The 72,089-nt window shown below is 40.8% G+C and overlaps 2 protein-coding genes across 2 annotated transcripts in view; one reads left to right on the top strand and one right to left on the bottom strand.

Moving 5' to 3' along the window:
* The window catches only part of LOC143105809 (B-cell receptor CD22-like), a 17,135-nt gene extending 12,623 nt beyond the window's left edge, over positions 1-4,512 (bottom strand). Inside the window, exons 1-2 of the mRNA XM_076269918.1 lie at positions 4,443-4,512; positions 4,087-4,158 (exon numbers count right to left, since the gene is read on the bottom strand). Of these exons, the coding sequence (XP_076126033.1) occupies positions 4,087-4,158; positions 4,443-4,482 (112 nt within the window). The 5' untranslated portion in view covers positions 4,483-4,512. The remainder of the gene's footprint in view (positions 1-4,086; positions 4,159-4,442) is intronic.
* Positions 4,513-17,115: 12,603 nt separating this feature from the next.
* gc (GC vitamin D binding protein) lies at positions 17,116-53,022 on the top strand. The gene is made up of 11 exons (XM_076271359.1): positions 17,116-17,120; positions 17,665-17,797; positions 18,595-18,809; positions 34,901-35,033; positions 37,637-37,725; positions 38,532-38,658; positions 39,336-39,535; positions 47,549-47,681; positions 50,208-50,302; positions 51,265-51,382; positions 52,561-53,022. Exons 1-11 carry the CDS (start codon positions 17,116-17,118, stop codon positions 52,600-52,602), a joined length of 1,290 nt encoding a protein of 429 aa, XP_076127474.1. The 3' UTR covers positions 52,603-53,022.
* Positions 53,023-72,089: the final 19,067 nt, after the last annotated feature.

Raw genomic sequence — 72,089 nt, 5'->3', positions numbered from 1 at the left:
GGACTTAACAAGGCACAGGTGGACACGAAACAAGGTAAAACGAGAGACAGGTGAACACAGGGCTGGAATTCATAATTAAATGAGCAGACTAATAATGACAAACAGGTGAGGGGCGGAGACACAGGGAACTGGGACATGGCAAGACAAACAAAGGAGCACATGGCTGACAGGAAGTAAACAAAGGAGGGACAGGGAACACAGGATCGTTACACATAGCAAGTTAATTCTAGGAGGAATGCTGCACGGCGACACAGAGATTTTCCTCCACGGTGCTGAGCCGACATCTGTATTTTGAGATGTCGTTTGACAGGTTTTAAGCTCTCATTCGCCAGAACATCGCTGCAAATCACACATTGTGAGTGGTCGAGGTTATCTTTAACTTGGCAAGTGAATGCATATTTCAGAAATTATTTCTGATAAAGCCGACGCACCGTTTGTTCTTTTTTATTCTCACCGGCCTGTAGACTTGTCCCATCTGAGGATCACGGAGTAGTAGACGCACTGGTAGATGACACTTCCGAGCTTTTGTTCAATTTTTTAAGCAGCCACCTGTCCATTTTGGCTAGTAGGCTATATATGTCTTTTGTTTTGTTTTACTTAAAATAGCAGGAACAAGTTAGCAGATAGTTATAGTTTCTATCAGCGGACCAGTAGCCCATAGACCGAACCAGATCTCGTTGAAAGACGAAAACATCTCTCTCTCTTCTCTTAACTGCGTGTAAATAAGAAAAACGCCGAAAAGCCCAATATTATTTTCCTTTGTTTCACCTAATAATAATTTCAGACTGAATACAGAAAATAATTGGCGACCCCACAGAAGTTTTTGGCGACCCCATTTGGGGTCGCGACCCCTAGTTTAAGAATCACTGACTTAAGCTATTGTCTCTTTGATCCGGATCAATAAGTAAAGCACCCACTTCCTTCATTTAGCGAATTCCCGATTGATGCACGTTACTAATGCTGTTTACTAGTTAGCCCACAAACTCGGGTGCTGCGCTTTGGGAGTTCTCTGCCTCCGCCTCGTTCGTTAATTGTGAATAACGGGACACCTCGGCGGACATAGTACAGACAAGTCCTAAATTATGCGATAGCGAACGTCAAAAAGTCTAATTGCTCCTTTTTGTAACGGACTGTCAGAAAAGACTACATGCACCCTGGGCCAACCGTAATTTAATCCGACCTGAACAAAATCGCGTCATGAGCTGGCTATTAACGTGCCTTTTAGGCTCTCAAAAGTGTAGCTTAGCCTACATATGGATACAAATTGCATGCTTAAATAGCCTAAGAACTATTTTAAAACTGTTTTGTTAAACTATTCAACCGTAACACTTGCCATCACGCATGCACCTCTTCCTCTCCCTCTCCCTCTCTCAAAGCATCCTCTTTGTGACAGGTCCCTTAACAAGCACATAGCCCATTGTGCAGGCCTACTCTATGAAAATAATTGCTATCACTCAGCTCTTGGATTAACATGATACACAGGATTTACACTTGCAAAGTGATGCAAGTTGATAGACAATTGTGTATCAAAAGAAGAAAGAAAAGTTTGCATAATTAAATGATTTTTAATTAAATTTTTGCAGCATATAGCCTTTACTATCTACCCCCCTTTTTGACAACTGACATATCGGTTTTACATATCGGTTATCGGCCTCCTGTTTTGGTAATAATTGATATCGGTATCGGCCCTGAAAAAAACATATCGGTCGATCCCTAATCAAGATGCACTCATTCTTCTCAAGAATCCAGAAGATGGAGACTTTCTCCTGGCCCAAAGAGAAAGAGGACGTCCCGGGTGTACAACTGTACAATATGATGATACAATTTCAATCTCTCACTTTGGCCTTTGGCCTTGGACACTGACTGGATCTGCTCCTTGTTATTTTAATTCAATGATCAAGATATACTTTCCCAACTGCCCATTGCGGTCTTCTGATGAGCGTCTGTTATGTCGACCAGTCATAAACACTAGGTCAAATTCAAGACTCTTTTCCTGAGTGGTTCCATGTTGGTGGAATGAGTTGCCCAGTGGTCTCCGTTCCTGTGATAGATTTGGGTCATTTAAGAGGGGTCTAAAGGCATATCTGTTCAACATGCACTTAGTTCATTAAGCGCTTCTTATGCATTATAGTTTGTAAAATATTGTTTTATTTCCATTAGGCTGTTGATTAATTTGACATTGTTGTTTACTATTGATATTGTCTTTAATGTAGTCTTACCATGCTATTGTTTTTATATTATTGATTGAATGGACATTATTGTTTATTATTGCTTTTTTCCCCCTCATTTTCATTGTTTATTTCATTAGGCTATTGATTTAATTGACATTGTTTATTATTGCTATTCTCCTTTATATTATTATAGTCTGACCAAAAAATAATATTGCATTTTATTTTGTTGTGCGTTCTTAACCCTTAGAACCCGATTGACGCAAAGTGCGTCAAAAAACACACCCTTTCTTCTCTGTTACATTGCTCCGGAACGGTTCATCATAGCGAGATGAAACCTTTATTGCAAGACAGAGCAGAAGTGAGGCTATCCAACGAGACTACACACTTGTCTGTACGATCAAGTATGAAATTTTTTAAAAATCATGAAATTAAATCAAATTGCATCATATTTACAGTCTATACTTCTCTGCATTCACCTGCACACACATTACTCTCGTTTGAATTACTCGCGGACCCGTGATCGCATAGATATGCCACGCATGTCAGATGAAAGAGGAGACTCAGAGCTATCATTTGATACCAAGTACATCCTTCTGGGTTATAAAACAGACGAAGTGACAGCAAAATAATAACTTCATATAGCTGGACTTACCCCATGTTTTTGTCTGTTCTTGTGGCAAAGCATGTTTATAATCCAATGCTATCATGTGTTTCTCTATGGCAAAGCATGTTCATATTCCGGTTTTGAGATCCTAGCAAATTCCTGCATTGCATCCCAATTTGTTCAACAAATAAACACCTTTTTTGCCTTTATTTAAATAAGTATACTTTGTTCATGGCAATGCAGTAAAGAGTTGACAATTATTATGACTGCATACACACAGGCACGCAGGCTAACACGCAACCTCGGGTCAAGTCAGGTCAGATCAGTTCGTGTCACAGATATGGAGCGCAGAAAGGTCATTTTTCATCACTAAATAAAAAATGGCATTTATTTCCGTAAATCACATAGCAAATATTTCTGTAAATTGCTCAGCCCCAGAGTATCCCTCCAACATGGCAATTATATTGCCCGATTCAGGACAGTCTGCCCTACACACACATGAAATGCATGTAGAGCTGTGAGCTTGCAGTGGTGAGATACATGTCGAAATATAAGAATTTTTATAATACACTTTTTATATTTTAATTCTTTAAAAATCTAAATAAAATCAATGCTAGTATTAATACATGAAATGATGGCAGATCTGAATAGCCTAAACTCTCCTGAAAAAAACAATATATAATATATGTGTGTGGCACTTACAATGACCAGAATAAATCCTTATGAATAAAGGTAGTGAAAATGCCCTAAAAACAGCTTAGGGTTCTAAGGGTTAAATGTTACAATGTCTGCAAAAATGAGCGATTCCGGAAATATTCAAAGGCCTTGAGCTACCTCTAGATATTGTAGGAACAATTCAAAATTTTGCACAGTGTGTTTATATTGATATCTGGTCTGTGAAAATCTGGGTAATTACTAAAGATGAACACCATCCTATTCTTTGTCGAGACAAAGGGTTAAATAAGATTTAGTTGGATTTTGCACTTTACACAAATCATCATTTGCAAATAATAATCAGGCAGTTGAAAATCCAGTCATGGATTCACTTTCCTGCAGCATTTTAGGCCTGCAGAGCTCTTGCAAACTATCAATTTCACTTGTATTTGATCCTTTCAGATAGAGTACAGTGCAGTACAGAAGTATTTTCATGTCCAAAATACTGCATGTCCTGCATAAGAACTGCAAATATTTCCCCCAAAACTGGCGTTTTGAAACTCAGAAAACTGCAGTTTTGACACTTGAAATAATGCAGTTATTTTTTTATAAGGGATGTGAGTGTATTTTTAGAATGAGTTATCCACTATTTCCTACCTAAGGCAGATAGCTGCGACACCATTAACATGACTGCAGTCAGCTTCGTGAACATGGCTGAAGAGCCTCCTGCTGAGTGTTGGACACAAATGATACATCTTTAACTGAGACCAGAAAATCTTTCTACATTTTTATCTCAGCGGTAATGTATATTTTCATCTCGAGTAAAATTCACAGGATTCACTGGGTCAAGGTTAATGTATTGTAAGGTTGTGTTATTCTCTGTTCTTATTATGTTCTCCAAAGTCAAATAACTATAAACATACAATAATAAATAAATAGATTTGTCAATTGTCAAATGGTTTTTCGACCCTTCAACACTATTACTTATTTAATGCCAAATGTGTCGTGCTTACCAGAGAAAATCGTGACTGCTGTGCTGTGGATTAGAATCATAATCACTTTCTGCTTAAGTGGCCTGCAACGTGGTCATATTCACAACTATGATAAGGGTGAGCACACACTTCCTTTGAATACTTCCTCTGTCACATGTATAGCTTACAGTCATTATGTTTTCGCTGTTTGTTTCCTGATACTGTCAATTGCACATAATATAATATAAAGTAATAAAATATATAATTTGCATGCACTTATAAGAGAAAATGGCTGAAAGATGATACATAAGATGATGTGTGTACTTGGTGTTTTTGTTAAGATATTCAAGCACACACACATTTTATTCTGACAAGCTGCTGATGAGTTAATAGTATGCTTTGACAGGAAACAGATGTTTATCTGTGTATTGACTCCGTTTATTACAAGTTTGCACAACATTTTTAAATTCAAAACACCATGTTTTTACAATAACATACTGTGACTTACATAAAACAAAGTTATCATTAAAGGTGCTCTAAGCCAGTGTTTCCCAAAGACTGGGTCGCGACCCGCGGGTGGGTCGCAGGAGATTTTATTTGGGTCGCCAGCACAATTTATGTTGTCTAATAGGCCTAACTATACCATTTAGCCAGGAAAGCTATCAGTTTTCTATTAGGATATAGTTTGTTTACCAAAGTCACGTCCCTCTGTGCAATTTTGCATTTAGAGTAGCTCTAAAACTGGGGGGCGAACACGTCGCAGAGGGGACAGCGTGGATATCTCACTCGCAAAATGAAACATTTCTGTGGGGCGCCTGCCATGGACCTTGCAGTTGCAAAATGCAAGGGACATGAATCAGCCTATTTGCACAAACATTAACGGACACCAGCTCTTCAACTTGACCGATTAAAATCTAGTCAACTAAAGCAGACATCCGTATACCGGACATTCAATTTGCGTCATAGGCTGTAGATAGTTTCGATTGTAGATATACACTCTTTAAAAGTTAATAGCATTAGCAACCTCCTCACATTCCTTATTATTTCGGAATTAAAACGCTCAACCGTGCATTATATTAGGCTACAATTTAAATGGACATTATTGGTGGTTGCATGCAGGTTGCATGTTAGATCTGAAGTGAAATAGGTTGCGATAATCTGTTATTTTTAAAAAGTGCGTCCCCAGAAAAAAAGTTTGGGAAACACCGCATTAGAGCAGTGATTCTTAAACTAGGGGTCGCCAAAAACTTCTGTGGGGTCGCCAATTATTTTCTGTATTCAGTCTGAAATTATTATTAGGTGAAACAAAGGAAAATAATATTGGGCTTTTCGGCGTTTTTCTTATTTACACGCAGTTAAGAGAAGAGAGAGAGATGTTTTCGTCTTTCAACGAGATCTGGATCGGTCTATGGGCTACTGGTCCGCTGATAGAAACTATAACTATCTGCTAACTTGTTCCTGCTATTTTAAGTAAAACAAAACAAAAGACATATATAGCCTACTAGCCAAAATGGACAGGTGGCTGCTTAAAAAATTGAACAAAAGCTCGGAAGTGTCATCTACCAGTGCGTCTACTACTCCGTGATCCTCAGATGGGAAGTCTACAGGCCGGTGAGAATAAAAAAGAACAAACGGCGCGTCGGCTTTATCAGAAATAATTTCTGAAATATGCATTCACTTGCCAAGTTAAAGATAACCTCGACCACTCACAATGTGTGATTTGCAGCGATGTTCTGGCGAATGAGAGCTTAAAACCTGTCAAACGACATCTCAAAATACAGATGTCGGCTCAGCACCGTGGAGGAAAATCTCTGTGTCGCCGTGCAGCATTCCTCCTAGAATTAACTTGCTATGTTCACGGAAGCATGCCCACCCTTTCCATTGAAATTGTTAAAGATAGTAAACCAGAAAAGGGAAATAAAAAGATAGTTATTGTTATCGGCATAAATATAATTAATGTAGCGTTGTAGGCCTAATGCTGCATGTGCATGTGTGTGTGCGTGCTTGTGTGTGCGCGCGCGCTACGCACATATCGCTCTGATCTGATATGGCGGCAGCCTACACTTGTTTAATCGTGATTGTTTGTTTTTCTCGGTTCTTGTTCATATGGAGTAAATAAAACAAATGACTTTCTAGTTTTTGCTTGATTTAGTTGTTAACGTTTGAGGGGGGTATTTGAGTAAGGACTTGGAATGGGTTTGGGGAAAGTGGGGTCGCCAGACCTCGGCATACTTTTTTGTGGGGTCGCCAGACAAAAAGTTTAAGAACCACTGCATTAGAGCACAGTAGTGGTGTGCGATACTGTAAAATTTGGTTTCGATCCGATACCAATTAAATATAGAGCCAGTATTGCCGATACCAAGGGCGTCAGTTTGTTTTTAGAAGTGGTGGGGACAATAACCATAAGCTTGAGTGTGGTTTGAAAAGTGCGGGGTACCCTTATGTAAGCTATTCATCCATTCAACGCTGCATTACAATATGCTCAACAGTAGTGTTGCGCCGGTTAAGGTTTTTTAACATCCGCACCCACCCGACCCGTCAAGAGAGTCAATCTGCACCCACTCAACCCTCAATATGCACTGATTAACTACCCGAACCTGACCCGACCCGACAAAAGAACAATGAGACGTCTTTTTGCTGCAACGTGTGTCTGAAAACGAGGAAAAAATTTGCAGGCCTGCTTATCTGTTCACATGATGCGGCATTTTGGGGAGCCAGGAGGCAGCATCAGCTATGAATGTGACGTGCAACAGGGGCGTGTAGAGTGATAGGCGTAGGCCTTATGTGTGGGCCTTCAGATGCAGCAGGTGTGTGATTTCCAAAACCATGGCGGGAGAACCGACTGCACTTTGGTTAGCTTGCATTTGCTTTGCTGTTGCTTAGAATGTTAGATTCTTGCGATAGTTGTCTTCAGACAATAAAACGTAATTTGGAAGGGAAATTGAAGAGAAGAGTTGCCCCCTGCGTTGGCCGTGATTCCCCTTTGAAAATCAGAGGTTCACAGGCTACTGTGGCCTTGGTCAGTGGCGCTGCCAGCCGTAATCCTATGTGCTTACAATTCATTCATGAAATCATTCAATACAACAATAAAAATAGCTTGTGTACTGTCTTAATTGAAACATGCTTCACGCACAAATGATAGCCTAGGGCAAAGAGAATGGACATCACAACATAAGGATACATTAGAAGATGATGGTGTAAACTTTGTCACACCATGACGTGATAAGCAGTTCTGGCGCTTAAAAACGCAACGTTCCATTCAGTCATAAATCATTCAAACGTAGGCCTAGTGCTCGTCATGAAAAGAAAACAGCAGCTTAATATTTTTCAGGTGTTTAACAGTAGGCCTAGGCGCACTGTATCAGTTATGCCGTGAGATTATTAGGCATTGCATCCTGTCACTCTGTTTGGAACATCGCAGTTCGGGTTGATAAGATTCAGTTAATGCGAGTATGGGTCGTCTCAAAGTTTGGGACAACCAAACAGCAGAGTAGGCAAAGCAAATCCTACTTGTTAGGTTACCAATAGCTGTCTTTTCTCTAGGCCTAAGCCTATCGGAAATCGTGACATAAGCTCATTGGTTTCTTTTTTCTTTTCTTTCTTGTTCGCGTGTTGGGTAGTGAAGCGATAATGCATTTAAATCAATGTACATCAGAGCCGATATGGCCAGGCCTTATCTGCTGCTCTGTAAAGATTCATCACAGACATCACATGTATCACACGAAAGAGCTTTTTCTCAGCTTTTAAACGATGTTGGTGGTTAGTTGTGGTAAACAGTTCGCGAGAAAAGTAGCCTAACTTTAATTTAATCATATTTTCTGCGCCTGTCTCCCTACCCATTCATCTTGGCTTCGCGAACTTTCCCTCAACACATGACAAACCATATATCAGAATAAACAGCAGACCTTACCGAACACAAAGGTGTAATTAAAATTTAAAGTTTTAAAGCACTCCCCTGTACAGTTAGCCATTCCAGAGTAAAATAAATTTGCAGCAATGTCTATATGCATGTCTCCAACTTTGGGGTTCACAATGTGTTTAAATTGTTCAATAGGCCTACATGATTTTATAACAGGCCAAATACAAAATAAATGTTACAAATATCGCCTAGATAGCCTGTAAACATTAGGCTACAATCAGAGGATATGCATAGCCTATAGGGCAGACCGACGCTCATGAGTTCATGCTTTGTTTTATCGCTGGATTTTAGGATAGCCTACTATGGCAACCGATTGCATTCCGAGCTACAGTCAACTCTAGCAGGCATTAAATGACTGGAGGGTCGGGTGGGTGCGGATGTTAAAAAACCTTAACCGCGCAACACTCGATCCACACATATCCAGGCAGGTGTGCATGCTGTGACGATGTCATTGTGCGCGCCTATCGCATGGTTTAGACTCGATGATTTAAGTATGTGGGGATTTTTTCGGTCAAAATTGGTTTGCACATTTTTAGAAGTGGTGGGGACAAAATTCAAATTATAAATAGTGATGGGGACATATCCCCCTGTCCCCACCGTAATCTACGCGTATGGCCGATACCGATACCAATACTGATATTTGTAACTAAAAGCCATTTATAAACTTTTATGTAGGGGAGAACAGTGTGTCATGATTTATGACGTGATAAAACATCAATATGCTAAATTTGAATACATTTTGATGCACTAATGATTTTATGATTTCCACTGTTAATAATTTACAAATATTTCAGCAACAAAACATTGCAAAGCGGGCATGCAATTATGTGAAAGGAATGGTGTTTGCATGACTGTAGGCTAGCCCTTGGTGAAACAGGAACAATGCATTTTGAACAAATTGAGAGATACTGGAAGTGAACAGAAATTAAAGTATCAATCCCATCACACTGGTATCGATCTGATACCAATACCAATGTTGGTATCGATACTATCGATATTTGGATCGATATGCCCACCCCTAGAGCACAGCGCACGTTCAATGAATGAGTGAAAGGGACCGCCTTGTCTCGCAATAAACAGCTGGAAATTCCAAAACTTTTTCATCTACACGAAACTTTACAGTGATCATCAAATACCCCCTAGATTTAAAGGCCCATTAGTCTCAACATTTAATTCCAAAAGTAAATTAAATCCCATACCAAACGGAAAATCGTCTGCTTTTGATAGCCTGGTATGCCGCTCCAAACGAAACGCATGTCTCACAATAAAACGCACAATGTAAGAAATAAAGGTCTCCCTTGAATAAGCCTGCCCTAAATAAATACCTGTGCTTTGCGCAGTCTAAGTAAATAGCAGACCCTGGACATAATTTAGGATTTACGGAAAGTATGCAATCATACGATGTTGGACGCCTGGCGATGCTCTGGCCGTCTACTGTGCCTCTGACTCCGTTGCCTCATTTGAATGGTAACTCGACAGGTGAGCGCGAAGATTGGATGTTGTGAATGCGTAAGTAAACTGTTTTTTGTCCGCAAACTACATTCTCTTTAACGGTTACTTTACCATCTGCGGTGTACAACCCAAAGTATTTCCAGACACCACATTTTAAATGAGTTGGGGACGTTTGTCTGCTCAGGCTGGTCGTTCTGTGCGTTATCTTCCATTTTCGAAACAGGGTGGCTATTGAGGGCTCTGGCTCCAGTCATTATTGTGGCTACTGGCTATTACTGGCTTGATTTGGTCATGGGCCAACGCTAGAATACGTTTAGAGCACCCGCTATGAGATGGCAAACAATAAAATAAAAAACAAACTAATCATAGACTGTAAAAATGCACTACACATGGCACTAAAAACCGAATAGTTTATTTATAGTACGACTACAGATATTTCACGTCATTTTCGAATGCATATTTGCAGCAGCAGGACGGCAGGCAGACTGCTCTTCATTAGAGCCGCTGTTATCCAATGAAATTAAGTTGCACTTCAGGGCAACTCCACTCGGACTCCATGCGCGTTCCTGATCGACTTTTTCTTCTTCTTGTTACGTGGCAAGCAATGTATGTGCATTATCGCCACCCTCTTACTGGAGGACGACTCTCTTTTCACAGAATATCCAATAAAAATCGACGTTGGTCCATGCGTCATTTCCAGCTTTGGAACTTGGCGCATGGTCAGAGCCGACTGCATGGCGCTGGATCCGAACCCCAGTGTTCAATATGGCGTTGACTATGATTGGCCGGATTTACTAGCCTAGCCTCCACCATACATTTGTATGGAGGGCGGGACTTAGTCACTCTCTCCAGTTAAATATAATACCTCCATGGCTTCCACAGTCAACAAACCCTGAGCTTCCTGTTCCTGCGGCCCCAGTGCCTGATGGCCAGAGCAAGTTTGGCCGAGCACTGCCCACCAGAGGTGACAAGCTCTCGTCGTTATGTCTTCCACATTCATGAAAGGTTTGGTATGAATGTTGAGTCATGTCTCATGAAACAGTCATGAATGCTTTATGTGCAGTTTATGACAGCTACTATGAATGTGAACAGACACTCTGAGGGGGCACTTGTGGCTGGTACACAAAGATATTTGCGGGCCATCTTGCGGGCCATCTTGTCGTGGAAAGTGAATGTTGTGCTCCTTCCACCAGGCCAAGGGATCATCCTCTCTGTCAATGACAGGGATCAACAGGTAACTATTCAACTCTGCCTCCACGATATCCTCAAGTGGCAGAGGCAAAGCTGAAGAGGCCACACTGGTTTTAAAAAGGCTACCAAGAGACTTCTTTGCCTTTCTCCCAGAGGGCTGTGCACTTGGAGGATTTTGAGCAGTTTCAGTGTGAGATCTCTTCTCCTGCCAGATGGAAAAAGAGAGACATTCGTTTTGCAGTTAGCTTATATATAAATATTATGTGTTTGTGGAAGTATAATTTTCAAGGATTAACCTGGTTATGTGTACATCTTGCCAATTCTATCCTTTCTGTCTTCAGTCAGGCCTTAATGGCAGGAAGGTTGTCTGCGCTGATGTATTGCATTTTGAACCTAGGGTCATGAGCGACGCAACATCCAAAAGCTCCTGGGTGTTGAGGTCACTATACTTGTCGTTGAGGTATGCCAGGACCTTGGTTTTAATTTATCTAGTCAGATCAGTGTCCTCAGCATCTTCAGCCAAGACTGATGTTGCCAGAAGGTGGAGAACTGGCTTGAGGTAGGAGATGCTCACATAACCTGACTCTCGCCAGATGAATTTCGTTCCGCTTAGCTCCGCCTAGCTTCACTCACATCCATCTGGGACCTCTTCCATTGAGAGTGATTTCTGCACCCGATTTTATGGTTTAGCCATTCAGGACGCAGGGCGGGAGTTTCATAGATATGACATAGCGTAGAAGCAACTGTGAGACTGTTATCAGCGTCACGGGTTGGCTTCGATGTGAGTGGTTGAAGTAGCACGTCAATAGATGACGGACAAGTGGCTTATTCAATCATATGCAAGCATTTTTTGATTAGGCCCAGCCTTCTGAAGCAACACTCCAATGGATTGGTCCCAGATGGATGAGTGGAGCTAGGCGGAACGAAATTCATCTGGCGAGAGTCAGGTTAATGCTCACATACTCCTCTAAATTCGGAGAGAGGATGCAGTGCCTTATGAACTGACTCCAACACTTCAGTATCCTGCCAGGTTGGGATGAGGGAGCGTGCATGTCGGTCACCTGACAATACCTGCGATATGGCTTTTGCCTGTCATTTTCTCTTTGGACCCCCATCTTGTTGGGCACTCAGTAATGAGGGAGTGCTCAGGAAGCTTAAGCTCCTTCTGTGCCTCAGTGAGCGCTGCCTTTTTCTTCCAACTGTGGTAGAAGTGCCCCACCAACTTCTTGCACAGCCCTATCGCTCTTGATACTCTACCATCTTTGATTGCATTTTCTGGAGGAAAATGAAGTAAAAATAGTGTAACTCATACAATTACAGTTGTGTGATACAAGGTTTCACCATTTCTCTCTCTCACACACACTCACACAAACACAATATTTCTCTCTCTCTCTCTCTCTCTCTCACTCACACACACAGCAATAACTTACCAATGGCAAGATGCAATCGGTGCCCAAAACACTGGAGCCTGGTCCACTCGTTCAGCTGTGCTGCCTTCACCATATTTGACGCGTTGTCCGTCGTTATGCAGACAAGGTTGTCTTCATTGAGATCCCAACATGCAAACCCCTCTCTCAGGCCAGCAGCAATGTTTTCCCCTGTGTGGTCTTCTGAGAAGTAGGCTGTCTGAAGGCTGCGAGCTTCGAGGTGGAGGTCTTCAGTAATATAATGGACCGTAAGACTTTGATAAGGCTCCGCTGTACGGCTTGACCACATGTCTGTTGTAGCCGTGAAAAACTCAATCGTTTTCAGCTCAGCTGCCACTCTCTGCCTACATTGCACGTGTAGCTCCGGTATGGCGATTTGGCTAAAATATGTGCGGGAGGGTATTCTGTACCTCTTATCCAGTGTAGTTACCAAATTATTGAACCCAGGCTTGGTCACCGTATTGACGGGCATCATGTCTTTCGCGATGCATTGAGTTACTGCTTTGGTGATTTCCGCGTGCCGCGTGTTTTGAAGTGGGTTCGTATGGCGTAACACCTTCAAATAGTTCGGTCAATGATCCTTGCTGAGTAACGTTACTTGGATTATTTTGCACACCGCTTAATTTTCTAGCTATACACCTATTATACACTGCTTTGTGCTGTCTTTTTAGATGCTGGAACAGGTTGGTAGTGTTGCCACGAGAAGTAGCCACTCTAACAAGGCAGGTTTTGCACAGTACCTGACTCTGTAGCCTACAACATCTTCTTTTTTAAAGCCAAAATAGTCCCACACGACTGATGTACTGTTCCTCTTTGACACTAACATTCCCGCAGTGTCTGGTTCTGTCGAGCCTGAGGCCATTGTGTACAGCTTGCCAAGTTCACTCTGTGTAGGCTGTTTTAAATCTTTGCCACTGTACGCTCCGGTGTCACATGCAGAGTGCAGCCTTTGTGGTTAGAAAATCTCGTTTGATCACATCACGTGCTTTACTCGCGCATGTCACGCGAAAAGCGTGTAGCCAAATCGCAGCCTTTGCGGTTTGAAAATCGCACTTGATCATATCGCGATAGTATCGCAAATGCAAAAAATCGTTCAGCCCTAGCCTCCAGCCAACTATATTAAACCACCCCCTACCTACAGTAGCAACCAACCTAGCAACCTCCATTGCAACCTTACAACTACATCTATTCTTGCATTATCTGTTTTAACTACATGGTATTTTACATAGCATTTTTTGCATTTTCATGCACTGGTAATTCCTTTGAGTTACATTTCTAGTTTATAGAATATTGCTTGTTCACAACTTGAGCTGTGTATGCAGTTCAGAGTTCACAAATGTTGAATAAAATATACTTTTGTTAATGCTAAAGTCTTTTTATTAGTATTATTTCATTTGAGCTATTTCCATGTTGAACTACATTTCATATTTACTTGGCATGATGGCAATATAAAATAAACACAGCTAACAATGGTATTATATTGCAATAGCCTGTGATTAAATGTAATGGATTAATATTCAACTAAGGTAGACTGCTGTTGTTCACAGCACTAATCTATTTACAGTTACTGACATACTCTGAGTCTCTGGCCCTCTCTTTCACCAGGCATAGTAAGCTGGCCCTCTAAAGAAAAAGTTTTGGGACCACTGGTGTAACCGAATGATGTTCTACATGCCCCACACACACTCACAAGTGAACATACACACACATGCACAGACACATAAAACACACACACACAAATGCAGGCAAGCAGACACATGTGCACACACACACCCCCCCCATTACTCCCACACACACTCACAAGCGTAAACTCACACAGAGAAGCACACATATACACAAAAGCAAACGCACACATGCACACACTCATTTACATACACAAAAGTTGCTAGCGTAGGTGATGGAGACAAATTGAGCGTGATTTATTTTTGCGGAGAGAATGTGCAGGACTGAGCGGCGGTCATATTTTGTACCACTTTGCAGTACATCTAGTTACTTCAATGAAGACCTGGATGTCTATCAGATTTGTTCACATTTTTCCGAAGTCATAGTCTGAAGGTGGTTAAATTGGCAGACAAATGCATTGGACTGCTTGTGATAGGCAAATTCCGATGTGCCCTGCCAAAGAAGTCTAGGTCACCTATATCCAAATGTCGCGCCTTGGCAGATAGTTTAATCTATCACCCAGACATAACCTAACCCGTCCAGCGGAAACGTTTGTTTCCACCAGGATTTATCGCTCTCAAACGTGGGCCCTGGCAAAGGCTGGCAAAGTCCTACAGTTCTGAGTTATTTAGAATTCAGCAGATGAGCCTATTTATTATCACCTGTTTTATTTGACTCGAAATGTAAAATGTATTTTATGCATGGCAGTTCTCCTTGGTGTTAGATGGAAGAAAAGACGCACAATTATATATTTCCCTCATGATCACTTTTTAATACACTATTGCCTTGCAATACCACGCCAAGTCGAGGAGAAAGTGAGGGATTCGGACAGGGTGAATTAGGATCACTTGATCTCACACTGTCAGTGTGTCTGCTTAGTTTGCATTCAGGTGCCTGGCTGTGTGCTGTCAGGGTGCTCCGGGGAGGCTTAGCAAACACATTTACTTTGGCTTTGCACATCCCTAAATCGCCCTGAGCATAGAACACAGAGAGATGCCCATGCACCCGCAATGCCAGGCTACACACCTCCCTGCCTGACAATATAAACTTTCACCTGCAGCGAATAAAAAACGTGCCATCAAAGTCGTTGTTTGAAACACTGATTGCTGTAGGTGCCTTTGTTTGACGTATGGTGCCTGTGTTTGCTCCTCTCTTAATATTCATTGGATATTCGCTGACTTTAACAGTAGCTGAGCAAGGATGGCAATGACAGTTTGACTATTAACATGTGGGTCAATGACATGACATCTCACATTGTCAAGTGATGCAACTATACTACTGGTAAAATACTAATTTAAACCAAGACATAGTAGATTAAAGAGAACAAATGGTTGAAAAATGTGTTGTACTTAATTATTCTAATAAACAATATGCTTTTTAGAAAAGTATTTATTTCCATTTTAATAAAATATTAAAATGTGAATAAATTAAGTACACAATAGAGTATTCAAGTTACTTTTAATACCTGACCTGACATTTTTTGAGTGGTGAAATTGCAAATACAGTCTAAAAATTTATTAAATCTCCAGTAAACATTGTGCAGCCATTAAGACTTCAAAAAAATGCATTCATTACATTTTTTTAAGATTATTTAGTCATGCAAGCCTTATTTTGTCAATGACCCATGTATTGTTCTATTGCATTCCATGCACTCTGGTAAAACAGTCTGAATAGGTCAAATGCCTCTGCAGATTTGGTCACTTGGATGTTTGCTCAGCTCATGTTATGCAAGCTAGTGAAAAGGTCCTCTAAAGATCAAAGATGTATTTGAAGGAGCAATGTCTACATTACTAACTAGTAGTGCTACAAATGTATAACAAATGTCCTACCTACTCATGGCAAACAGTATATGAACATACATTACATTACATTTAGCAGACACTTATTATGTAATGAATTAAATCTAAGAACAATGACAACAATGTCCCAGACTTTTACATGTTCTCAAAATGATTCATCTGTTGAGGTTACACATATGTAAACACTTGCAACATCCTGTGCTTGTTTGGGACTGAGGTTAATCTTTGACATAATGCTGTCCACTGTTATTCTGAAATCCGACCACAGTGACTGGATCAAGTGGGGAATTGCAGCAGTCCAGACTCAAGAGATGAAATTCCTGTGTTTTATCCTAATATCCATCTCCGTAGGTTGGGCAGAGGACAGTGGTATGGCTGTTTCCAAATTAATACTAACATTTCATATTTTGACTTGTAGGGCTCTGCAAAACTCTGACCATACGCATGTTTGCTCTCTGACACTTGATGATCTCTCATGCCAGTCAGCTTTCTCTTTGGCCTGTATGATTTCCAGTGGTATTATGACAAAGAAAGTGTTTAACAGGAATACTCCTGGGTAACAGAATAGAAGTGGCCGGCAGTTGGAAAGAGTCTGCCATATCAAGTGAAATCCAAGTCTTGTGAAAGTTAATTCTGGTCTGCGTTGTGGTTTTACATTTCCAACAAAACCTTTTAGGAACTCTATGCTATGTGTGCTCTATAACTTTTTAGGAACTCTATGCTATGTGTGCTCTATCTACAGGACTGAGATATGAAAAAGAAAAAGTTTGTGAACAGCTTCATGGCATGGGGAAGCAGAAATTCAAAGGACTGTATGTATATTTATTAGAACCATTCATTCCTGTGTCTTTTGGTTCCTCTTGTCCTCTTAGCTCTTGTGTCTCCCATGAGTAGGTTTTGCGTATGTGATTATCTCTGAATACATGCTATATGGAAGTGGATCCACCACATCACATTTACAATTTCCAATATTAGACAGAGTAATTTATAATAAAGTCAATATATGTAACATACAATTGGGATGTAATGGACATGCTGCTCAACTATACTCATACTGCACTTAAGTGATAAGGCATAATGTAGCAATCTACATTCTGGAAATTTAAACTATTAGAAATTGACATATTTTTGCTTTCACTCTCCATCTATGCATTTGTGTGCTAAAGGGAACACTGAAGTATTTGTTAACAACAAAAATACAGAATCGTTAATTTTTGTCCAGTTCATATTTCATGTATTGCTTTAGTCAATCTTGACAAGAATACATGAAGTGTGGCAGAACCCAACCTCAGCTATTTAACTGGTCATTCAGATTCTAAGAATCAGTTTTTGATGAGAGTTTTATGTGTTCCATTATCAAAGACCTGCTCGGAAATCCCTCTCTGTTTGTGAGGAGCCAAGCAAACATGGCTTCAGGTTAAAATTGCCTTTCTTTTATTTCATGACTAGATGGATAGATAGATAGATAGATAGATACTTTATTGATCCTCAAGGGGAAATTCAAGGTATATTCAAAGATGTAATCGCAGAGAGTATTCACCCCGGTGTCCTCAATTTCAAATAGGCCTACCTCAAACACACACATCCAGGCGCTTTATTCTCACACTTTATTTGGAGGAACAACTAATTTGCCAAGATATAGCCTAGTGTTCCAGAACCACGACCGGTTCCCTAATTCTCTACAGAGACTCTTTGAAAAGCTTTGCCTGCAATGTGGTATTTGAAGAGAACTCTCTGTATAATCGTTTATTTATTTATTTCCTCGTTTGTTTGCTTGCTTGCACTCTCACATATTCGTTTTCCCGCCTGTCTAGCTTCATAGCCGTTTACAGCCAGAAGTTCCCCAACAGCACCCTGGAGGAGGTGACATGCCTGGCAGACGAGATGCTGAAGTTGGGCGAAAGGTGTTGTGTGGAGGGGGCCAGTGCAGACTGTTACGACAAAGGGGTAAGAGCCACCACCAGCCACAAGTCTCGCGCCCGCAGTCTGGCATCAGTCTGGCACATGTGTTGTTTTACAGGTGGTTGGTTGCAGAGCTGGGAGCGCCCAGATAATATATGTGAAGAGTTCAGCTCTAAATGAGCTCTAAATGCCACCTCCGTCAAAAATGATATAATGATGGTGATGGTAACAGTCTGATTGTTTGGAGGTTGAAATATGTTACTGTAGCCAAAAGTTCACATTCCTGCCAATGAAGTTGACGATTACACTATGCTAGTTGAGAATAGATCTGGCACAGCCCATGTGTCATTACACAGAAATTAATTTGTGGTTATTGAAAAATAGGTAAATGAACAATACATTAATTCCAAATGGTATTGCTAAATGTCTTCCATGTTGGCTGCGTTGTATCTACAGCTAGCCTATATGTTTTAGCACAACCTGCCTTTAATGCAATCATTAGGTTATTCTAATCGGAAAAAAAACAGCAGCTGTTGAAAAATAATTGCACCAGAACAGTGCCCCTGCCTCATTACTGCCACTATCTCAGTGGACTTTGTTCTCAGCTAAAAGGGCAGCATTTGATTGGTGTACTGAGGGACTTGAAAGAGTTTGAAACAGTTAGTTGTGCTGATGAAAAAGGTACATGCTAAGACTGAGGACATAATTGTGGCTTGATTGATTGACTGACTGACTGATTAATATTGTCAAATCAAATAGGCCTAAGTAATAAATTACTAATGGTAATTACTATATATTCACTTTTTAGTAATGTAATTACTATATTTTTTGCCTATGTCTAGGCAACAGAAATTTCGGACAAATCTTGCCAGGCCGACTCACCGTTTCCCAAACACCCAGGCATTACCAGGTGCTGTGCCAAGCAGGATGTGCATGAGAGGAAGATGTGCCTGGCCTCCCTGCACTACTCCGCTGAGGAGCTGCCCTCCCTCCTAGACCCCACCAATGAGGAGATGTGCGAGCAGTACACGCAGGATCCGATTGGCTACTCCTTCAGGTGAGCGACCCATGATGATAGGGTGGTGATAGTGTAGTGGTTAAGGAGCTGGGCTAGCATGCAGTATCCTGAAAAGTTGTGGGGTCAATTCCCGGTTTCCACCATTGTGCCCTTGAGCAAGACACTTACAGTAACCCCAAGTTGTTCCGAAGACAATGGATCTCCTAATATAATTGACATGTAAGTCGTTTTGGATAAAAAGCGATGAATAAATGTAGGCCTAATGCAAATGTTATGTATCCTATGTAGTTTTGGGTTTTATCGGTTTCCCCTGAAGTCGCAGCACTTATATTGAAGTACTTATATTTTAACTTGCCGTTGTAAATACTTCTCATGGCATAAGCCCTTCCCTTCCTGGACTCTACATGTGCATTTGTTTTGGTGCCGAATGACTAGCAACAGGAGGAGACACCATATCTACTGACCAGTTAATGTTTCACGATTCTTGCGAGATATCAACAGCGTGCTGCCAGCCCGGCAGTGCCAGCTATGCTAGGTATGTGATTCTCCCGTAGACTATACTATGGATTCTCCCTATTACAATTTGTTTACCTACCAAATGACTTCGAAGATGTAATTGAAGTATTCTACATTTGTGGTGGCAGAGGTTTATCTCGGATATAAAGCCACCGTTTTGTCCCCAGAAATCCACAATCACCTAATCAGTGGTTAAGTGGGATTTGGCAGATGGGGGAACCCTGAAATCCAGTGTCGGTGCAATGGGGAAAAATGACTCACCGTCAAAATAGCTCCCATATTGATTTGTACCAGGGTGTCAATAGACCTAGAACTGCACTGGGGCACAAGCACCCTAGGGGGGTCCGGGGGCATGCTTTAACGTCAAAAAATGCTGTATATTTTAACATTTAAATGCATCAATCTGGTGCACTTTGAAAGGAAATTCAGATGTTAGACTTGCTTATTTTTATGGATGGAAATATTTGTGCTGTAGCCAAAACTGTTTTGCACACACAGGTGGAATAGTTATGATGATGAAAGCTTACAGCAATAAGTTCACAACTACAAAACATATACTGAGTTTCACAGTTCAGAAAGGGTCAAAAATAGTGTACATTTCAGCATTTCACACTGAAATTATGCATAAGGGGTCACCTGTGTTGTACAGCTAGTTAATCTAAAATAAGCTAGTTATCTTAGTCATTGTAATGGCCATCCATAGGCTACATGGTATAGCTTCCTTTTTCATAATGGGCTAGGCTACCCATCTAGGAATGTATGATTTGTGTTCCCTTCATATGTTTTGCATTAATGTCACTAGGAAGCGTGCCAGTAGAAATATCCATATCTCTTTAGGTAGGATTGTCTGTAATTTGGCAATATATGAACCATGATGGTGGGATACTCTGGCTAAACAATTTACAAACATGTATGTAGACTACTGACATAAAGAGTTTACATTTCGGCCCACAGTTGGAGACCATGTAGAAATTTGTTGCAATTTCAAAACCGGATTACTCGGGAATCGATTATTGTACAGTATATCCTTTATATCCTCATATTCGGTAAGGCCTGCTGTTTATTGTGATTTATCACCCGGAGAGAAGAAATACTCTTTTCTGATTGGCTGGCGGGGTGGCTTTTAATTCTGAATAACGGGACACCTATGAAGTCGATCTGGTAAAAAAAAGTTGAATCGCCGTTCCATATCAATGCTTATGAATGGTAACTATAACAACCATAGTATGCTTCGCAACAATGGAATCAACTGTAAACAAGCTAACTGTCCATGCTATCGCTGTTATAGGGCCAACAAAAGTTGTAGCCTACAACAAGCTGAACTAGTGGGCTTCTTTTAAAACAGAACCGCGGGTTTCCTTTGTGTGCAATAAAGGCATGGCTTTACAGTGGCAACCGGGTGATAAGCTGGATAACGGCCTCCGCTGCGCGTCGGGGAGTTCTTTGCCCCTCGCCCTCGTCCATTAATTCCGTATAACAGAACACCTCGAAGGCGGTTATCCCTTACATATGATTTGCCATGTGTTGAGTGAAGAGATTGTGAGACATGTCACCAAGAGTAATGGGTGTGCAGAATTCAGATTAAATTTCATGCAAATTCAATGTTAATTTTTTCGCGAAACATTTATCAGAGGAACTTGCCGCTAATGTAGTTTGAAAGCTTAGATTCCGCTCGTTCATGTGATAGGTTTCCTTTGTGGACAAACTGCATTACCAACGTGTTTTCCAATTAGGAAACAAGTATTAATGGACAATAGCCTATTTTTCTCTGCTAGCCTAATATTGACAAGCTGGAGTGCTAGCCAGCTACCTTGCAGTTAACCTAATGTTCGTCATTGACCAGTAGATGAACAGCTAGAGCCATATAGGCTACAACAGGCTTTCCCGCACACTTTGCAGTTAAGGCGGCCGCCTTAGCAACACACGCCGCCTTAACTAGCCTACGTCGTCGTCAAAAATAAATAAATAAATAAATAAATAAATAAATCACGGGTACATCACCACTGAGCTAAAAGCCCAGGCTTCCAACTCAGCGGTTAGAAGCGTTCTTAAAGGACAAGTTCGGTATTTTACACTTAAAGCCCTGTTTTCAGATAGTTTATGATTAAATAGAACGTTTAAGATTGAAATTTGGACACATGCTGCTGTCCTGAGAATTTTCGGTTTCTGTGGTAGCGCCCCCCCTCCTCCACAACGCTGCATAGGTGCACTGGAACAATCCTTCCTAAACTTTCATTTATAAAGACGTGAAACTCACCGAGTGGTCAGGGGTGTTCACTGATATGCTCACACAAAAATCGCTGCAAAAGATTCTTTCCAACAGGTTTTATCGTAGTTTTTGTCCAACTCCATTGACTTGTATTGGATGTGCTGTGGTACGGTATTACTCCGCTGCCGGAAACGGATATGGGGTTGTTTGTATTCTTTCTGTAGTCTTATGAAGTCGCAGGAATCGTACTACGCTATCCAAATTATTGTCACGTCCAACCATGGCTAATGCTAAAATGTCTTGGAACTTGCACGATGTGAATGATGGCCTACGTGAATCATTACGTTTTCATCATGAAAGTTCCACAGCCAAAAAAATAGTAAACGTACAAAATCATGTAGCCAAATTATTCTTATGATTATGATGTGAACATGACAGGTTATGGACATAACAAATAAGTTCATTTTCCGCCTGTTACAAACGTTACGTTACAAAATGTCAACCTTACCCCAAGTTCTTCCAACTCTGTCATCCCAGGAGGTAATGTGGGAACCGCTGTATTTCTCAGGCGAAAGAGCTTTTTGGGCGATTTCTTTCGACCTCCAGCAAAGTTCAGAAAAATGCAGACCGCAGAGACACACGGTGATCAGCTTTCTGCAGATTCTCAACAGGTGTGCTCACATCCAACCCCAGAAATTCCAGCCACAACTTTAGCCTTTCTGGATCGTTGAAAGGAAGTCTGTGACAACTTTTTTTGCTACGAATTTTCCCGCAATTCGGAACTGCACTGTTGCTGTTGCAAAATACTTCAAGACAGCGATCTTCTGCTTCTTCTGTGTATTCAATGAAATGCCAGTGGTTTGCTTGTAATTGGCAAGATGTAAGGTGCATTATCGCCACCAACTGGGCTGGAGTGTCTATTATTCAAGCTCTCAACGGAAGAATGTACGGGTGAGGCGTTTGGAAAAATAGCTCCACAGTTTTACAAGGCATGGTAAAACACCTGATGGAAAGCATCTTTTGCAGCGATTTTGTGTGAGCATATCAGCGAACACCCCTGACCACTCAGTGAGTTTCACGTCTTTGTAGACGAAAGTGTAATGCGTTTTAGGAAGGATTGTTCCAGTGCACCTATGCAGCGTTGTGGAGGAGGGGGGGCGCTACCACAGAAACCGAAAATTCTCAGGACAGCAGCATGTGTCCAAATTTCAATCTTAAACTTTCTATTTAATCATAAACTATCTGAAAACAGGGCTTTAAGTGTAAAATACCGAACTTGTCCTTTAAGGTTAGGGCTGTGAGGATTTACACGGGCAACTAGCACGCTAGCTCAGTTTGCCTCCGTTACACATGAATTGTTTTTAAATGCCGTAAATCCTCAATTTATGACCGGGTTCTATTATACTTATTCTATTCTACTTAGGCTGCACAAAGCACAGCTTTATTTGGGGCAGGCTTAATCGAGGCAGGTCTTTATTTCTACGTTTTATTGTGAGGCATGCGTTTCCTTTGGAGCGGCATACCAGCGGTAGGCTATCAAAAACGATTTTCGGTTTGGTTTGGGATTTAATTTACTTTTTTGGACTGTTTGATTATATTGCTACATGTTGGGACTGATTAGCACTGAAATCTGGGGGGTATTTGATGGTTTACTATTTTAAATTTCATGTAGGTTAGTTGGTCGAGGTAGAGTATCGGGAATTCCACCCGATGTGTTTATTGCGAGACTGACAGTCGCTTTAATTAATTAATTGAACCTGCGCTGTGCTGTAATGGAAACCTTATTGCATATAGCCAAGTAGGCCTACGGTAGCCTAAATTAAGTTTTTTTTTTTAATTATGCATGATTTAGCCTACTTTTTTATTTGATTAAATTCGTAGGCTGGAATGCCTGGCGACAACAATTGTGTTTAAATATAGTGGCTTCTCTGGCAAGCTCAGAAGGCAAGCGACTAGTTTGAGCGCGACGTGTTGAGACCCATTAGGACTTTTTATTGGCAACAGTATTAACCCAACCAACAATATAAAATACTAAGAAGAGCTCTTTAATTTCATTGAGTTAAATCGAAACAATGTTGTTTAGTGCTCGTGGACTGATAGCCATATGCTACTGGCAATTATCCTCCCGGCCATAATTTGAGGATTTACGGGTAGGATATGCCTCCGAATCGTGTGATGCGTCCAAACAGCAGCATCTGCTGGTTGAATGTAATTGCGCTATCTGTCATTGTTCGCCAAACATTCTAATCAAAATTGTAAATCTTACACAAATGTATAAAATAATCTAAACTTCATTCACTCTCCGTGTATAGATCAAGACAGACTTGCGGAACAGGCTGCAGGGCAACAGTCTAACAGCCTGCATGAAAATAAGCATAAATGGTCTTGTAAAAGAGTGCAATTACCAAAGGGCCCTTGTTGTTTTGCACTTTCTTTTGCAATTCAGTGTTGTAGTCTGTATAGCCTAGTGGTACCGGGGCAAACCCCACCCTACCACCTTGACTAACACATTTTCTACGAGAAACCCTGCTACAGCCCTGCATGTTGTCATGTTTAAATTGTGGAATTTTAACATTAGGCCTACTTCACCTTCGACTTTAACTTTCCTCCAACATCTATGTGCTCTGGCTAGAACAGCAACTGTAAACACAGCGACTTCATCTGCATGTGTGAACCGACACATGTGCACTCAAATCAGACAGGAGGGACAACATGGGTCAGGGGGGATAACAGGTGTTTGTGAAGGGGGGGCAGGGATATTAAGCTAAATTTTGATTTGTTTAACACCGTGATCCTGAAGGAAATTGGCAAGCTGCAATTTGACGGTAGGCCTACAGCAAAAATTATCCCACCATTTATTTTAACAATATCATCGCGCTATATCGTTGGTATAAAATAATATTTTTATTTATTAATTTATCTGTGGTCGTGGAACTGCGTTCCGCCCCACTTTAACCCCTGCACCTAATAGGCCTACCTAACAGAGCCCGTTTATGGAGAGCTGGGTCACTATTAACTCCATTGTAGGCCTACCTACAATCTGTTGCAGTTCCGCTAGGGACGATCACGAATAAGTGCAAAAACAAAGGGGGTCTATGGAGCTAGATGGCTAAATTTGTCTCTTTCACCTGGTTGTCGTTGAAAAATCGAAGATTTGATTGTGGTTTCTGCAAGCTCAATATGGATTATAGGTCAAAAGTTGAATGAACGAGTACTTACATCCTTTTGATTTCTTACAGGTTGGGTCGTTGTTGCCCACAACACACTAGCTTTCTGCTAATGAATGACGTCATTGACACATTTGAAAGGCTTTTTAGAACAAATAAGTGACTCAAAAATATAATACTCTGCTGTGTGTATTTTCTCTGCCTCCTCTTTCGATGCAACATTCAAATTTCTGGGCAAAAAATTATATCCCGAGAAAAGTGGATTTTGAGGGGTACGGCTCCATAGACCTCCATTCATTCTGCACTTATTCGTGAGCGCCCTCACATGATGGAACCAGAACAGGAACTGCAACCAGTTCAGAAACCAGAAGTTTTCTGAGAGTGGCAGTTCTCCCCTTATTAGACATTCTCTGCTAATAACAAAACAACAACGCTAAAGGTCAAATGGCTAAACTGTTGCTAACTGGACAAAAAGGTCAGATGGATAAAGTGATGCTAACACAATTGGAATGTAGCTAACTACACTAATGTATGGCATAGAATGGCATAGAATAGATGTACAGTACATGCAAACCCATACTATATCTTCCACAAAATATCTTGAAATGTGTAATTTTCAAGGAGTGAATTGGACCATCTTTAATTGTTGTAACTGATGTGCCCTAGGAGCGTTGCATTGAGAGCCTGTCTACAGGGCATCTCTTTAATGTTGAGTCCTCCTGTTTATCAGTGAGATCCCTGCTCATTTCAGTGGAACTTTCTTATTGCATTTCCTCCTTTCGCTGGACAGTAATCAACATTGAATCGTCTGCATGCGCCATGTGGAACGCAGTAGCACATGTTGCATCTCTTGTGCACACACGATAAGACCATGATAGAACAGAGCCGCATTGATCTGCGTCAGTGCCCATGGCAGTGAGCATGGCAGCAGGGGCGTCGGATTGGCGGTAAAACCAGTACTAATTACTAGGGCACTAAGCGGAGAGATGGGGCTTTGAAAAGTCTGGAATATATTTTATTTTACCTGTATAATAAAATGTTATAATAAATGTCAGATGAAATGTAAAGTTAGTGTATGGGCTAAATAACTTGGTCTTGGATTGACTGACTACATTTTATACACAATAAAGTGAAGACTATCTAAGGTCTCACGCACCCACCCCTTGGAAATGATACTATTGAATGCGCCAAATGGTTTAGTCCATCTGCACGCATTTTGTTTATGTTAGTTCAGTTGAGCATTGGCTAGAGGGCAAACTGTGCTGGTGTACAAATGTATTGGGAAGATTCATATGTGTACGCTACTCACTGAGACGACATCCATTCTGATATATTGGCAAGCATGAAAGGATCCTGTAAGGCATGCTTGATGAACAGAACTGATTGTGAATGCCCTACATTGGTGTGATTGGATGCTTGTGGCAGGAGAGCCCTTTGAATCAGCCTTTGTCAAAACAGTCGTCAGTCTGATCTGTAGAAGCAGTGACATTTCCAACACTTAAAGGCTTTACTGGTCTGCACCAGCAGCTCTGGACAATCCTGTTGCCCCCACCTTCCTTAATGGTTGTCTGTAAATGAAGCCTCAGTTAGACCCAATAAACTGTGTCTCCTGCGGATGGAAAGTGAGAAAAGAAACATGCTCCTACTTTGCATTCTGGCATAACCCCAGTATACACTTGGAAGACTTTGTGGAAGAAGTGATTTGTTTTCGCTCTACTTCTTAGCTGGATCCTGGGCACCATTAAGATTTCTGAGGTCAGCTATAAGAGCTCATTTGTTTGTTGACGTGCTTAAAATTACATTATGACTTATGATATTAAGATAATAGCCATGGCAGTATGATGAGGCAGATGATCTTGGTAAACAATACAATTGACTAATTCATAGAGTAATTCATCCTGAGAATGCCAAGTGTCAGAAATTAATTTCCTAAAATAACATAATTTTGGAATAAAAATGGTTTGTGAAGCAGGCATCAACAGAGAGCAATGCTTCAATGTTCCAAGAAGAGGCGAAATGATGAATTTTAACTAGTTATATTAATTGTCTGCATAGCAGTTAGTTATGTGTTGATTGCCTGCATACCACCATCAAGTTAACATGACATTAAATTAATGACATAGAGATATAAAGCAGTGGTTGAGCGGTTGAGCTTGTGTCTATAATATAACAGTACCTCTACCATAGATGTGTTCACAAACTCGGTTGGATATGATATGCCAAGCGGGTCATTCCACGTCAATTCAACCAGGGCCCACGCACTTAGGTCTCAAAAAATTCTGAAAAAATTACCAGGTGTACCTATGTTACCCAGGAGACACACTGTAAAATTACTCTTATGTAAGATCAATACTTTCCAAGATACAGCCAGTTTTACAGGGGGAGGGGGGTGTCGATTTTGTTCGGGCTCTTTTTTTTGTCAAAGTTCACAAGCCCACAGCGCAAGAACTAAACCATGTAGGAGGCTCAAATTTTGCATGCTGGTACATAAATAGGAATAGTATGTAGCAAAATCGTCACGTTTGGTCTGGATAATCCTGCATGGTCATAGCTGTCCCTCAAAGTTGATACAAATTTTATTGGAGTTTTTGGCTGGGCTCTGTTTAAGCCTTCAGAAGACATATTTGTACTCAACATAGGCTCTTGATTTATTTTCCTTACTGAGATAAGTAGAAACACTCTCACAAAAAACAATGAACAGAAAATAAATTCCTTCAGGGTCTGAACAGCAGACCTTACAAGTCTAAAAAATCATTTTGGTTCTCATTTTCAGAGCACCTAAACACCTTGTGGGAATATACAAAGATTTTTTAAATAAGATTTGCATAAGACAAGTCAAATTGGTGTTTTCAAAAAGAAGGGATCATGGAGAATAAAGAAAAACATATTTAAAAAATCTTTGTATATTCCCACAAGGTGTTGAGCCTATGTTGAGTACAAATATGTCTTCTGAAGGCTTAAACAGAGCCCAGCCAAAAACTCCAATAACATTTGTATCAACTTTGAGGGACAGCTATGACCATGCAGGATTATCCAGACCAAACGTGACGATTTTGCTACATATTATTCCTATTTATGTACCAGCAAAATTTTAGTCTCCTACATGGTTTAGTTCTTGCGCTGTGGGCTTGTGAACTTTGACAAAAAAAAAAGAGCCCGAACAAAATCGACACCCCCCTCCCCCTGTAAAATTGGCTGTATCTTGGAAAGTATTGATCTTACATAAGAGTAATTTTACAGTGTGTCTCCTGGGTAACATAGGTACACCTGGTAATTTTTTCAGAATTTTTTGAGACCTAAGTGCGTGGGCCCTGGTTGAATTGACGTGGAATGACCCGCTTGGCATATCATATCCAACCGAGTTTGTGAACACATCTATGGTAGAGGTACTGTTATATTATAGCCACAAGCTCAACCGCTCAACCACTGCTTAATATCTCTATGTCATTAATTTCATGTCACGTTAACTTGATGGTGGTATGCAGGCAATCAACACATAACTAACTGCTATGCAGGCAATTAATATAACTAGTTAAAAGAAAGTATTGATCTTACATAAGAGTAATTTTACAGTGTGTCTTCTGGGTAACATAGATACACCTGGTAATTTTCTCAGAAATGTTTTGAGACCTAAGTGCGTGGGCCCTGGTTGAACTGACGTGGAATGACCCAAGCATAATTCATTGAAGAGTTATATATAAGAAGTCAGTTATTTGTGAGTGTTTTTACACCACCACTACACAGGATCAGGACGGAGGTATCAGAGTAGGACTGGTGTCACTATGACAAAATTGTTAGGAGAAGTTGTGCCAAAAATGGACGGAATAAAGGGGGAGAAGAACACTTCAGAATATAACTGTGGGACGTCATCAATTATGTCACTACAGGAAAAAATAGGCTAAATAAATAATCTCTTTACTGTACATCTTTGTTCCAGTTTCCTTTGTGTACACTAGTTGAGAGAAATTAATTCTCCTCTGTCCACTTGTTTGCAAAGCTTCTCATAGCTCTTCAGACATTATGCATGTGCACGGTGCACCCTTTGGCATCCTTGAAGTGTGAAGTTCAATCATATTCAGATCAAACCTTTACGTGCTATGAATATCCTCTTAAACATATAAATGGCAACATGCTGTAGACTTTCAAGGGAGACTGAGACGGACACAGAAATCTGAGGTTTAAAGGCAAGATTCCTTATCCCATTCAAGGCACGATATAATATGCAACACACTGCATTGCGGAATGAACGTCTCACTGTCTCTTTGACCCAGACGCGATGCTACACCATGCATTCTACAATACGTTGTTGATGTACATGTGAGACAATGTTAGACCAAGTTCATGGGCGACACAGAGTACACGCTATGTCTCTTTATGTCTCCAATCTCCAACCTACCCTTCCTCAGCAAGATCCTGGAAAAAGCAGTGGCTGCCCAACTTCAACACCACATGTCCCACCATAACCTCTATGAACCCCTCCAATCTGGCTTTCGACCCCACCACAGCATGGAGACAGCGCTCCTTAAGATCATGAACGACCTCCTCATAGCTGCAGACAACGGCCTCATCAGCCTTCTCATCCTCCAATCTGCAGCTTTTGACACAGTCTCCCATACCATCTTGCTTTACCGTCTCCATGAACACTTAGGACTCTCTGACTCCGCTCTCTCCTGGTTTCACTCCTACCTCTTCACTAGGACGCAATACATCACTATCAAGGATTCCAACTCGACCCCAGCTCCAGTCAACCACGGCGTGCCCCAAGGCTCAGTGCTTGGCCCCCTGCAGCTGTTCACCATCTATATGCTCCCTCTCGGCCAGATCATCCGTCAGCATGGGCTCAGTTTCCACTGCTATGCTGACGACACCCAGCTTTACATTAGCGCTAAACCATCTACCAATCTCCCTCCCCTATCACTAGTTCACTGCCTGCATGACATAAAGACTTGGATGGCCACCAACCTGCTCAAACTCAACAACAACAAGACAGAGCTCATGGTGGTGGCCCCTCCGTCTCTGTCCAAGAAAGTTGGGGACGTCTTATTGAACATAGATCGCTCACTCCAAGCTCACATCAGTAACATCACCAAATCCGCCTTCTTCCACCTCAAAAACATCTGCAGACTCCGGCCCTCACTGTCAGACACTGTTGCGGAGACTCTGACACATGCCTTTATCCAAGGGCGTAGGTTTGGTCTTAGCTTTGGTGGGGACACATCCCCAACTCCTGTTGTCGCAATACCAACATTATTGTTTCAATACCAATAGTAAGTGAAGAATCTCGATACTTTTGCGATTTTTTTAAATTTGATTTGGTTTGTGTGATTTGTGAGATCATTCACATCAGTGGCAATCATGGAATTTGATTGACCCTCCACACACACGCATACACACATAGAAAGTGGTTATCATCAGTGTTGGGAAAGTTACTTCAAAATCGTAATGTATTACTCATTACTGTCATTTCAAAGTAATTTGTTACATTATAATATTACTGTATCTGAATTGTAAGGCATTACATTACTATTGTATTAGCCTACTTTTAAGTTACTTTTACCAAAATATCTAGAAATATGGATTTGGAATTCTAAATGCAGTTTATTATGCTCAATGCAGCTCATTGCACTTCTAATGGAGGGCGATGTGGTATAACATAATGACTGAGCTAGGCTTAAGGCTAACAACAGTAGAATGCAATAGGCGCAGTGATGTCTCATGATGCAATACAAGGAACAATCATAGCCAGAATTTTGTTAAAAGCAGACCAAAGGTCGAAGTCTGGTCAATTGTGATAGAAATGCTGTAACTTTAGGCTTAACCTAAGATTAACCTAAGTATGTCATCATATGGCCAACTATAAGGATGTAATCTGCCTGTTCTCATGGATGGGTAGTATTTCTGAAACATGTAATATGTATTTCAAATACAAAATAGTATTTTGTCGTTTGTATTTTATGGAGTTGAAGGAAATGGCTCTGTATTTAGTATCAAAATACTTTATTGGTGTGTATTTTTGCATTTTAAAAATACTGCAAAATACTGTATGTGAAAAACACTAAAATGGTAGATCCTACACACAGGTGTAATGAATAATTGATAATTAGGCAACAATGGTTTATGTTTACCGCAATCAGTTAATGTGAGAACAGCTGTGTTCAACGACACTCCCAGCTTTTCAGTGACGGCTATTGCAGAACCGGCAACCCAGGTTACAAGTCCGAAGCGCTAACCAGTAGGCCACGGCTGCCCTGAAGCACTGGTGTGAAGTCGTACGCAAGTAAAGATGAGCAAGTTTACCTGTGCAACTTCACATAAGGACACCGACAAAGACAACAATGTCCTATTGGCTCCATGCCTATCTTTAACAGAAAAAATTTCAGATATCTCAATGAACCACAATGACATCAATAGATGGTAAGGTGTTGAGTGTGTTTGAATTCCCTTCCTTGTAGCATACTTATCTGCATTCCACAGTGGGGAGAAGTTCACCTTGTTTAATTAAATAACAATTCTATTTCCTTATTAGCTGCATACTTGAGGTTGGAGATATTAAGGCATGTCAAGTTTCTCACATACTGGAACTTCAAGACACATAGCCTTATGATTTTCTTATTCAGTTCTGCACTGGACTTGAATTACGAAATTCGGCATAGAAACATAATTATGATTTTGGCCTATTGATTAATGTGGTTAAGTATAAGTATATATACTCTTTTGATCCCGAAAATGTAATCTCTGCATTTATCCCAATCCGTGAATTAGTGAAACATACTCAGCACACAGTGAACACACACTTATCCTGGCGTAGTGAGCTGCCAGCAACAACAGCAGCGCTCGGGGAGCAGTGAGGGGTTAGGTACCTTGCTCAAGGGCACTTCAGCCGTGCCTACTGGTCGGCATTCGAACCGACAACCCTCCGTTACAAGTCCGAAGCGCTAACCAGTAGGTCGTAGATAAGCATCAGCTAAATGTAAATGTAAATTCTTGAATTATTTTTAATTCTGATCACACTACATGAACTTGCATACGGTATACTATTTAGTATGACAGGGGCCAAATTGTATTGTTTTTTACTATATAGTTTTAATAGGCTAAATGTTTGGGATAAAAAAGCTTTTTTGCAGTGCTTCCATACTTCCTTGAAAAAAGTATTTTGAGTATTTTCTAAATACAAAAATACAGTATTTTATTTTGATACATTAAAAATGAGGGTAGGCCTATTAGGTATTTTATTTTGAAATACATTCTGATGTATTTTTGTCCATCCCTGTCTGTTCCCAGCATTAGCACAACACGGCGATGGTTAGCTTGTCACCTGTGACGATATATGCTAGGCCTAAGTGACTGACCTATCTGGGTGCGTTTGGAGATGCCTCATGAACGTTGTTGAATAGGCTTAATTTATCCTGGTGCCACACACCTTGCATGTCGCTGTTCGCTTATTTCCTCTGTGCATGAAGTTATTGTAACCGAAAATAATAACTAGATGTACCGCAGAGCGGTACAAAATATGACCGCCGCCCAGTCCAGCACATTTTTTCCACAAAAAGAAATCACGCTGAAAGGCCTATATGATTCTAACTGTCTCACTAAATTGCATTATCCACACTCAATTCTCACTGGTATCTGCTAGACAACAAGTACCAAAACATGATTAGTTCATAGATTTCACATGTAAAATTCATTTTATACAACCCCACCTCCATCTTGCCTGTTCATAATTATGAGAAATTCTTGATTGTTTGTGTTATGTTTATGTTATGTGTGTGGGTGTGTGTGTGTGTGTGAGTGTGTGTGTGTGTGTGTGTGTGTGTGTGTGTGTGTGTGTGTGCGTGTCTGCGTATGTGCCTGTGCATGGAAGCGTACATATGTCTACTGTGTGAGTATGTGTCATACGTATGATTACTGTGAATGTGTGTGTGTATCTGTTTGTGCACATGTGTGCACATGAACTGGGTTAACATGACCCCTGGAGGCAAATATACGGAAAAAATGGTCATCCTAGGCCCTACAGTTCTCAAGATATTCACAGAGAACTGTGTCTGGCCTACCCTCCTTTCGGGGGGTCCAGTCCAGCGGGGGGGCTACAGATCAAAACGAAAAATGACAGTTCCATGCTATCCATGTGGGGGTACATGCCCACCAAGTTTTGTGTACCCCGGTCTTTCAGTGTCCCGGGAATCCTTGTTGGTGTACGTCACTAAATGTACACATAAATTGTTTTATTGTAAGGCCCCCCATGAACGAGGTACACAAAACTTGGCGTGCATTCAGAGGGTGTCATAATGATCCTACACTTCCAATTTCGTGCAGTTTTGACTATGTTAGGTCACAGATACCTGCGATTACAACACCTCATTTTTACTTTTTTGTGTTTAACTAGGTGGCGCTATACATGAAATGAGTGGTTATGGAATGGGTTGACATGGCCCCTTGAGATCAACATACAAAAAAAAAAATGGTCCTCCTAAACCTTACGGTTCTCGAGATATTCACAGAAAACTGTGTCTTCCCTACCCTCCTTTCGGGGGGTGCAGTCCAGCGGGGGGGCTACAGATCAAAACGAAAAACGATGGTTCCATGCTATCCATATGGGGTTACATGCCCACCAAGTTTCGTCTACCCCGGTCTTTCAGTGTCCCGGGAATCATTGACGGAAATTTGGACATGCGAAAAAGAAAAAAAAAAAGAAAAAATCTGACTAAACCTATATGACCGCCGCTTCGCTGCGCGGCGGTCATAATAAAAGGCACAACTCCGGGAGGATTTCTTGTCGCCATGGTCAATGCATTTTTTTTATACAGTATATCTGTGAGTGTGCGCACATGCGTTACGTTGCACATTATGGCAAAGGGGCCATGCCGCTCGTTATACGTTTTCCAAAGTATTCTGTATATAGCAATAAAATAAAAAAGTAATACATGAATACATTTAGATTTTAAAAAAGCAATAATTGCATGAAATACAGCTTGTTCAGGAGTCTTGAAGCTCGAGTCAGAGTCAAGTCTGAAGTCTTTTGAGTGGAGTCGTAAGTCAAGTCTAAAGTCATTGTTTTTGCGACTGCTGCTCACTGCTTTTCAGCCAATCAATGACGTTTCTTGTACTGTAGTGCATGGCTGTCGGAAGGATCAGCAGCACAAATAAGTTCGCTAAAATATTGGTGGGGACAATTTTGTCATCTTAAAATTTTGATTAGGACTAGTCCTTAGCGTCCCACCCTAAATCTACGCCCATGCCTTTATCACCTCCTGTCTGGACTACTGTAACGGTGTCCTTTATGGCCTTCCCACCAAAGCACTGGACAAGCTACAGCGTGTCCAAAACTCGGCTGTCAGGATCCTCACACACACAAAGCGATGGCAACACATTACCCCCAAACTCAAGCAGCTTCACTGGCTCCCAGTGAAGTCACGCATCACCTACAAAGTCTTACTCGTTGCATACAAATCCCTCAATGCTCTTGCTCCCCAGTACCTCTCCGATCTCATCCAGCATCACTCCCAGCCAAGGTCCCTGAGGTCCTCTGGCAAGGACCCGCTTGTCATCCCCCGTTCCAGGCTATGGACTTTTGGTGACAGAGCCTTCTGTGTTGCTGCCCCCACCCTTTGGAACAGTCTACCTCTCCATATCCGCCAAGCCCCCACACTGGCTACGTTCAAAAAGCACCTAAAATCACATTTATTCACTGAGGCCTATGGTCCTTAACCACCCTGCCCCCCAACCCCACTTCTACCTACTCCTCTCTTCTCCCCTCTATTCCCCTGCCCTATAGGCGCTATATAAAATCAAGTTATTATTATTATTAATGTGACCACATACAAGTCATTAGATGAGATTTTATTTTTCCACACCCAGCTCAGCCCGAGGTAGAGAAAACACTCACTCTCCATGCTCTCATTTCAACTTGCACTCTCCTCCCCTGTTTGTTAGAAGTGGGCAATTCATCCATATTAAGGTTCTAATCCTAATCCTTAAGGTTCATAATCCTTATGAAAATGGTTGAAGGATCAAGCCAATATCTTTTGAGATCTGTTTTGCCCGTTATGGCTGCACCCACCCCCCTGGCTTCAGCTCAGTAGAGTGGCTCTCAGCTCAGTAGTGGACAAAACATGCATTCTCAAAGCTCTCATTTCCTGGTTTCTCTCTGTGAAGGAATCCCACAGGGCCCCACTAATCCCCAATGACCTCTGTCACAGTGCTGCTGAGGTGACCCCTCTTGCCGTTTTCCCCCTTGTCAGGTACATGTATGAGTTGGCTCGCCGGCACCGCAGTGCACCTACGGGGCTCGTGCTCAATGCCACGGGGAGCCAACTGAGGATGCTGGAGAAATGCTGCAAGCCTGCACCCTCTGCCATGTGCTTTTTCACTGAGGTAAGCCTGTGCCCTCCACCAAGTGTTTTTTCACTGAGGTATGCTGAGGTAAGCCTGCGCCCTCCACCAAGTGCTTTTACACTGAGGTATGGCTGTGCCCTTTTAAGACTCTCATGCCAGCTTCAGATGGAATTCCAGGGAAAGCTGCAGAGATGTCTTAATTGGCAGACGTGACAGAAGTGCCATCATCATCGTGCCATCTGTGGATAGTGGGGAAAGCCCAAATCCAGAACTTTCTGATTTGGGCTTGAAGCTTCCGCTTGAAGTGTTGACATATACTGTATATGAATCTGAAACATTTATCTCAAAATATATTCCTTATACTGTATATCTGATATATACACTGCTCAAAAAAATAAAGGGAACACTTGGCCATAGGAGTATAGCATCAAGTCAGTCACATTTGTGGGATATTGATCTGGCCAGTTATGCAACAGAGGGTGTGAATCAGGTTCACCTGCTTTGATGTCAACGAAATTTACTACAGGTGTACTAGAGGGCCAACTATGAGACGACCCCCAAAACAGGAATGGTTTTACAGGTTACAACTGGTAATTTTTCCATCTTTATCCTTCTTGACTGATTTTTCACTAGTGTTGCATTTGGATAGTGTCAGTGTTACTACTGGTAGCATAAGCCCGTATCTGGAGCCTACAGAGGTTGCACAGGTAGTCCAACTCCCCCAGAATGGCACACTAATATGTTCCATTGGCAGAAAGATTGCTGTGTCTCCCAGCGTAGTCTCAAGAGCATGGAAGAGATTCCAGGAGACAGGCAGTTGCTCTAGGAGAGCAGAGCAGGGTGGTAGAAGGTCCTTAACCCAGTAGCAGGACCAGTATCTGCTCCTTTATGCAAGGAGGAACAGTAGGAGCCCTGCTAGAGCCCTACAGAATGACCTCCAGCAGGTCACTGGTGTGAATGTCTCTGGCCACACTGTCAGAAACAGACTTCTTGAAGGTGGCCTGAGGGCCCGATGGCCTCTACAGGGACCTGTGCTCACTGCCCAGCACCGTGGAGCTCATTTGACATTTGCCATAGAATACAAAATTGGCAGGTCTGCCACTAGCGCCCTGTGCTTTTCACAGATGAGAGCAGGTTCACCCTGAGCACATGTGACAGACATGAAAGGGTCTGGAGATGTCGTGGAGAACATGATGCTGCCTGCAACATCATTCAGCATGACCGGATTGGTGGTGGCTCAGTGATGGTCTGGGGAGGTGGTGCAGTGGGCCTTGGGTTTCTCCTGGTGCACAACGATGGCCACATGTGGCAAGATTGTGCAGGCAATTCCTGGAGGATAAATGAATTCATACCATTGACTGTCCCCCACACTTCCCTGACTTAAATGCAATAGAACACCTCTCGGACATTATGTTTTGGTCCATCCAACACCCTCCTTTCATTTCGTAACACATTAACCAGTCCATATCAGCATAGATATCCAGCATGATGTATCTGATGTCTCTTCTTTTTTGAGCAGTGTATATATATATATATATATATATATATATATATATATATATATATATATATATATATACTACCTCTCTGGTGTGTTTTGTGTGGTCCTTGATTAAAATATAATGTACGTTGTTTTGGACAAAAGCATCTGCTAATAATTTAAAACATAAACGTGACTTCCTGTGCAATCGCTGACTGCATCTTTAACACACTAGGGGGGCGAGTTTGACAGCGTATTTTGCAGACATGCGCACTGTGGCCAGAGAGAAGTTAGACGCATAAAGTGGGCAGTCAGGACGAATTGAATTAATAAAAGATAGATAGATAGAACACTGGTTGCATGTGATTGGTTTATTCAATTTCACTTCACCGAAGAGGTCTCACCCATTTTAGAGTCCCCGCCTTGACATAGCTTCTCGCCACCTATAGCTGCCAAACGGGCCCTAGATCAGCATTGACAGGCAGTCCCTGTAATACCAGGTTGGTAGGTTTGGCAGATAAAATAAGCCTTTCCAGGGTTGTACTCTACTGTTAGGATGAAACTACACTACATGCAGGAGAGTAGTCACTGTCCAGAATGGAGAAAGTACTGAGTACGGCACAGATTCTAAATCTCAGAAGCCTTGTTTTTAATTTAAAAGTCCAAGGCTGCAAAGCATTAGAATTTAACACTGGTTAGCCATGTGGATAACAAAAGAAGAGTCTAATTGGACTGAATTCAGGGTTGCTACCCAAGGGGACCTTCATAGGTAAGCATGGTTTTGGATATCATTTGCATTAGAGGGTGCAATGATGGTGGATTTCTTATGAGAAGCTAATTTAAATGTTTTTTTGTTTTTTGTTTACCTACATGCTGACATCAACTTTAGTGAGAGGACTGACCTATTTTGTGTGAGAATGTAACACTTTTCAGGCATGTCTGCCCATTGTCAGCTATAAAATGCTAATGAAGTGACAGGCACCAAATTGTCTCTTATAGTATTGTGATATTATTTAAAATCATGGTGTGTCATCACGAATCATGATCTATACTGTATATCAGTTTGCAATAATGTCTTACAACGGGGTCATTGCTTTAGTTCCATAATCAATAGCTAATAGTGAAGTATTGGCCTGCCTTTAAATTTCCCTCACTTTCACAGAGATTTCAAGGCAGACATTTCAACATTTTTCTGAGGTTCACATCAAATGTCTGCCACAACAACATCAACCTGAAGTCATACAAAACTGGGTAAATATGTATCTCCATATCATTCCTTGTTAAGATCGAGTCCTTTCATGTCATTGTGTTCTTTTTCTGTCACATTCACTCGAATGGGAAGTCCACCTTCGGTGACGTCATCAACCTGAAATAGCCCATAATCATCCGTCTCTGTATGCAGGAGTTATGCTGGGAGACTCATGGGGGGGACGAATGTCCAGCGATCAGGAGCTTTAGATCACTCGCAGCGGGATTGGAAAATTCCCTCTTCTCGGGTCAAAGATCTCGAGGCACTGAATAATAGAAGGAGAAAGAATACTTGGCATGGCCTTATATAGATTCTGGCATGCAAACATCCCTACTTACAGAGACAGGTGATTACAGGCTGGTTCAGATCGATGACGTCACTGAAGGCAGACTTTCCATTGGTTAACATCTTGTGTTCTCCTTCAGACAGCCGAGGTTATATTTATAGCCTTATGATTTGTGTGGCTGGGGTTTGTGTGGATAATACTGTTTGTCCTACATATTGCCACTTGCGGACAATAAGGACATTATCGATCCTTGATCATTGTCACTGAAGTCCTGTTCGCCGAATTGTCTAGCAAGAGTGAGACATATTTTTGAGGGAACATCAATAGACACATAAACTAGAATATTTATTTTTAGGAAGGAGGACATCTGTGGTAAGGCCAGGGCCATTGAGAAATGTTTCCCCCCATAACAGTTTGTCACTTTTATCTAATCATGAAAACATCAGTTTACCACCAGCCTTCAGGTGCACAAATGTTTGTGACAAATTAATGTGAACGAAGGCACAAATTTGCATTTAACAGCTTGACGGCGTATTTTGGATCCCTTCTGAAGATTTCATTTGAAAAAGCCCAGTCCATGGCAAAAGACTTCCAAGAGGCTCTCTCAAAATGTTGTTTACAACCAAACCAGGAATGCATCATTCAAGAGGTAAGAAATCCAACAAAAGTTAGCTACTCTGGAATACAAAAACAGCCACGCCACATCTTGTCAGTGCTGTCAAAACTAGAAATTGAACAGCAGTGCAGTAATGCAGTATTGTAGTAAGGCAACAGGCTAACTGTGTAGCAAAAGGAAGATGTCACACAGTGCAAAGTGGACTTCTGGTGTGCCCAGTGCCCCTGAAGTGTGTTTGCAGAACAAAGTGCTGAAGGACGGAGGGTCATGAGGGATGTGAACATGGGCAGCCGTAGATTGCACAAACATTCTGACTGAAATCAAAGAAACCGATATGTCAGGCACAGAGGGTACAGAACCATTTGGATTTATAAACGCCTACAGGATTTATTTCGCAGTGGATTAAAAAAAAACATGCTGCTGGGTGGATTGCAATACCAATTGCAGCTGACAGTAGTGTTTGATTTTGTAGGTAAAAAGTCAAATATTTGTCGTACTCTCACTCTTTCTCAATCTCACTCTTTGTATTATTAGTGGAATTAGAATGTAATGAAGCAAAAACGTATAATGTTGAGATTAAAGGAATATGTATCTTTTTATTATTTCTTCTCTTATACCCTGGGAAATCACTAATCCCTACACAGTGCATGAACACGTTTTCTTCACGCATGCTTGTTAGTGTCTGACACACATGTTTATTTATCTTTCAGTTCACTGAATTCCAGAAGGGCCTCTGCGATGAATCGATGCTGGGCACCATGTCGGAGGAGTTTCAGAAATGTTGTGGCAAGGCACCCATGGACACACTGACATGCATTGAAAACCTGAAGAGGCAGCCTCAGACGCTTCCAGACATCCAGCCCCTCTCACAGTCCCTCTGTCAGCCAGACAGCCCACAAGAAACAGAGAGGTAACCAAGCCTTTAGCACATGCAAAGAAGCACCTTGCAATAAATGCAAATGTCAAAGTCTCATCTTCCAAGCACTAGGCATTTTGCATGCCTAAAATGTTCGTTGTTGACTTTAGACACATGTCTAAGATGTTCATTGTTGACTTTTATGGCAGAGCTCGAAATTATCGAGACTATTGAGAGTGCAGAGGTTGATATCATCACTGCAAACAACCCGAGTGTGGAATTTGCTGTGCCTTGGAGCTCTTCTGTCAAAGAGCAAAGTGTGTCTTTAAGAACATTTTTAGCATTGGCAGGTGTGCCTGTCAGACATACTTTGAACCGTACTAGCAGTGGCAATTTGTTGGAGCACTGTTACAACACACAGCATTATCAATAAGGCCAACCTTCATATTTTGACAGTTCCAGTTACTGCAGCTAAATGAAACAGAAAAAATGCAACATAGTCTGATTGAATGATAATGAATTAGTCTATAACATAATCATACTAACTACAGCATAATTATTCTATGATGTAATTAATATGTGGTATATTGAATTGTACAATATAATATTGGCAAATATGCCCTGCAGGAAAACAGTATCAGTAATGACTGTATGGTAAACGACTGGTAAATGTTTACTCTCCCAAAAAATTAAATGGTTAAATTAGTAAAGTAAGTAAGTAAGTAAAATACAAATAACTACTATAACTTGGTCCTCACACGGGGCACCATATGTAACAATTCAACCCTATATTTTATATACGAGATCAACGCTACTAAATTCAGAAGGAAATAATTCGGACACCAGTCATTTGATTTTAAGTTTAGTTGCCGTTTGACAGTCACGTTATACTTCTCTCTCACTTAACTGTTTTAATTTCATACATGCAACAAACCCCATAAAATTAACAAAATAGCCCCTACCCCAAAAAGCAATATGTAGTTCAGTCCAAGCATGTACAGTTAAACTTGACCACTTTGTTCTACCCAGCCCCAACAACCCCAAAGTCATATAAAGAGCTACCACAACTCCAGGTGCGCACAATGTCCTACAGAGAAAAAAAAGGAGTCACTCCTCGAAACAGAAAAAAATGCAATAATCCAATATAGAGGGAGAGCAGCTTCACAGAAGAGAACTTCTGACGGGAAATTTGAGGAAAAGTTGGCAAACCACCCCTCTTACCTAATTTGAGGGTGCTGATTCTGAATATTTTGTTTACCAAGCTCAATTCTGAGTTCTAAGCCACATAATCAGCATTTGAACACAAAATAGCGATTTTCTTTGCTTATTTTTCCCTAAATTGGGTTGATTTCAAAAGTAATCACTAAAACCAAATAAAAGTGTTCTCTAAATACACTTTACATGTTTGAGCATTAAAGAAACCATACTATAGTTTATTAATGTATTTAATGGGAACATGATTAAAGTTAACATGTAATACACTCGGAAATTTTAATCAAAACACAACCATATTTTTATTGCTAACATAGTGAGTCACTCATGTGGTATTTGCATTTCATCACAATAACAAGTTCCACAGATAACCTTCAACTCAGAATATATCCTACAGTAGGCCTACATACTGTATGAACTTAGATAGCAGGAATAAGCCTAATGCAGAACTGCATCTACCGTCAGCAACAACCGACAAGTAAAAAACATTTTACTTCTAGTAACACTGGATTTGGTATGTGTGCTTGCCTCCATACTAGAGCTTGATAATGAGCTCTTCTAATATGCTATTGAGCAGCATCACTTGTTGGTGGTAGAGCCTCCGATCCTCGACATCTAGAAAACAGAGTGGCTCTGGCATAGTGTTGTCACGATACCAAAATTATGACTTCGATACAATCACTGCCATAAATATCTTGATACTCGATACTGAAGCTACAGTATATCCAAATCCTAAAATATCTGGAAAAGAAAGGACGCAGGCCTCCTCCAAGTGTATTGAGTCATTTGTGTTGAATTTGGTGCACTTTTGGTCAATTCTGGGTTTTAAACTTCTAAACTTCCTACATAATTATTATTTTTGTAGTCAGTAAAATAGTAGTTTGTGTGTGATTAAGTCCTTTATTGTTTGTTATAGCTCATTTATATTGTGTGGCAATGTTTTGGCAATAAATTACCTTTAAATAGCCAAAGTAGGCTAGATCAAGGTCAGTGTTCAAATTACTGCATGCAAGTCACTTAATGCTATCCAGAAGAGCCTAATCTTTAGGCCATCTGATGTAGGCTACCCTAGGCCTTCCCGTGTTTATGGGATTTCTTTGACAGTTGCAAAGGGAAAAAAGTGAAGATAGTCTTCTTTGCTCCCAGTGTAATTTAATAAGTATGTCTCAACCACTCAGGTCTTAATCAGATAGACCTACACCATTATCTGTAATATCTGTGTGCATTCCTACATTAGGTCTATTTCTTTGATAGTTAACATAATTTGCTACCACATAACAAATACCAAATAACAATACAAAAGCAGAGACTTTCTAATGAGGAGACACAGCACTCAGAAAATCCTCTATAGAAATGCATGGGGTTAGTTTGTAACGCCAATATGGCAGTTGTCTACGCATATCACACCCCTTCCGCGGCAAAACATTGACATGTGAATACATTGAGCCAATCATGTGCTGTGTTGTGAATACAATGAGCCAATAATGTGGTGTGTTGTGAAGACATCGTGCCAATCATGTGTTGTGATCTCGACGCTGGAGCAAGATTGCAGTAGGTTGGTGTCGTGAAGCCTTGCGCATGCGCATTTCTGCCGAGATGGATGCCAGATGTGTGCCCAAGAAGCGTTGCTATATGGCCGCCGAGTGGAGGGACTTGCCTAAAAGGACTTTGACAAAAGTTTCTTACAAACTTTCCTGCATACTTCTTAAATGTGCTGCAGTCAGATGGGTGTCCTAAAGACATAACTAGATCTTGAGCATCTATTACCAGTGTTGAATGAGCAGTTTTTGCAGTGATCACTACTGGACATTCCACATTGCTAGACAGCACTTGAGTGAGGATAGACTTATTTCCACTTCACAAATAACCATCACTATCTGCAAATGCAATAGCTACAGTACATTAATCAGTTCATAGCTAAGGATTTGTCCTAGGTCCACTTCCCTTTCAGCATCATATGCAGTAATGATGCACTGGTGAATGTTTCTTTTTGTTGCACTATGAAGAATATCTTGTCTAAATTGTTTTGGTGTTTCCAGCTAAAACAGCTATTCCCCAACAGATTAACATCCAGCTTGACTCAACTTCACTAACCCCAACTAGATCTGCACGTAACTTGGGCGTTGTAATTGATGACCGACTTAACTTCTCTGAGCATGTAGCTTCTATTGCAAAATCATGTCAGTGTATGCTTTACAAGATTGGGAAGATCAGACCTTATCTGACACAAGATTCCACACAACTTCTTGTTTAAACCATGGTCATCTCCAAGCTGGACTATTGTAATTCAATATTAGTTGGCTTACCCGCTTGTGTAATAAAATCATTACAGCTGATTCAGAATGCTGGAGCACGCCTGGTCTTCAATCAGCCAGAGAGGACCTCTCCTAGTTACTCTCCATTGGCTCCCTATTAGCCAGAATTAAATTGAAATCTCTCACACTGACTGGATCTGCTCCTAGTTATTTTAATTCAATAATCAAGGCATACATCCCCAACCGCCCACTGCGGTCTTCTGATGAGCGTCTGTTATGTCGACCAGTCATAAACACTACTGTAGGTCTAATTCAAGACTCTTTTCCTCAGTGGTTCCATGTTGATGGAATGAGTTGCCCAGTGGTCTCCGTTCCTGTGGTAGTTTTGGGTTGTTTAAGATCAACATGCACTTAGTTCTTTAAGTGCTTCTTATGCGTTATGGTTTGTATAATATTGTTTTATTTCCATTAGGCTGTTGATTAATTTGACATTATTGTTTATTATTAATATTCTCCTTAATATAGTCTTACCATGTCATTGTTTTTTATATTATTGATTGAATGGACATTATTGTTTATTATTGCTTTTTCCATCATTTTCAATGCTTATTTTATTAGGCTATTGATTGAATTGACATTGTTGTTTATTATTGCTATCCTCCTTATTATAGTTTGACCAACATTCTAATCTGTTCCCTGTTATATTTATGTTTTTGTATTTGTGTGTCGCTTTGGACAAAGGCGTCTGCAAAATCCCATAACCATAACCATACATTTTTTGCAAATAATGCAATCTCCATAGCACTCTTCAGCACTCCTCAAACATGCACACTCTTCCATTTTTCTGCATGGCTGGAATTTGAATGATAGGAAAGAGCACCAGTGAGATGTTTTAACTAGGCAAGCACAGTCGCCTTTACAGTAAAACAAAATACAGTGTAAATCCTCTGTAAAGACTGACAACTGTTCACAATAGTTAGTGACAAAGTACTTTCTACAGAAACTATTCTACCTACTATTCTATCAATGTATTATCAAGGAATCTATTTTGTTTCTAAACGTCATACTGCCTTTTAGCTATTATTTCAATTTATATTTTAGTTTAGCTTATTTTCATTTGCTTCTTGAGGGTCTTTGGGTAATTCCTCTCCTGTCCTACAACATATCTGATACATAAAGAATATATTAATGCCTTATTTTTTGCAATTCTTATATATATGATGGCAAAACCAAAAAGTAGGTGAATTATGCTAATTGGCAAGCTTAAAACTCAAAATTGAGCTTGGTAAACAACATATTTGAATTCAGCTCCCTCAAATTGTGTGAAATAGCCCCTTTACCGACTTTTCCTCAAATTTGCCAACAGGACCTTTTCTGAACGTTTGTTAGCTATCTGCTCTCCCTCCAATAGTCCCGTGATCAAAAATCCACAAAAATAAACTGTAGGCCTAGAGCATAGGAAAAATAAACACCGCGGGCTCACCACACCGAAGGCCTGAATGTTCGAAATGTCCCGCTGCTTCCTCGTTTCTCCCCAGACAGTAGCCACTCCAGCGGAAGAAGCGTTAATCCTTTTTTCGCACGAAATGTGCCGAGAATAACCTGTATGCAGCGTCTATTTCAACTAGATGTACCGCAGAGCGGTACAAAATATGACCGCCGCCCAGTCCAGCACATTTTTTCCACAAAAATAAATCACGCTGAAAGGCCTATATGATTCTAACTGTCTCACTAAAGTGCATTATCCACACTCAATTCTCACTGATATCTGCTAGACAACAAGTACCAAAACATGATTAGTTCATAGATTTCACATGTAAAATTCATTTTATACAACCCCACCTCCATCTTCCCTGTTCATAATTCTGAGAAATTCTTGAATTTTGTGCATGTGTGCATGTACATGTTTATGTTATGTGTGTGTGTGTGTGTGTGTGTGTGCGTGCTTGTGTGTGTGCCTGCGTATGTGCCTATGCATGCAAGCGTACATATGTCTACTGTGTGAGTATGTGTCTACAGATCAAAACGAAAAACGATGGTTCCATGCTATCCATGTGGGGTTACATGCCCACCATGTTTCGTGTACCCCGGTCTTTCAGTGTCCCAGGAATCCTTGACGGAAATTTGTGCATGCAGAAAAAAAAAGGAAAATTTTTTAAAAAAATAAATAAAAATCTGACTAAACCTATATGACCGCCGCTTCGCTGCGCGGCGGTCATAATAATCTCTGGTAAACGTTTACTCTCCCAAAAAACACACTTCCCGTCTGGCCTCCCCGCTACCCTTTTTAAAACCGGTACCAGGTAGTAGCCAAAACAAAATACATTTTCATTTCAAACAAATATTTCATTACAGTTCAGTTCTGTGTAATATTCATACAACTAGAAATGAAGGCTCTTACCAACATCATATTCAGGCAGGAAATTAAATAAACATTCCAGTTATTATCCTATCTTATACATTATTCAATTCATAGGACAATAAACATATGTACAGGTTACATATTGGCAATGTTTTCCTGGACGATGTATCTTCTGGGGCGAGGAGGGCTTCAGGGAAGCTTCTACTGCATATACTGTAGGGCCTATGTTTTATTTACACTGACTGTACTTACATAGGGCTCAGTAGGGATAGCATAAATATGGGTTTTCACAAACTCTTTCAACTCTCTTCTTTGCAGTAGTAGTCCCATTGTTTCTGCAAAATACTGTACCTATTGTTTCATTGAAGGGCTGCAATTAATTAATGTCACACAGGTGAGTGTGGGGATGGTAAAGGATATCGCTGATGCTCTCTCTCTCGCTTTGAATAAATGGGATGGAACATTAAAGTCATAAAGTGTATTAAACACGAAATGAAAAGCCTCTTGTCAATTTAGAAATTAATAAATTGGTTGACTGCATCTGATACTGTTGTATAAATAGTGAATAGACATCAAGAGAGCACAATGTTGCTAAATATGCCCTTAGATATCGGAGCGTATGTAAAGAGAGTCTGAAACAGTCTGAGTCTGGCTGTGTGGTCTTTCATTCATTTCAAAAGTCATGACATTTTGAAGTCCCTGCAGTCTATCTATTTCATACTTCCTTAGAAACTAATTTACAGGCCGGTGGTTTGATGTCATTCTTATTTGAAATTCAAATATAAATTCTTCAGTCCCGTCTAGCTCTGACAAGGTGAGCATGTTATTGACTGAGCTGTCTTCGAAAATCACGTTATCTATCAGTGCTGTAATCCAGTGTTTTTCAACCTTTTTTGTGCCACGGCACACTTTTGACACTTAAAATGTCCCACAGCACACTAACATCCTGTGTGAAGAAAAAATAAACATACCATAGCCTAAAATTTTAAATAATACACAGATTATGGCTTCTATGCAAGACCTGCTCAAAAAAACAAGCGCCCTCTGTTTCATTTGTAGGTGACTATATCTAATTTAATTGTTGTTATGAACTAGATATGTGATGATTCTGTGAATACTGGATATGGGGCCCCCGTTGTACAATGCCTGCATACCACAAATAGTGCAATCATACAATCAATGAGTGCATGTGGTTATAAATTCTTTGATGCAACAGTTGCTTTTCTGGACCAGTGAGTGACATTTGGGTAATTTTCTGCGGCACACCTGATGATCTCTAACGGCACACTAGTGTGCCCCGGCACAGTGGTTGAAAAACACTGCTGTAATCCATTCCTTAACAATAAGGTGTGCTTAGCAAGGTTGTCATTTTGAGTTTGTAAATGAGCACATTGTTGATATGAATAATAAGGCATTGCTGATACAAAAATGAGGGTCACCTCATTTATTATTGATAAGTGTGACCATTCCTTACATTTGTTGACCTCATTTATTAGCATTCTTTCCCCCTGTTAAATAGAACTAGTGAGGTAATATTTATTTATTTATTTTTCAGATCTATTGTACTCCCTTTAACAGGAATGTTATAGCTGCATGTAGGGGTCGTTTTCACAATTACCAAATCAATCAAATGTGACTCTAACACAACCCTGATCTCTCCTGTTTTGTGTGGAAATACTAATTAGCCTTGAGCATGGTCCACAAATTCTGATTCGGTTCTACCACCAGCATAACTGTTGTTTGCTGTAGGGATTTCCTCCCTTGAGGTAGTGTAATACAAGTTCTCTGACACTGCAAGATGACTGAAGATCTCTATCTTCTAAAGGGATACTGTGATATAGGTTTGAATCAGTAGACTAACTGTGTATCAGAGTTCCTTCAGTCAATCTGACAGCCTACTGTAGCGTATTTTATTTTCCTGTAACCGTGGTTTGAGGGATTGCAACTCCACATGAAGTCTCATGCTCAAAAGTTTTTACTTGAGGACTTCTCCAAAGTTGAATGTGTTTGAAGGAACCCTGATGAAAACACCTCCACTGTGAAATACGATATAAATGCCATGGAATTTGATTATGTAACCCACAAATTGCATTTATTTTAGAATACCGGTAGGCTATTAATCAAAATTGAAAAGTGGTGATGTGAAATGTGTATGCCATCCTGTACACTGATGTTGGAAATGTTTCAGAATTCATGCATAAATCACGCAAGTTCCTCTCTTTGATTGATTTCTTTCAGATATTTATTCCAGATCGGAGCCAGGCAACTCACCACCTCTGTTCCAGTCATCACAACAGCTCTGAACCATGTGCAAGACAGAGTTGAAGCCTGCTGCTCCGACTCTGACATCCAAACCTGCATGAGTCAGAAGGTAAACAAATATCCGCTCTACAGACATGCAAACAGACCTTAATTCCTATATTTCTATAAATACTATTTTGTATACTGTATGAAATTGTCTCTGTGGGTAAAAGTCACACTGCCACTGTTACAATCTCAAAGAAAGCAGACAAAAGACAATACTGCATCCTTTATTTTCCTCCAGAATAGTCATTTGTCTTGCTGAATTTTTATATCCACAACCTCTGAGACATACAGTACACATTATGTACACATTCCTGATGACTCACTATTTAATCAGCGGAGCCCTGTCAATGTCAGGTGTTTGGTATCTCCCTGTGATGAAGGGAAATGTAGCATACACCCTCTGCTCTCTTCATTACAGCATCTCCCAATTAGCATGAGGCGCTTTCATCCGGCGCGGCATAGGGTAGCAGAGCGGGGTGATAACAGGGATCCCGCTGGAGGGAGGCCAGTGCGATCGGCTGAGGGCCTCATTAACATTCACACCATCGGGGCTGTCCATCTCACCGGACCGCTAATTAACGTTGACACGCATTGTAGCCGCAGCTACTCGTTTCCGAGTTACTGGACGAGGGGTGTGCGGTGCGAGAGTGGAGGCATCTGATGCCATCTGTTCTCCCCATATCCTCTGGGCAGCGATTTAAATAATGTCTTTATTAGTGCTCTGGTGTGAGTGCTCTTCCTCCTCCTCGTCTTCCTGAGTGTCAGAGATGGTCTTTCTTTGCCTATCGAGGATGAGAGGCTTGGATCATGAGAGTTGTCCTGATACCATACAGAAGGACTACAATCCACCATTACCTTCTTTTGAGCTGCTCCCACTTGCTCACTGCTGTGTTCCCCTGGTGTGTCCTAGTGACAACTGCTGCAAGATCCTGCATAATCCTGAAGCCAGTTGGTGTGATGTGGCAGAGTGGCATGGACTGGTGCAAGTTATCCATACGGACCACAAGTATAGGTTGGTGGCATTGTTAGCCAGCCGTTTGGTCCTAATTATTCTCCAGAACTGAAGCCTAGACATAAGCGGAATTTGCCACAGCAGATGGCAGCAAGATGTTAGTTTCTGTTGAACACTCTCAGGTGCAGAGTAGGCCTCACTCTTCTGGGTCATCTCTGGGCCAAATTATAATGAGTAGGCTACAGTTCTGCCTAGCATTCATGTTTTTTTGTTGTTGTCAGAACTGTCTTTATTCAAACATACATAACAAGCTAACATGTCTATCTCTGAATAAAACTGCAGCTGATGTCTGAGGCGGTGTAGGCTACACTCTTGTCTCAGCATCGACTGTATGCTTGTCTGCGATATTCCAGATCATTTTGTCAGAGTTTCTGAAGGTGTTAGAGTCCTCAATAGACAGCCTGACAGCTTAGATAAGAAGCTTACCATTATATATATATATACACATTATATATATATATACTTTTTTCCTGTGTCATTCCACTTTATTACACATATCTCTACCTATGGACTTTAATGTTTGGATTTTTTTATATGGGTGGATTATCTGAGTTAATACTAATGTCTGGTGAAAATGTCATGCAAATAGCCTCATTGGAAATATACTTACTGTTATATATACTTAATGTTGACGTGTTCAATATATATATTTATTTATTTTGTGTTTTCTATGCTATGGCATTCAGTTCTGATAGCTATTGTAACATAAACAAGCAGCTTACAGCAGGCATTGGGTTGAGCTCTATACAAAACCACACCACCTACAATAATGTTCAGCAATTAGTCATTATGGAGTGAAATGACATTATCAGTCCTGGCAGACCTACATCACAAAGAGAGAATCACTGCTTAGTGTCTTCACAGCGGCAGCAATTTAATCTCAGACAGCATTCATACTTAAAGGGATGGTTTGCTGTAAGCACAACCTAGGGTCTATTTATGGATGACAAGGAGTTTAAAATGTCATGTGCTACAAGCTATAAGCCATCTTGTTGCTAATGCAAACAACGGTCTAGGTCAGACTTCTTCCGACTGATTTTGCTCCGTAATTCTGCTCCTAAACGAAAGTTTGAACTTGTTATCATCCATAAATAGACCCTATACTACAGCGAACCATCCATAAATTGACCCTATACTACAGCGAACCATCCATTTAAGCCATCTCTGTCTGCAGGATGAGTCCTTGAGCAATCACTTGTGGGATAGAAAAATGTGACGCAATAATGTACTGTTTCCAAGTTCACAACGGTAGTTACACTATGGCCCTGTAAAGCTGATCAACCAACCTCATGTTTCAGCTGGTTTTAGATAAACCAGCAGCTCTCCATATTCAGTTGCTTCCCCAAGGATGAACAAGTCTATCTTCAGTAACCAAAGCTTCTGTTTTAGGACAAACAAAACGGTAAAATCAATCATGCAGCATTTCCACATCTTCTCACACCTCAGGGAATGCATAATAATGTGATAATGAGTATGTAATTGAATTTTTATGATAATGTCAGTCCATTTGTCTTTTGTTCATTTTATCTTTGTCTTTCTTTCTTTTTTTCTGCCTATCTCTGTTTGGTTACACCTTAGGATGGAGATGTTAAGAAAATCATAACACTGTTATCTAAGGCAGATGAAAAATGCACACAGTACTTCAAACTTGGCATGCCAGCTTTCAAAGTCATGTAAGTCATTCACCTTACACTAACACTCTACAGGACACAAATTAATCAGGTCTAGCCATAGATTGTCCAGTCTATCGGTCTAGCCCTTCGATAAGAGTCTACCAAAAAGAAAAAAAGAAAAACAGAGAGAGAGAGAAAAACAGAGAGAGAGAAGAAGGAATAGCCAGTAGGGCCCCCCCCATAGACGCCCCACCTCAAGGACCGAACTAGACATACTGTATAATCTACATTTTGTTGGTATTATCATACTTTTAATGGCACAATGAGAGCTACATTTTGCTTTGCTATCCTAATTTTGTTTTTATCCTATTATCCTAATTATGCACCTGGCAGTGAGATTATTCTGATTTATTTTTAATTCCATTTTTTTTACCTGGCAGTAACAATTTCAGTCTACGTCTCCTCTACGTCCTATGTCAGATTGTGTCTAATGGGTTTTATATCTATGTGACTCTTGTGTTTTCATGTTTAAATGGTTTCTGGAACACTGTTATTTCCCTTCTGAGATGAGTAACTTATATATAATCTAATCTGATCTAACAGCATTTCCACAGCAATGACCTTTTGCAAATAATAACCAGAGCTATGAATAATAATAATAATGTGAGTAACAGAACAACATCTGAAGACAACAATGTTAAAGCAAGCATGACTTCCCTTGCTAATGCAGGACATTTAAGCACAGGGACTACAAAGGTATGGCAGACATACTTGCATCTGAGTCCATTCGGGTTTATAGCTTGTAGCTGTGTGTGTGTGTGTGTGTGTGTGTGTGTTCATATGTGCATTTAAATGTGTGTGGACAGTATATCCTTGCAGAGAGTTTACAATAATAAGGATATGTCTTTTGTCTCACTCACTCTCTCTTTCTCGATCTCTCTGTAACCTCCCTACCCATCTCTGCACCCCCATCCCCAAACACACACACACACACTCTCTCTCTCTCTGTCTCTCTGGTGCAGGGTTGAGGCGGAGGTTCAGGGTGACGGAGACCAGGCAGCTGCCAAGGCGGAGACCCTGGTGGACTTGAGCTCGGCCTGCTGCTTTCAGCACTCGCCAGCACAGCGCTGCCAGGCACTGGTGAGAACCCTGAGGACTCCACTCCCCCTTTAGACCCAGACAGACACTGCAGAGAGATGCTCAATTAGCAATGTTAGCGCTTGATAGTGCTTGAAAAATAAGGGCCATCAGTGCTTCTTGACAACACAGTAAACAAAATGTAAATGTACAGAAAAGGACCAAGAAAAAGCTGTGGCAACATGCTATCTTATTTCTGAAGGGGATCAAAGCAAGTGTGGTAACAAGCTACAATTATGTGTGTAGTGTGCACCGTATTTTATCTCTCAAAAGTGGTTGGTGTGCCTTTGATGTCTATTACTCATAACACACTCCATGGCCATTTTAGGTACACATGTTAAATGGCTGATTATGCATCTACTCAGCCAGTCCCATGGCACCAACTCAATGCATATAATTATGCATGCAGACATATGATCTGTCGAAGTTTTAAACTGACCATCAGAATGAAAATATCCAGTGAGTGGCAGTTCTATGGGCAAAAATGCCTTTTTGATGCCAGACTGGTGTTAGAGGTGAATGGCCAGACTGGTTCGAGCTGATGGAAAGGCAACCGTAACTCAAATAACCACTGAGAACTGAACTGTGCAGAGGAGCATCTCTGAACGCGTAACACTTGAACCTTGAAGCAGATGGTCTACAGCAGCCCAAGACCAGACCGGGTGCCTCTCCTGACAGTTAAGAACAGAAAACTGAGGCTACAATTCGCACGGGACAGCGGACAACTGAAGAATGGTCACCAGATCTCAATCTAGAGCACCTTTGGGATGGGATGGAACAGGAGATTGCTATGAGACATACGTTCACACTCGGTATCATGTTTCAACACACTTTAGGTCAATATCACACCAGAATTCTCCTTTAACTGTGTGATGCTATCATGTCAATATGGGGCAACATCTCTGAAGAATGTTGTTTGAATCTATTGCATGAAGAACTAAAGGAATGATTTGGCGTAAGAACAACCTAGGGTCTATTGATGATGATAAACTTGGACTTCAAACTTTCTTTTTTGAGCAAAGGTATTATAATTGGGACAGTTTTGAGCTCCAGGGCTCCAGCTCTCTTAAAGGGAGCTCAGAAGTCAAAAGGGGGTCCAACCCCCTTTACTGCAGCTATATTATATATTATATATATATAATGATTCTCTTTCTCTCTCTCTCTCTCTCTCCCTCTGACAGACGGAAAAACTAATTTCATATGACAAAGGAGCAGCCGTCTAAACCGTGACCATCATGCCAGAGTGTTTCTGCTGCTGAGTATCTGAAACAGTGAACACTTTAATGACTCTTATAGGCTCCTGTTGTTGTTAAATTCATACACCTATGTTTGATTTACCAGATAATTGTAAGGAGCAATATTTACATGAAATCATCCGTTCCATGTTTTCAATACATCAGGCTACAAGGGTCTCTTGAGAATCAAGTGGACATTATGTCCCTCTAAGTCTGAAGCATAATGCAGTCTCATTGATAGGCATAGACCTGTATTGTTACTGTTGGAAGGCGATGTCTATCCTTTTTGCTTGCACAATCTGATCTCTTGAAGTAAAATTATGCTTATATTCTATATATACGTGTGTATAGCCTTCTGCTTTTAAGAAACAGTTGGAACTGAGAATTAAATATTCTATCTGAAGTGCATTGCCGCCCTCTTGTGGTTGTTTTTTGTACATACAGTTTCTGTAGGTATTTTTCAGCACTAAGGGGAGCACAGCAAATGGGCTGTTTTGTTTGTTTGGTATGGTTCAAGCTAAGCTGATGGGGGTATTTATTCACTCACTGTTCATTTTTGAACATGGGCACAAAGTAAACTGTGCTTTTGGTTAAGTGTGTGTGTGTGTGTGTGTGTGTGTGAGAGAGAGAGAGAGAGAGAGAGAGAGAGAGAGAGAGAGAGAGAGAGAGAGTGAGAGTAAGTGCATGTGTTAAACTGAGCTGTGTCTATTTTGGAAGAGACAACATTGAGTGCACAGAACCCTCATCTTAGGGAAGTAGGCGTGAGCTCCACTGGCTACCGTTTGCCACACGCACCACCCTCAATTCTGGATCTGGATTATATGTGCATTACAGAGACCTGGCACCCACCAAATACTTTTTCCTCTTTAAATGAGAGCTGTCCCCAAGGATATAGCTACCTCCAGAAAGCTCGCAGCACAGGACGCGGTGGTGGCCTGTCAGTTATCTATCATAGCGATCTGGAGCTATCTCTGCAACCATTACCTAAACTATCTTCATTTGAATGCCTTGCATTTAAATCTAAGTCCCCTTCTCCTGTGCTGTTCCTCCTCATTTACCGACCACCAAAATCAAACCCATCACTGAGATGTCAAATCTTTTCACAACTTTCTGCACATCCTCTGCCGATGTTATAATTTTAGGTGATATGAACATCCATGTTGACACCCCCTCCTCCCCTTTTGCAGCTGAATTTCTTCAACTACTGGACTATTTTAATTTAAAACAACTTGTTGATGTCCCCATGCACACCAGGGGACCTTGGACCTGGTCATTACAAACTCTGCCCCCTCACCAACCTGCAGGTGTATGACATAGGTGTGTCTGATCACAAGGCCATTTCTATGGATCTGCAATCCCCATCCAGCCTCTCCAAGTCTAAGCGGAATATGTGTTTCAGAAACCTAAAAAACATAAACCCAGAACTCTTGGCAGCAGACTTTCAACATCTTTCCACACACTTTTCATCAGCCGACGAAGCAGTGAACTACTACAACAGCCTTCTGAGCAGCCTCCTGGACCTCCATGCCCCTGTTAAAACCAGAACAGTCACCTTCACCCGCTCAGCTCCCTGGTTCACAGATGGGCTTCGTAAGATGAAGGCAGCAGGACGGCGCTATAAAACCTCTGGCCTCGCTGTCCACAAACAAATTTACCGGGAGCAACAACAAAAATATGCACAGTCCCTCAAAGATGCAAGGTCACAGTTTTACTCCGATGCCATCAGAAACAGTCCAGGAAATTCCAAGCAGCTTTTTTCCACTGTCAATCACCTACTCAATTTTTTAAATTGCACATATTCGCTCCGCCCTTTCTGGTCCTCCCACCCTAACTGTTTCTCCAACAAATACTGTCTTGCAACCCCTAAACTGCTTTCCTGAGGTTTCATCAGAAGAGGTGCAGAACATCATCAGGAAGATAAAATCCTCCACCTGTCCCCTGGACCCTCTCCTAACCTCACTGGTGAAAACCCATATCACTGTCCTAACCACCCTGATTACCGCTGTTATCTAGCCTGACGGGCCAGACCCACATTAAAATGTAGGGTCTAGGCACTCACCGTTCGCAGTGCTCAGTCCGAGGGGCGGGATAATCAGTTGTCTTTCAAATTCCCTCTGCACGCAATAGGACAGCGGCAGCGCTATGAGTCCCATGCGTTTCCCACCAGCGGAGCTAGTTGGCTAGTTCAAACGTTTGCCAACTTAATAAAAGCTTAACTCGTGTCATACTGTTCGCCAGCAGCAACATCCATCTTAATTTGTTTTCAAGTAGCAGGGAATTCAAGCCAAACCGTTGCAACTCTGCCATCAATCATTATGTTAAGCCCACCTAACGACTCTATACACAATTTCATTGGCCTGATTAAGTTTCGATTTCTGGAGCTCACAAGCCAAACGGAGAGTTGCTAGACTAGCCCTCTAGGCCAGTCACGTTCCCCCTGCCTTAAAAAATGCCATAATCAGACCATTGCTCAAATAACCCACTCTTGATCCGGAAGTCCTATCCAACTACAGGCCCATCTCCAATCTCCCTTTCATATCGAAAGTACTTGAGAAAGCATTTGCCACCCACCTTCAGGACCACCTCAAACATAATAACCTCTTTGAAAAATTCCAGTCCGGTTTCCGCTCCACCCACAGCACAAAGACTGCTCTTGTCAAAATCACAAACGACCTCCCCATATCATCTGATGGGGGCTCTCCCTCCCTCCTCATCCTCCTGGACCTTTCTGCTGCATTTGATACTGTCGACCATGGCATTCATTTAAACCGGCTCCACCATACCACTGGACTCAATGACACTGCTCTCAGTTGGTTCAAATCATACTTCACAAACCGGACAAAATACATCTCCGGGGGGTCACTCCAAATCAGATTCACACACAGTCACCTGCGGTGTCCCCCAGGGGTCAGTCCTTGTCACCCCACTTGGCCAAATCATGTCACAAAGTCGTCACAAAATGTTATTCCACTGCTATGCTGATGACACACAGCTCTATGTAAATGCCACAGCTGCAAACCCATCCTCACAGTCATCCCCATCAAAACTCACCACCTGTCTGGAGGAGATAAAGGTATGGATGGAGCACAACTTCCTCCAACTGAACAGCTCTAAAACTGAAGCTGATTGTCACTCCTCACCAGACCACATAATTATCCATAACCAGCATCACCTTTTCTGGCTCCAACATCCCCCTCTCATCAACAGTCACAAATCTTGGTGTAAAAATGGACTCCCAACTCACTTTTGAAGCCCATATAAATCACCTCTGCAAGACCTCATTCTACCACCTCCATAACATTTCCAAACCCCACCCCATTCTCTCCCTCTCAGATGCTGAAAAGCTGGTTCATGCCTTTGTCTCCTCCAGACTGGACTACTGTAACGCACTTCTCATTGGGATCCCTAGCAAGAGTCTGCAGAGGCTTCAGTACATCCAAAACTCTGCAGCTAGGATCCTTATGAGAGTGCGGAAACATGAGCACATTACCCCCATTCTCCACTCACTCCACTGGCTTCCCGTCTCCACCAGGATTGAGTACAAGGTTTCCCTCCTCACTCACCAATGCATCCATGTACATGCCCCCCCCCCCCTACCTCAAAGAAATGATCAACCCACAAAACACCACACACTCCCTCCGCTCAACTCACTCAAACCTCCTCCACATACCCAGAACCAGACTCAGGACCATGGGAGATAGGGCTTTCTGTGCTGCTGCCCCACGTCTGTGGAATGCCCTCCCTGACAACTTGAGGGCACCACAATCCACTGACTGTTCTTACAGGTCTTGAGACATTTCTTTTTAGCAAAGCTTTTGGTCCCCTTTAGATGTTTTTTAAAACCTTTTCTTTTTTCTTAAACTGATCTTTTTTGTTTTTAACCTGTAGCCCTTTGAGATCTACTGTATGATGAAAAGTGCATTATAAATAAAATGTATTATTATTATTATTAATTCACTAATGCTCGCCTACGAAAGGATTGCTGGTTCTGCTCCTATTTACTTCAATTCTCTGATAAAGAGTCTGATGACAACTTACCCCTTGGCCGCTGCGTTCCTCCAGGGAAAATCATCTGGCACTGCAGGTCCTACACATGGCAATCTAGACTATTCTCATTTGTACTGTAGTTCCCTGATGGTGGAATGAACTACCAAGTGCTCCCAAAGCAGGGGCATCCCCAAGAAGCACCTGAAGACCCAACTCTTTTACATTTTTAACATGCACTTACCATGCACTTTATTTCTTCTGCTACCTTCTACTTACTTCTTCCTCCACTATTATTTGGTTTGATTAATACTTCAATTTAATAATAATAATGTCATATTAATTAAATTTAAACTTCTGCACTCTCTTCCTGTGAGGGTGTTTATTAGTTACACTCATTTGCAATTTAGCTTGAACGTTAGTTCTCATTTTTAAGTCACTTTGGATAAATGTGTCAGCTAAGTTGATACATGTAAAATGCAAATGTGTGCTCTGAATATTTACATGTGTGAAAGAAAAAATGTAATAGGTGAAATTGAAAATAGGCTTTCTGTCTGTGTCAAGTGCAAGTGACCACTAGATGGGGCTGTGGTAAAATTAATAGTTTAATAGTTAATTACAGTGCATGAAAATGCACTGTGTTCTTCCTAAGCTTCTTATTACAGTGCATGAAAATGCACTGTACTGTTCTTCCTAGGCTTCTTCTTATTACAGTGCATGAAAATGCACTGTACTGTTCTTCCAAGGCTTTTTACAGTGCATGAAAATGCACTGTACTGTTCTTCCTAGGCTTCTTATTCTTCTTATTGCATTGCATGTAAATGCAATGGACTATTATCACTGTTCTTCTTATTACAGTGCATGAAAATGCACTGTACTGTTCTTCCTAGGCTTCTTATTACAGTGCATGAAAATGCACTGTTCTGTTATCCGAAGTCTTCTTCTTATTATTATTATTATTACAGTGCATGAAAATGCACTGTACTGTTCTTCCTAGGCAACAACAACTTTTTATTATTATTATTACAGTGCATGAAAATGCACTGTACTGTTCTTCCTAGGCAACTTCTTCTTATTACAGTGCATGAAAATGCACTGTACTGTTCTTCCTAGGCAACTTCTTCTTATTACAGTGCATGAAAATGCACGGTACTGTTCTTCCTAGGCAACTTCTTCTTATTACAGTGCATGAAAATGCACTGTACTGTTCTTCCTAGGCAACAACTTATTACAGTGCATGAAAATGCACGGTACTGTTCTTCCTAGGCAACTTCTTCTTCTTCTTATTATTCCGCTTACCACTTTTTCCGTACGCAATTTCTCTTGAACAGTTTAACTTAGAAACTTCATTCAAACTTTGTAACGTAGGTCTTCAAACAGATCAGGTTGGTATGTCTTTTCAACTTTGAAACTTTTATACTTTTTAAACTATTAAAGAAAAACTTTTTAAAAATCCCCATAGACTTAACATTGCCGATTATGACATCATAATACGGCCGTTAAGCAATTAGAATCCTATGGCAGGTGTTCAGGCCACCTGCAGCCTCAGGCTTTAAGCATACAATCTGGGTCAATTAAGACTACACATCCTATTCAACTGTTTCCTCTGCCCAAAACTGTTTCAAAATAAAAGTCCTCACTACAATAATCCACTGTTAAACAATGTAACCCATTAAACTTTTTACATTCAACTTTTAAACGGTCTACTTTTAAACTATCATTAAACTATCTATCTATTAAACTAGCTGTCTATCAACAACTTTTAAACTATCTACATTTAACTTTTAAACTTTTAACCCTTTCGTGCCCGTGCCGAACATTCCATTTTTGGTGCTGGATGACCTCCTCACACAAAAAAACGTATTTCTTGAGTATAATACATACCATCAATGGGATATACATACCATTGTAATCAGAAGGATCAGTTCTATGAAATGTCAAAATTTAATTTCATTCACATAAAAATGAATTTTAATCATATTTCTCTACAAGATAGAGAAAAATATAGAGTGTATGACATGTTCAGCAAGTTGTGGGCTATTTAACAAAAAAGACTGTATTGGAATATCATTAACCTCTCAAAAGTTATGATAATTTTAGTGGGAAACAGGATTTAGAATGTTGACAGAATTCACATTCACTTTCTCACCAACAACATAAAAGTATGCATAAAAACTAATAATCAAGTCAGAAACAATGGTTTAGATGTATTTGGTCTATAAGAATAAACCATTTATTTGTATATAAGCAAATGCTACAGTCAATAAGAATGACATTAAAAAAAAAACATACTGTACCTTACCAGTAATACAGGAAGTAAGTATACTGTATTCATTGAAGACCATTTCGGAAAAGAGACATAAAATACATTTGATTCAACAAATACAACTTCCTTATATAAATCAGTATAATATGAAAACTAGATGTACCGCAGAGCGGTACAAAATATGACCGCCGCCCAGTCCAGCACATTTTTTCCACAAAAAAAAATCACGCTGAAAGGCCTATATGATTCTAACTGTCTCACTAAATTGCATTATCCACACTCAATTCTCACTGGTATCTGCTAGACAACAAGTACCAAAACATGATTAGTTCATAGATTTCACATGTAAAATTCATTTTATACAACCCCACCTCCATCTTGCCTGTTCATAATTCTGAGAAATTCTTGATTGTTTGTGTTATGTTTATGTTATGCGTGTGGGTGTGTGTGTGTGTGTGTGCGTGCTTGTGTGTGTGCCTGTGCATGCAAGCGTACATATGTCTACTGTGTGAGTATGTGTCATACGTATGATTACTGTGAATGTATGTGTGTATGTGTGTGTATCTGTTTGTGCACATGTGTGCACATGAAATGGGTTAACATGACCCCTGGAGGCAAACATACGGAAACAAATGGTCATCCTAGGCCCTACAGTTCTCAAGATATTCACAGAGAACTGTGTCTGCCCTACCCTCCTTTCGAGGGTCCAGTCCAGCGGGGGGGCTACAGATCAAAACGAAAAATGGCGGTTCCATTCTATCCATGTGGGGGTACATGCCCACCAAGTTTTGTGCACCCCGGTCTTTCAGTGTCCCGGGAATCCTTGTTGGTGTACATCACTAAATGTACACATAAATTATTTTATTGTAAGGCCCCCCATGAACGAAAGTACACAAAACTTGGCATGCATTCGGAGAGTGTCATAATGATCCTACACTTTTAATTTCGTGCAGTTTTGACCTTGTCAGCCAGAGATATTGTGATGAAAACACCTAATTTTTTGCTTTTTAATTTTTAACTAGGTGGCGCTATACATGAAATAAGTGGTAATGGGATGGGTTGACATGCCCCCTTAAGACCAACATACATAAAAAAGGTGGACCTCCTAGGCCCTACGGTTCTCGAGATATTCACAGAAAACTGTCTCCGGCCACCTACAGGCCAGTTGGTGTATAGTAACATATTAGCATAGTTAGCATAACTACTAAAAATGATAAGCTAGGTTAGCTAAGTCACATGGTTAACATAGTTAGCATGTTAGCATTGCTAGCATAGTTAGCATGTTTAGCAAAACTGCTAGAAAATGTTAGTTAAGTTAGCTAAGTAGCATGGTTAGCATAGTTAGCATTGCTAACATAGTTAGCATGTTTATCAAAACGGCTAGAAAAAGTTAGCTAAGTAGCATGGTTAGCATGTTAACATTGTTAGCACTGCTATAAAACATTAGCTAAGTAGCATGGTTAGCATAGTTAAACATCTTAGCATAACTGCTAGCAAACATCAGAGCCATTCCAACTTTTAGTTATCGTCAAATATCTACCTATACACAGCCATTAAACAACTTTTAAACTATTTACCTTCAACTAGGTAAAACTGCTAAAAATTATTAGCTAGGTTAGCTAAGTCACATGGTTAGCATATTTAGCATGTTAGTTAGCATAGTTAGCTTAACTACTAAAAATGATTAGCTAGGTTAGCTAAGTCACATGGTTAGCATAGTTAGCATGCTAACATTTGCATACAGTTTCGATTGCAGATGCAATCTTTAAAGTCAATAGCAACCTCCTCACATTCTTATTTCTGATTTAAAATGCACAACAGTGCATTATAGTCTACAATTTAAATGGGCATTTTAAACACTATTCCTCTCGTTTTCTACCTCGCTAACTTCAAAGAAAAGGCACATTCTTCCGGCTATTGCGCAAACGCCTCTTGTTCTGATATAACGACTATACAACAGCCTATAATATAATACAACAATACAATATAACGACTTGAGTTATTTGCTGTTTACATTGGAATTGACGTCCACAGTGTTATGGACCCATTTGTCTGCAACGCAACGTAGCCTACAACATTTTATTTTAGAAATACAGGAACAGCTTACTATGCTGACGAATGACGACTGCGCAACATGCGAGAATTTCCCCTACTCTCGGATGCGCATTAAAACGTATCTTTTCAGTAGTCATTTCCAACTTTTCACGCTGATGGTGCTCAAAATGCAACACAACCGTGTTCAAAGCAGGGATCCTATAGCAATGTATGGTTGGGGAGGCATAGAAAAGTTGGAGAACCTGTGGCCTAAAACAATATTGGTGGTTGCGGGGTAGATTTGAAGTGAAATGGGTCGCGATGGTCTGTCATTTTTAAAAAGTGGGTCGCCAGAAAAAAAGTTTGGGAAACACTGGTGTAGGCTATTTAATCGTTTGATATGTGGATAACTTTCAGTGGACTAAACAAAAGGTAAAGATTTTGTTATCACAAGGCTAGCTGGTTCGTTATATGGTGAAGCATATAGCCAACTTTGTTTGCAGCAGTGAAGCTGAGTTTGTTGTTTACATTGTTGGTAACTGTCAGGGAATTTAACCCCAACATATAGATACAAGAAACACAACACATACTGTAGTATGGCTTTGCCCACAAACTCTGGTACCAAGAGGAGAGCCTGCTAAAGTAAGGAAGAATTCCTTACACCATCAGTCTCTGACTCTGCAGCCCAAAAGTTGTGTCTTTTATTGTACAGATGCACACAGAAAATAGGAAGCAAGACATAGCGACTTCATTGTGACATACTCTTATCTCACCCACACACACAGACAGGGTGCAGTTCCTGTCTGTCTGGGTGCACACTTAACTTGTACTCTCTGTTCTTAGAACTCAGCACAACAACATTTAACTTGAACTCTCTGTTCTTAGAACTCAGCACAACAATATTTCTGCTTACACAAATGGTTATACAATGATAATAATAATTTCCTTACAGTAACGTAAACGTTTCTTCAGTTAGGAGCAGTAGCCTACTGTTTTTTTTAATGTTGCATTCATTTTTATTGGCAAAAGCTATATTGGGTGCAAAAGTGGCGAGCACATTTAACTGCAGATTTTGCATGTGCACACTAAAGTCGTAAATGTGTAACAGTAAAGTTGAAGTTGTACATATTTTTTTTATATCTTGTTAACACAAAATAGGGGCTACGGGTTCACAAATCCTTTTTACAGGTACACAAATCCTATCCTGAGAGTCACAACTTTCAAGAGTCACGCACTCGACACTTTTGCTCCAATCGTTGCAGCGCAGTTGGTGCGAAACACATACATCCGTGTTTCATAATCTGAGAACATGCACAACATTCGTGCATTTGTAAACCCAAATGTGAACTAATGCATCCGAAGTTGTGCATCTGAGAAATAATTTCTCATTAATACAATTCTACAGATCGCTTTGATTTTCTTGCACGACTACAAGTCAATTGATACAAGTGCTGGAATCTGCTTCTACGAGTGACGATACTTTTGCTCCTGGCTAGGTGTTATAATAGGAGCAAAAAGATTTGTATGTGTGCACGTCGAGCGAATCGATCGAGAAAACAAGGCGGCCGGATCTGGATCGCGCTCAGACTACCATTGCCTGCGCATAAGGTAAGTAACATGATAATAATATGAAGAAAGTTATCTTGTTTGTTGGTTTGTTGGTTTACATTATCAGTTACCTGCTTGCTAAATCCTCCAGTGCCAGATCAAGCTAGCTAAGTACAGAAATATAACACTGCCCGTCCAAAATCGTTAGGACACATTATCTGACACAATCGTTCTGCAATATTCGAACAGCTGACTTGTAGGCCTATCTTGCACGAAGACAGATAGTGCTAGGCAAGTTAGCAACTGTTTGCTGTGCAGCCATTATGAATAATAAGGTCGTAAAACTTAACACCGCAACAAATATTTTTTTCCTCGCTTTGTGCAAAGAAAAACTATAAATCGTGTGTCCTTCATTGATAAGGAAACATGCTGAGGTTACTTACTTTATGAGCAGGCAATGGTAGTCTGAGCGCGATCCAGAATCCAGATCCGGCCGCCTTGTTTTCTCGATCGATTGCTCGACGTGCACACATACAAATCTTTTTGCTCCTATTATATCACCTAGCTAGGAGCAAAAGTCACTCGTCACTCGTAGAAGCATATTCGAGCACTTGTATCAATTGACTTGTAGTCGTGCAAGAAAATCAAAGCGATCTGTAGAATTTTATTAATGAGAAATTATTTCACAGATGCACAACTTCGGCTGCATTAGTTCACATTTGGGTTTACAAATGCACGAATGTTGTGCATGTTCTCAGATTATGAAACACGGATGTGCAAATGTGTTTCGCACCAACTGCGCTGCAACGATTGGAGCAAAAGTGTGGAGTGCATGACTCTTGAAAGTAGAGGTGGATTTTGTCGTTCGTTCTCATGACACAGTTCGCGTCGTTCAGTTCACCAAGATGATTCGTTCTGAATCGTTCGTTCTTTCGCATTTCCGGTAGCCTACAACGTAGTTCAGCAGTGAATCATGGAATGCAGGTTCTCAGCTCCTCGTTTGTTAAAACGGTCAACACAACACTGTAATTGTAGTGGCAAATATAGCTGCAACTTCATGATGTGTACTTTTAGACAAAACAGCAGTAGCTAATGCGTTCATTCACCTTGACATTACATATTGAAGGTAAATAGAGTAGACTACGGCTAGATCAGCTAATTTCTTTTTTAAAAATGTGTTCATTCATAAAGGAACAAAGATCCAGTAGGCTATGCCGACAAACATGTTTAAAGGCTTGGCAGAAAGATTATATTGATGAAAAGGTTTCAAGTCCCCATTTTGCCTAGGCTACAGAGCCATTATCACTCTGCTTCTGCTTCACTCTGCCAAGAACGAGTGACTGACTTAACGAGAACGACAGACCGAAGTGAAACAGGTGGGGGGTCTTGGCGTGAGAACGAACGAACGAACGAGACTGAAGAGACATTTATTAACCTGGCATGACACAGAAAAAACAAAGACAGCATGCATTTACCATCAGACAGATATTTAAATGTAAATGCCAATATTGAAATGTAAAATGGAGTTGTTAATGTAAACCATTAGCCTATCGTTATTTTTTATCGTATGCTCTCCCACTAGTCTCACTAGCCCATTTGTTTTTTTTCATGGAAACGGTTGCTATGCTTTCATGCCTCTCATTGGCTAATTCGATGAGAACGTTTTAGAAACAATACAGACAACAGCATACGATTGGTTTGGCTCTCGCCTTAGGAAGCTGGGCCATAGGCATTCACAGCAGCACTAGGTCAGTGTGATTCAGCGACGAACGAAAGAACTGGAAAGGCGAACCAGTTCAGGTCGTTCATTTTAAAGACCCGTTCAAAGGAACTAGTTCGTTCGCGACCGACCCACCTCTACTTGAAAGTTGTGACTCACATGATAGGATTTGTGTACCTGTAAAAAGGATTTGTGAACCCGTTTTTGTGAACCTATTTTGTGTTAACATGATATAAAAAAAATATGTACAACTTCAACTTTACTGTTACACATGTACGACTTTAGTGTGCACATGCAAAATCTGCAGAAAATGTGCTCGCCACTTTTGCACCCAATATACCTTCATAATATTAACACAGCAGACACTAGCCCAGTGAAGGATCGTGTAAACCCCATCCCTAGAAACCAGTTTCAAACCAAGCTTGCGCTGATATGCATGATCACTGATCAAATTGCTATTTTCTGACAGGATGAGCAACCATGCAGGTTCTCTGAATCTCAAGCTCTTTAGCCTAGCACAGTGGTCCCCAAACTTTTTCTTCCGAGGGCCAGCTTACTATGCCTGGCTCTAAGAGAGGGCCAGAGACTCGGAGTATATCAGTAACCATGTGAACAGCAGTCTACCTTAGTTGAATATTCCATTACATTTAATCTATAGGCTATTGCAATTTAATACCATTGTTAGCTGTGTTTATATTGCCATCATGCCATATCAGTGTAAAATGTAACTCAAATTAAATAATACTAATAAAAAGACTTTTGCATTCCCAAAAGTATTAGCAGGGAGTCCCTGAAGTGCTGAAGTGGTCTGAAATGACCACCATTTTAACTTTCACTCACCTGAACTTGTGACCTCTTTGTATGAACATTTGAACGAGTGAATACAAAATAGAAATAATTATCCCAGAAAGTCCCAGAAATATGACTTGAATAGAAGTTAGTTAGTTATTAACAATTAATTGATAAACTTTTACAATACTTTGAGCACTGATGCAGCAGTCAGCATAGGCCTCTTAGATTGTTTGCAGGTAGGCCTACATTTCATTACGTTTTTGATGGCAAACGCGAAACAGCGCCAAAACAACAACCAGTGGACAAAAAGAGTATTACATGTGTACTGTTAAGACTCGCCATAGAGAATGAATGGGGGAAATTGCGGAGGTTATAGTTTGACGATGTCGTACTCCCGTGCAGGGGGTCGTTTCTAGAAAAGTTAGCAACGACGTTGCTCAACCACCATGGTACGACGCAACTTGCGACCAAACAACGACACTGTTACACCTGTTTCCAGAAAGCATTGTACCTGTGTCGCAATTCGCTACCTCCGACGTTCGAACACCATAGTTCCAACAACGTTGTTGATGATGCAGCGATACATATCATTGGTGGAAACAGTGGCAACGTGTAATACCCCACCCAGAAATGTTCTGTCACGGCCTATGTCGAAATGTTTCTAATCTAAACCTAGTGATTAATGCTGGTATTGTCATTGCCATCAGCCAAAACCTAAACCTATTGCAAGCATATAAAACAGTTAATAAGCAGACCAATATGAGTCATTATTTGTGTTAAATATCTATGTGTTGGAAAAAATATATAGCCTGGACAAATATCTGGGTATCCCATAGATTATCAACTGTCTTGTGGCTTAACGGCAGCGCGTTGGTGCACTGCGCGCTCGGCCGGAGTTCGCATTCTATCTCTTCTTTTCATCTCTGAGTAAGAGTAGGCCTACGAGACACAACAATAGGTTTTGACCATACATATTTATGTATATAGTTACTCTACATCGAGAGACCATAGGTAGGCAATACATCAGTCAAAAACAATTGAATCTACGTGTCACACTAGTTCACCTGCAGGTAGCGAGAAGCAAGGACAATCTCACATCATAAGAAAACCGAACCTACAACATTGGGATAACTGCTCTAGCCACTACACCATTTATCACTGCTGTTGTAAGAGTCTGTGAAGATTATAATACTAAAAGCAAGGCAATACTCGAATTAACATAAATAGCAAGAATGAGCCAAGTAGGGGAGTCAGTGTCTTAATCAAAATTAAGCTACAGGATAGATCAATCATTGAGTCATGAGATAAACATCCACTTCGCAAATTTTGGTTAGGCGGTTGTGATTTTTGGTTAGGCGCTCCGGACACCAACAGGAACTACCAAGGAACGACACAAGTGCGACTGCCTAGGGGCAGTAGTTCAAACGACCAAACTTTGCGTCCTTTTTTGCGATTGAGAGTTCGAACTACCTTTTCTAGAAACACCAAATCCAAGAACGATGGAGCGTACTACCAAGGTTGCGACGCAAGTTAGCAAACGATGCTTTCTAGAAACGACCCCCAGGCCGGTTGCTATATACCATGGACATGTTTGTGGGGCCACCCAAAATGAGATGGCGGGCCGTAGTTTGGGGACCACTGGCCTAGCATCTTAATGCTGTATTCACAGCACGGTGAATGACAAACGGTGACAAAATCCTGTTGTTTATGAGTTCATAGCCTTGTTATTTATCAAGGACTATATCACGTTTTATATGTTATTATGATCACTCGCATCGCATTACCAAGGGGTTACTGTGTAGGTAATAGGGTTGCCACCTGTCCAGGATTTTCATGGTCTGTCCAGGAAAATAAAAATAGAAATCCTGGACACTGAATGTATATCAGTTACATGTCCTCCTATGTATTTGTTTAGCCAAGAGCAGAAAGCAGCAGAGGCACAGGCTCAGCCAAGCACAAGCAAAGCACACACCACACTCTAAGCGATCAGGTAAGCTGTTTGACACTACACCTTACATTGCTACATTTGGTTATTCTTACAGACTGAAAATTTGTTTTTATTCCACATAAGCAAAAAAGCAGAACCTAATGATGTATTCCCCCTTTTTTCTCAATACTGCCCCCAGGTGTCCACAACTAAAAACTGTTAAAAATATAACAAAATAATAAAGGTCTGCTATTAAATAAAGCAATTAACTAAACAAATAACTAGAAATTGACATTCTTACTCATTTTAGCTATACAATTGTCACTTAGAATAACGGTTTTTATCTTGGGTTAGATGTGCGAAAGGCGCCGTTGCTTACAAACAAAAAGGTCGATTGGATGGACAAAATGTCCAGGATTTTTGTCAGACACAGGTGGCAACCCTAGTAGGTAATGCTACGGTTAACTTAACATGCCCACCATTACACTGGAGAGATGTTAGAAAACTTTTAAACTTTTTTTTTATTCTCCCGAGACACTAGCTACTTAAGGTAGTTCGCTCATTATCTCAGATCAGTGAAGAACTACCAGAGAAAAAGTTGGGGAGAAGACTCAAACAAGTTAATGTTAGACTTAGACTAGCTGTGTTACAGTTTCTCCTTGAAAAATCTCCATGCGCTTTTGTAGGCTACACGCAGTCTCAAAAACACTGTTTACAGCTCTTGAGTCACGTAGGTCATTTTTTTATAACGATAATTTAGATAGGCCTAGGCTACACTTATGGGGTGGGTGCTATTGTGTTTTCTAAAGAATCTCCCGTCTTGGTTTTGTACAGAAATTAATATTAAGACACATAGGCTAAAAGGGAGAAAAAAAGGTCACCTTCCGATATTTAGCAGGCTACGGTCTGGAATTTAATTTAATATTGTTGTAATGGTAGGATAACTACACAGTTTACACAATAATTACACTGTGTTATAAATATTGTATATCAATGCATTTATTGTCTGTCAATTACCCAAAATTGTGGCTCTGTCTCTCATTAAACAGTAGCTTATTTAATGCATTCTAATCCATTGTCAATCACTTCCGGGAACTTTTTGAAGTTTACATGAACCACGTGACCTTAACGAATTTTGAACACCCATTGTCGCAACTCTACCTTTATATGGCTCTGGGCCAGGCCACCTGCATCAACTGTCAGTTTCAGGCTTTAAGTATACAGTCTCATTCTATTAAAGGAACACGCCACCCAAAATCAGTAGTAATATATGTTCTTACCTTAACTTTCACGAGTTGAGTCATACCTCTCCCGCGCCGGTAGGTGCACTCAAACGCTCTGTCGCGCGGCGCAAATGTGTTAGCATGTTGCTATGCTAGCGGGCTCTGCCGTGGCCGTAGAGAGAGGAACATAGCAGTAATCAAACACCTCCATTTTTTCCCTACTTAAATACAGTTGCACGAGTAGTTGATAAAAATGTGTACGTCACACAACATGAAACGTGGCGATTTTCCAAGCGAATAAACAGGAGAACTACAATGTGTGGCGCAATAGCACTTGGGAGTACTTCGACCTAGCGTGGTAATATTATTAACACCTAATTGTAGATCCTATCCACCACAGAGTTTAGAATCCATGCTGGATCGACCCTCAGCCTCTCCCTCCCCTCTGAGCGAGAGAGAGGCACACACACTAGAGATGCGCTGATGGGCTATTATCCGCTTTATTATTAGCTCACTCCAAGTGAAAATTATCCTCCATTGCCCGCATTAGCCAATGAAAAAAAATACACGGAAAAACAAGCGAATCAGAAAGAGCCCTTCCCTGTGACGCTGCAGGGAAAACAATAGGGGAGTTCGACTTGCGGCAGATCTGTGCAGATCTGACTTGATGTGATGCATGCTGGGTTGAACACAATGCATACTGGGATGGACGCAATGCATACTGGTTAGAAATTCTGTCCGACTTCTGTCAGCCGGGGAGGGACTTACCACCGTGACACCATGTCACATGGCCTTAAAATATCGCGGGAGTCTTAGCCTGCAGACAGATCTTGCAGTTGCCTTCCACGAGCTGCACGAGCTGAAACACGCCCTCATGACGTCAGTTCAAAGACGTGATAGGGCCATTTGGGAGGAATGTCCTCATGACGATTATGACTAGAGGCTCATGCTGCTTCCTTATGTTGGAATATGCGAAAATAAACAGAAATCGAAGGGATACCTTCTTATACGTGATTTCTGCAACAATGGTAGGCTAGCCTACTGAAAACGTTTGGATATTCTGTTATTTTCTGCTGTTGGCTAAATAGATAGACACACATATAGGGGAAACACTTGATATTGAATTTATGTGCTACAATGCAGGCCTGTTAACTGTATGACAACAGTGGTTTATTTAAACTACATCATAAGAATTTATTTCGTCAGTCATCATGCTCATTTTAATGAGTAAGAATGAAAGTTCTGCTGTGTTTATTGCAAACAACATTCCGCGATGTCTCCCGCGAGTCACGTCAGGCAGACTGTAGCCTTTCTGTCCGGGATGAGCTGCCCTCTGTTGTAGCTCCTCCCGGCTAGGCTCTGAAGATCACGTTTACGTAGTAAGCCAGACCAAGTCAGACTCAGCCGAAGTCAAACAAGCCTAATAATTCATGGCCTCGCCCACCTTGGCTTGTGACCGCCCACAGGAAGACAGGAAGATTTTGCGGCCAGGAGATTGTCTCTCTGCAGCTAGTAGGAGCTAACAGCAAGTTGCTAACATGGCGGAACAAATTCGTGCCTGTGTTATTTGTGTCAATAACACATCAATGTTGCATGTCTTGCCTTAGAAAGAAGAGTTGAGGAAGAAATGGTTGGAATTTATCGTTGGAACACCACCACCGTATAGTGCAACATTAGTTCTGTGTTCCAATCATTTCGACCACACTCACTGCCTTACAGTTAGCAAGTGGTTTTGCATCGATGTTCTGAAAACCTCGATCTGTATCGTCACGACGATCGACCACCAGGGGGGTATTTCACAAAGGCAGAATTAAGACATCCAAGATAAGTGATAAAGCGAGGTTTGACATAGCGTTGTCTGGTCATCCTAGCTCAACTCGTTTCACTAATGCCAATCCAGGATGAGTAGGAGCGACTATGTCAAGCTAGGTGTAAGTAATTCAGGATGTGTGCGCGTTCTCGTTTCTGCTCCAAAGTGCCCACGGTTGGAATAAAAAAGACGCGGAAAATAGTGGTTATTCACACAAAGTGAACAACCGCTTTTGATATAGACTAACAATGAAGTAAAGTTGTCTTTTTTGGAATGGGGAATCATGGCTATTTCTGTAAAACAGCGGGAGTAGGCGTGGTAGACCAACTGAATGCAAATTTACGTATGCACCCACGTGTGAGTGCTTCCTTGTCTCGGCACTCAACGTCATTAAGAAAGCGCTTGCTACTGCAAAGATGCACATAGTATGATATACCTTAATATTATAGTTGAAAATACCTCCGAGAACTTGCCCCTCCACTTCCAATTAACTACAGTAGGCTAGGCTATTCATCAAATGTCTATCAATAAAATAAGCAAACAAAGAGTACCTAGGCCTATGTTAATAATTATAAGGCTATCACAATTAAAATAATAACTATATGGTATTAGGCAGACAATCTGTTTTGTTTTTCGAGCAAATACATTTAGCAAATAGTTTATAAATGGAATAAAGCTCCTTAAAAATTAACACGGAGGTCTGATGTGAATGATAGCTAGCTGAACCAATAAGATGACATAATTACCATTAGAATTAACTTAGCTTGGCTGTTAGCCTGGTCGGGACCAGGCTAGGTGCAGAGAATAAATCCCAATGGTAACTTATGTGCCATCTCTTTTGTGAAACCAAGTCAAGGCTAAATTCATCCAGGATAACCTAAAAATCCCAGCTAAATCCCTTATCTAGGTTTTGTGAAATACCCCTCAGCTCACAGGCTGTACAAACAAACTTTTCCACCTAACGACTGTTACAATATAGCATGTTCATATTCTTCACGTTAGCATGCATGAAAAGGGCTCAAGCTAGGCTTAGGCTAGCCTATATTACAAGAAGCCATAGATATATATACTGACTAGATGTCGCCTTGACGACTGCTGTTCATTGGAACGAATGCGTCAATCGAGACGCCATCTTGCCGCGGTGGCCCACTCCTCTTTTCAAATTTTTTTTTGATGATAATAAAGATACATTTTAGGCCTACCCGTCTACCCCCATTCATTCTGCACTAGCTAGCGGCGGCCCCTAGAGGAACAATGAGTGAACTGCAATTAGGTTCGATACAATGAAAGTAAACAGACTCTCCGTAGACAGGCTCTGGTTGAGGCCACATACCTCTCGTCTCGTTTACTCGTGTAAGTTGTAATCTTACCAGAAGTTGCTGTAGATCTGTAGAACATTTACTTCCCTGCTTTAACGTGGTCTGCTACTTCATACGCCAGTCGTTACTTTTTTAATCATGGGCCAATGCTATGGGCAAACTAGATGTAGCTTAATTCACAAATTACAAAGCCATGAGAAAAGTGATTTTCTTACGTTTCAACAACAACGAAACCGAGTTTGCCATCATTGTGAGAAGTTCCCAAATTTGTTTTCTGTCACTGGAGATGGCCAAACGTCGCTAAATAGGTAACACTGACAATACGGGAGAACTAGCTTAGAGCTTCAGATCCCCGCTACAAGATGGCGGCGGTGTTGACGCATGCTGAGAAGCCGAAGGCGACATCTAGTCAGCTTCTTGTCATATATCTATGACAAGAAGCTACCAGGTATGTAATGTTTTTTGTGCCAAAATTAAATAAATAAATGAAATATGAAATCAATAAATGAAATATGAAATAAATAATTAAAAGTTGAAATAAATAAATGAAATATGAAATAAATAAATAAAATATTAAATAAATAGTTAAATAAATAAAAGATTAAATGTAAAAACCATATACATTGACATTTACATTCCATATGCACGGTCTTGCAATGTGCCATGAAATAAATAAATAGTTCTACGTCAGTCACCCATCAAGGCGGGACCTAGCCGCTTATTGGTTGCTGCCTGAAAAAAAAAATCAAACTTTGTGAGCATGACTGGCTGATCAGAATAAAGTCATTGATAGAAGCTAAAAGCTAGTGCTACTGCTAACAGCCATATTCATTCAGAAAGATTGTGTGTTCT

Source organism: Alosa pseudoharengus, unplaced genomic scaffold (genome assembly GCF_046254945.1).
Source record: "Alosa pseudoharengus isolate Yale_2024_CS ecotype anadromous, Long Island Sound unplaced genomic scaffold, YU_APseudo_1.1 YU_APseudo_1.1_scf_6, whole genome shotgun sequence".
NCBI lineage: Eukaryota > Metazoa > Chordata > Actinopteri > Clupeiformes > Clupeidae > Alosa > Alosa pseudoharengus.
This window is presented reverse-complemented; position numbering and strand designations above follow the sequence as displayed.

Bases quoted from the DNA above. Each gene is read 5' to 3' on its own strand.
- gc (XM_076271359.1), top strand. The intron at 17,798-18,594 runs GTAAGAGCCACC...GCCTATGTCTAG, and splicing joins CAGACTGTTACGACAAAGGG to GCAACAGAAATTTCGGACAA. The intron at 39,536-47,548 runs GTAACCAAGCCT...GATTTCTTTCAG, and splicing joins AGCCCACAAGAAACAGAGAG to ATATTTATTCCAGATCGGAG.